Genomic DNA, 72089 nt, shown 5'->3' with positions numbered 1-72089 from the left:
CATTGTGAAAATTAAAATAATATACATAGAGCAATGTGGAAATATTGTACTCTATACACAATAATACTGACAGATAAAGTTTATTTTAAAAATAAAACCAAAAATTGTGTTGTGATACACTTAAGCTGGGTACACATTACAGAATTTTCCGGCCAATGTGTTATCTACAACAATTGTACCAATGACTGGAAAGAAAAGTCACAATCTCAATGCCAATTCATGCATACACAGTATACTATATTTTAAAAGATTTACCCTCAGATCTGTGCTCTTCAACTGTCATAACCGTCAGTTGAAAAGTTCATGACTCTGTAAACTCTATGGATATCCTGATCCTGAGTGCATACACACTGCAGGATTGGAATGCCATTGGAAAAAGATTTATAGTTCTGCTGAACAATCAAATGAAATGACAATCGGTACTTTGGAACGACTATTATTCATTGTTTAAGTACACACACTAATGCAACCCAATTGTCGGCTGAAAAACTTGTAGTGTGTCCCCAGCCTTACCTATTAGCCACTCCTAATCACTTTGCCTCTCTGATAATTTAATACATATTGCTTGATGCCTCATAATGAAGGTGGCATGGCTACTCCCAGGATATATGTCAACCAGACTACAGATAAGGAGAGATACATCATATATGACCTATACATTTAACTAATAGAAATGTTTTCCCATTCCGAGGGCTACATGTGTTGCATTCACTGCCCCTATGACATGCCATAATTGAACAATGGTGTAAAATTTCTGATTTATCTGCAAAAGAGACCTCATCCTATTTGCAACAGTTCAGTCCCCAACTAAATGCAGTCTGTGACATCCCGGAATGACCCAGACACACAGAAATATAAAACAGCCAACAATTCAGTATTGCTGTGTGGATGCCAATCATAGACTCAAGGTTACTCTGCAAAGTATTCTGTCTCTGTGTCAGACATCCCATGAGGACCCTCTGTGTTACGCCAATAGGCATAGGCATAACCCATATACATCTTACCTGTGCCAAAGTAGAATATAAATTCATATTGTTCACAAAGAATTCTATATGAAAGAAAAAAAATATTTAATCCATAGACATGTACTTTATCAATACAGCAAAGATCTGAGGGGATAAATAGACTAATGAAAAAAGAAAACTGCGTCTTTAAGAAAATAACGGTAAACCTTTTTTCCTAAAAAAAAGAAAAAGTACAGCGCTGACAACCAAAGAATAATAAATACTGTTTATATAACTCAACAATCCTAATCAATCATAGCGATGCACTAGAATGAAAATATCTAAAAATTGAGTGGTTCTAATAAAAGACAAATGTTTATTAAACTGAATTAATACACTTCTACCATAATAAAAAGGACAAAAAAAAAGCCATACAAAAATGTAATAATTATGTGTTAATTATCCAATATTACTAGCTGGGGTTCTGCACCCTTAATGATTTTATGTACAGCGCAAAGTCAAACACATATCCCATATAAACTACATAGGTGACATTATTAGATGAAACAATTACAATTTGTATGCTTTGTATAGATTGTAATATCTGGCTAAGTTCTGATAATTAATATTGTAATTATTTGGTTCCTGAAGTAAAATAAATCCAACCTATGGATCCAAGTTAAAAATAATGTCCCGAATAGTACAAAGTAGCTACTAGTTTCTTAAAAATTAGAAAAAAAAGTGCACTTCACCATAAGGAAAATAAATTATAAATCAGACCTCAGATGTGAAACATCTCAGATAAGCAGAACCAGATCACTTCAAGTTCGTGTAGTACTAAGGACACTACAGTCGGCAGTAAAACTCACAGCAGTGGAGACGCTGCACCAGTAATCAGATCTCTTTGCGTTCAGCTATTTCCCCTAGTTGTCGGGCGATGGTAATCATGTGTATATTCGTCAGTTAATATGAGTCCTTTTCCTCATAAAATGTGCACATAAGCAGGTAAAGATTGTGGTCTGTAAAAGTCAGCTCTCTTCATTATTTCCACAAACGGGTCCTGGATACTTCAGTGGAAAATATAAGAGCCCTCTGACGTGTTTCGTCTGACTTTTCAAAGACAACACAGCAATACTGTTCTGACCTTCTCATAGTCAGTACTATTTATTCTGTCCTTAATTAGTTAAATGAAGACCAATGCTTGTCTAATTAAAATAACATAGCAATCAAGGGCACATTACATATACCTCTTCTCACTTTGTCATGATAATTAATCTATACAGAGCATACAAATTATAATAGTTTCATCTAATAATGTCACTTATGTAATTAATATGGGATATGTATTTAGAATTTGTGCTGTACATGAAATCATTGAGTGTATAGAACCCCAGCTAGTAATATTGGATAATTAACACATAATTACTCAATTTTTGTCCTATTATTATGGTAAAAGTGCATTAATTTGGTTTAGTAAACATTTGTTTGTTAATAAAACCATTCTGTTTTTTTAGATATTTTCATTCTAGGGCAACGTTATGAATGATTACTAAAATAATATCCTTGATATATTCATGAATGATTATGTGACAAAATGCTTGATCTTTTAATTTGATGTTATCTTAATAAGGGGTTCTTAATATCCTGATATGTATAGGCCCACAAAACATTTTTTACAAAGCATGTTGAACACTTGTTAAATAATGGATGAAGCAATCATCATTATATTTGTAATGTGGTTTCTTTTATGTACTTAACCGCATGTGGTTTGACCTAACGAATCTGTCAGAAGCAGGTCTAAAAGATCTGCTATTTGTCATGCGATATTACAGGCGGTTTTGCAAACCACTCACTCACACATTGCACTCTTTGTATGCTTGTCATGACCAAAAATTGGGATGGTGCTTTCAAAACATATGATTTATATAACATGCTGTTTTACCTTTGTTTATAAACCGCGCATGAAACAACATAAAAATGTGCAGTTTTGCAAAACTGAACTTCCATACATTTCCCCATAAGAGTATACACAGAGAGTGTAAACAGATATTAAAGAAACATTGGGGAATTCTGAAATTAGAACCTCTAACAAAGAATATTGTTACTGAAAATCCTAAAGTAGTTTTCAGAGTAGTCTTTAAAGATTATACTAGCACCGAGTATGTTCAAAAAGTAGACTCTTTTCTATTTCACATCCAATTTGTTGACCCAAGTAAATGTTTTTTTTTTCCTTGCAACCTTAGCAAAGTATATGGATATTGCAATAAAGATAGACATTTTTTTACATTTTAATAGCTCGAAAAAAGGGAGATTAAGTCACTGATGAATTGTCAGACATCATATGTTATGAATCTCCTAGAATGTGGATGTAAGATAAAGTATACTGGGAAGGCAAAACAGCAAATAAAAGTAAAGATCCCTGAACATATTAGAAATATTAAACATAAACTTGCCAATCATAGCGCCCCTGGTATCTACTCGGAATATCATGAGTCGTCCCCAGACACCCTAACATTTAAAGCTATTGAATGTGCAAAACCTGATGTGAGAGAAGGGGATAGATCAATTACATTAATCTAGAGTGAGACCATTTGGATCACAAATTGTTATATAATTATATACTGCCTGATCTGTGTTGTGTACTGTGTTCACTAATTATTTTCCATATTACATGTACCCATATATTTTCCAAACAGATCCCAACATTCCAGGATCCATGCAAGAATCCAGCTTTCACAACCAGTACGGTTGTGAAAGCTGCAACAACAGGTAGTTGAGAGTAACACCATTTTAATACATGATGGGGGGAATTCAATTTCTGGCGATGTGGTGCGCGGCCATCGCACCGCACACATTGTCTCAGTTACGGTAGAAATTTCTGTCAAAATCTCTGCCATGAAGTATCTCATGGACGTTCTAGAGACACTTTGTTGCTAATTGAATTCCCCCCATAATGTCATGTGTAAAGAGGTGCAGCCACAGCCCATGTTGACCACACTCCCATCACTATGTTGCTACGCTCCCTTTGACAGCTATGTGTGGAGGGGGGTCCAAAATTCCTCTTGGTGGTCCTAGGTGGAAGGGGCGGTTGAATGTAGTCCAAGTACAGTATGAGCATGTTTATGTAATTGTGACTGAGGAAACCCCACACAGAGACGCAGATATGTCTGTCAGTAGCAGTATCAGTTGCTGGTACCTGAAGGCTGGCGCAAATACACACTGATGATGATGACAGTTGCCTCTTCTGATTGGCAGATTGCACATAGAACTATGAAGCTGATAGTACTTTATTCATTGATCATGCCTATATTGTATTATTTTGTGGGCATAGTTTATAAAAATAAATTTTTGCCCATTTTCAGTCATACACATGAAGGAAGATTATACCTGCTGCATTATAAAGATTTTTTTAAAATTTAAATCAAACTTAATAGCGCATTCAGTTTTCGCTATCAAAACTTTTTAAAAAGTACATTTGTTTTGTTATGCACGTTTGGTCGCTATCCAATAACGATTGTCGAATCTCGATTTGTGTTTCCAAAGCACAAATATTTATTCTCAAAAAGTAGCAGAATAATTAAAGCAAAATAATAATAAGCACAGCTGTTACTTATCGCAGGCGCTCTGGATCCAGTGAACAGTCATTCAGGTCTGAAGTCTGCTGTCAATGTGACTGAACACTAGATGAAAGCTACTGCTTATATGCAAACAGAAATACAGTAAAACAATGCAGATGGTATGGCTTGCTTCTATTTTGTCCAGGCTTCAGGGAGGTCCAGGGGGTTGCAGATCATAGGCTAGTTAAAACTAAAGAATCCAAAGGTGGGGGGTCATCTCTCCAGGTGATGTGCTCCTTTCTTCCCGCCAAGACTCAAGTTACAACTAGTCTATTAGCATTTTATAGTCAGCATAATCTTAAAGGTTTATTCCTTAACATCAATAACTAGAGTATGCAATGTGCGATCTCTTCGCCGAATACACCGGACAGCTGCTGATGTAAAGGGGATTAATATTATATCAGATATGACACATTTCCTTTAACCTGAACCATATGTATCACTAATATGCATATAACTTATTATATTACACATAAACACTACTATATTTCGACATAACTAACTATGTGTTGCAACTACAATTAATGTGTACTATTTACAAATGTGTGTGTTTGTGCGAATGTATACAAAAGTGCAAGAACTGTTATTGCCACGTGTTGCGGCTGGATACGCCCTTCCACGCCATAGCGTGCTCTACGCATAATTTCAGACAAAGACAATCAAGTTTGCTCGATATTAATTGAAATGACTTTATCCAATTTGCTGACTTCGACAGCTCCACCCTTTGATAGTGTAATAAACTATCACATAATCACCGTATCAAGTTCAGGATTATACAAAACTTCTTAACAGACCATGATCTCGGTATCTCTCACAACCCTTTCAGTCTCGTTCTCAGTGTTTCTCCCAGAAGACTGTTTTCCACACTTCAACACAGTAGGAACACATTTGACACCTAAACCAATTGCTAAGATGACACCCAGTATAAGGAGAAGGAGCTTACCTACACTAGCAACCATTTCCTGTACCCACTCCCCCAGACCAGAGAACCATTTCACAGGGTTCAACCACGAGAACCAAGCTGCCACCTTTTCCCCGACCTCATATAACGAAGAATTATGGTTCCTTCGAAATTCCCATTTCAGTTGCAGAATTTCATCCATCTTATGGTCTATAACCTCTTTGGGGTCATCTGTATTATTGGTGATGTACGTGCAATATTTGACACCAAACTGGGTGGCCAAAGTCACACAGTATCTACCAGTAATAGAGGTGAGATAATTCAGTACCAACCTATGTTGCACCAACTCCTACTTGTACGCTTGTAGCTCCCTTCCAGTATACCTGAAATTGTCATCATACATCTCGGTGATATTGTCTATCTATTTAGCTATGTCTTGAATATATTTAAAGTTTAAAGTTCCCCGAGCGGTCCTGGTGAGGTCTAGAGCAACCATAACTTGAAAACCAGCAGTTTCACTAATCAATATTGTAGCTATGGGCTCCTCACCAGGAATCATATTTCTCTTGCCACGGTGTTCATACTGTGTGTGTATGTATGGTGGTGATGTAGTCTTGTGAATAACAACCATTTCTTCATGAGTAATAGTCATGATTTCAGGAACCAGTTTACCTAAGAAACACAAACCCTTGGAACTCGGAGTCACCCAGGAATAAGCTTTTCTCCTACAAAGTACACGTCATCAGGGAGATCATAAGGAACAGTATGCCCATTAATTATATCACATAAGGTTTTGACAAAACTACCCATGCCTAGTGCTTCCATTTGTTCAAGACCAGCATGGATGACATTCTTACAATTACCTATAGAGACCTTTCCAATGGATACTTTCTTATGTTTAGTTACACGCCCTAATTTGTGGTGTCCATCAACAGTCCTACTTATTGGTGACCTTGCAAGTCTCCCTCCAACATGAGTGAGGCGAGCCATTGTCTGATCTGATAGGTTAGCTTCCCAATTCTCCAGACGCTTTGCATGAGAGATATTTAGGCACAGTAAAGATCTGTCTAAGGAGTATTGCCGAAGCTTCAGACTAAGGGACCTAGTGTTATTGTACCTCCCTTCTATGGGCCTCCCTCCCCTCAATTCTAGTACCTCAGAGATGTTTAGTAGGAATGGCACTAGTCCTATGTTATGCTGTCCCTGAGGCACATGTGAGCACACCCAGCACTCAGTTTGATTTAGAACCTTACCCACTAAGGAGTGATAATCCTCCAGAGGATGCCCGCCCATGTCCAGATTACTGGTGGACTGGCATCGCTGGATGCACTTCTCTTCAACTAGGGAGTCACAGAACTTGCAGATACAATACTCATCAGGCAAAAGCCCCTCACACTGTCTCCGAGTTCCTGAGCTAGCAGACCTTTTCATAACACCTGGACCAAGCTTGATAATGGGCTGCTCTGAGTACTCTAGTAACTTTTCCTCGATCTCCATCTCATCGCTATCACTATCAGAACCTGCCTCTGTCCTCCATACTCCTTCACAAAAATAGGGAGGGTGTCCTAGAAAAAGTAAAAACAAGGAAAATCCTGGAACAAAAGAAAAACAAAAACCGCCACTCCATCGCTGGAAAGATAGTTCTGAGGCAACGTCTCTGGTTCAGGTGTCTTTACTGCAGGCTTTAGTTCTCCTGGAACAGGTTTACGAGTGACAGATCGGTGTCGTCGGTCTCAGTTTTATCTCGCACTTTCTCCAGGTTACTGACTTTCCTGCAGTGGGTGGAATGGACCCAAGTGTCTCTCTCTGCAACCTTCAGGGATGTGGTACTGGAAAGCAGCACTTGGTACGGGCCTTCCCAATGGTTTGTTAAACAACCTGAGCGTAAGAAATTGCGGATCATAACATAGTCCCCAGGTTCAACATCATGACAGTTCGTTTCTGGCATGCCAGGTGACAGCATCTTTAGTTTTTGTTGTTGTTGCTTTAGCTATCTGCTAATTTTTATAAGATATTGTACAGTCACTTCGTTATTACAATTTTAAGTTGTCTTGCGGACTCACGATCAAATGAGGTTGTCGGCCGAACAGTATCTCAAAGGGGGACAGATTAAGAGGAGGTCTAGGAGTGATTCGGATGCTATGGAGGACTAGTGGCAAAGCTTCAGGCCACGCCAACCCAGATTCAGCCATTACCTTACCAAGCTTGTTCTTAATAGTACCATTTACTCTTTCCACCATACCACTGGCTTGTGGTCGGTAAGGGGTGTGAAGTCTGCTACTGATTCCCATGAGCTTAAACATATTTTGGAAGATATCACCAGTAAAGTGGGTACCCCTATCACTTTCAATGATTCTAGGGATATGGAACCTACACACAAACTCTTGTACAATTTTTTTTGCAGTGAACACAGCAGTATTAGTGGCTGCCGGATATGCTTCTACCCAACTGGAAAACACATCAATACATACTAACACATACTTTAAATTCCTGCAAGGTGGTAATTGGATATAGTCAATTTGTATTACCTGAAAAGATCCGTCTGTAGGAGAGATGTGGGATGGCTCAGTTGGAATAGTTTTCCCAACATTTTTCCTCAAACAAGTAAGACATGACATTGCCTTCTTACCAGCCCGAGAGGAAAATCCAGGAGCACACCAGTATGCTCTCACCAGTTTGCACATACCTTCTTTACCCAGGTGATCCAGACCGTGTGCTGCTTCAGCCAGGCTTGGATAGTATGTTCTGGGAGATACAGGCTTACCTTGTCCATCTCTCCAGAGTCCTGAGGACTCTTGACCACATCCCTTCGCCTTTCAGACCGCCTTTTCCTGCAGGGAACACAAATCTTGCATTTCAATTAATTTCTGCATGTCTAATGTCTGAAAAACCATCATAGTCTCGGTCGATACAGTCATCATAGGTTGCCCTGCTGCCCCTTTAGCAGCTTCGTCCGCCCTGTTATTGCCCAATGACACCGGGTCTTCTTCCGAGGTATGGGCTTTACATTTTATGACGGCTACTGTCCTAGGTAACTGTATCGCTGTCAAAAGTCCTTTAATTTGTTGTGAGTGTGCCACTGGCATGCCTGCTGCTGTCGTAAAGTTTCTAAGATGCCAAAGGGCCCCAAAATCGTGCACTACCCCGAAGGCGTACCTAGAGTCAGTATATATATTAGCTGATTTACTTTTTGCCAACTCACAAGCTCTCCTTAATGTTACTAGTTCCGCCACCTGGGCTGAGTGAGGTGGGCCAATGGGTTCAGCTTCTACAACATCCTGATCGTCTACAACAGCGTAACCAGTACCTAGTTCTCCCGTCTCTGTCTGTCTATGACAACTCCCGTCTGTATAAAACGTAAAATCTACATTTTCTAAGGGGGTGTCACGTATGTTGGGCCTCGCAGAACAGGTTCTGGTTCAGGTATTCCATACAGTCATGCGTATCAGTTCTCTTGCCAAACTCATCATCACCCAGTGTCTCCTCACCTCCCACCCTTTGTGTCTCTAGAGACACATATGGAAGGTTTGTAGCTGGATTTAAGGTGCTGCATCGTTTGATGGTGATGTTTGAGGGTGCCATCAGGGCTAGTTCCCAATTTATGAATCTAGCTGAAGAAACATGTTTGGTTTGAGCTGAATTTAACAGAGCTGATACAGCATGGGGTGTATAGACAGTTGAATTATGTTCTAATACTACGTCCTCGCTCTTATTTACCAGAAGAGCAGTTGCTGCTACACTTCTGAGACATGTTGGGAGTGATCTTGCCACAGTGTCCAATTGTGCACTGTAGTATGCTACCGGTCTGCTAGCGTCACCATGTTTCTGTGTGAGGACACCTGCTGCACAACCATCAGCTTCCGTACAGTATAGCTCAAAAGGCTTTTCATAATCAGGTATTCCCAATGCCGGTGCTCTAGTCAGACTATCTTTGAGATTAAAGAACGCTTGCTCTGACTCTTCTGTGTGTACAACACGTTCTGGTTTTGAGGAAGAGACTAGCTCCTGCAATGGTAATGCCAGAATAGAAAAACCTGGGATCCAGGATCTACAGTATCCACACATCCCCAAGAAGGTACGAACTTGCTTCTGGCTCTGCGGCAGAGTCATGTGTTGTATGGCCTCAATTCTGTTGGTCGACAAGTGTCTTAGCCCCTGGGTGAGGCAGTGTCCTAAGTATTAGTCTGACATGGCTGTAACTTGTCCTTTGCCACTTTGTGCCCTGTTTGCGAGAGATGGAGCAACAACAATTTAGTATCATGTAAACATGAAATAAAAGAATCAGAGCACAGCAACAAATCGTCCACATATTGAATTAGAACAGACCCATTGCTAGGCTGGAAAGTTTGTAAACAGTCATGTAAGGCTTTAGAGAAAATACTGGGGCTGTCAATGAACCCCTGGGGAAGTCTGGTCCATGTATATTGCACCCCCCGGTAGGAGAATGCAAAAAGGTATTGGCAGTCAGGGTGAACAGGGACTGAGAAGAAAGCAGAACATAGATCAATGACAGAAAAATGACTAGCAGATGGTGGAATCTGCATGAGGATGACAGCTAAATTGGACACTACGGAGAATTGGCTCTCAACAACTTTATTAATTCCCCTTAAGTCCTGGACTAATCTATAGCCCCTCCCCCCACTCTTCTTCACAGGAAAAATGGGACTATTTGCTGTGCTGGATGTACGAATTAAAATCCCTTGTTGCAACAGCCTCTCAATAACAGGATATACCCCTTTTTCCACCTCCGGTTTTAATGGATACTGTGGGATTTTTGGAGCTATCCTACCACTTTTTAGATTTACCATTACAGGAGCTACATTTGCCATCAATCCAGTGTCAGGTCCATCTCTGGTCCATAGGGAACCCGGTATTTCCAGCAACATCCCCTTTACTTGAGATGGACTTTGTTCTATAACAGTAGAGTGCAACATTAACCTTTGAGGGGTGTCCAAAATATCCTGTACCTCTTGCACAACCTTCTCTGGTATATCTAGGAATACACCATCTGGGGTACAGCATATGACACATCCAATTTTACATAACAAGTCTCTTCCCAGCAAGTTAGTAGGAGCTGCTGCAGCCAAGAGAAACGAATGCTTGGTATGCAGGGGCCTGATAGTAACTTCTGTGGGTTTAGTTAAAGGATAATGTAACACTCTTCCCATTAACACCATAGCTGGAATAGTGTTACTGGTCACCTGTAGATTGAAAGGAGAGGTTATCACAGATCTGGCCGCCCCTGTATCTACAAGCAGAGTTTGTTTCCTACCAGCTATGTCAATGATCATTGTTAGTTCTTCTTTCAGACTCTCAGTTAACCTCACTGGCTGTAGACTACAGGTATGACCTAACCCCTAGCGCTGACTATCGCTTTCCCGTGCAGCATTTGCTGCTATTACATGCGCGTGTAGATGTGAATCTTCTAGTCTACGTGAATTCCTCCTTGGGGGATATCTATGTGACCCCCATTAGAATTGTATCTTCCCTTTCTACAATCTTTCCTCATATGTCCTTCTTCTTTGCAATTATAACATCTCAACATTCTAGGTTTCCTGTCATGTGGGTTGTATGCTGGTGGTCGTGTATGTATTCCCTCTAACGCTTGTATACTCACCGTCATCAACCTGTCACTCTTCTCTTCCTAAAAATATTTTTGTCGTGTTCCACGGCAATCTCTCTAAGAGAATCTACCGTGCTACCCCTCCAACAAGGTGTTGAGGTCTGTACCCTTGTCTTTAGGTTTTCCTTTAAACCATCCATCAGTACCGTTACAGCTACTTCCCTATGATGTGGATTCTCCTTTATATCTGATATCCCAGTAAACTGCGTCATTAATGCAAGAGCTCTAGCAAAATAGTCTGCTGCAGTTTCACTATCTTTTTGCTTAATGGTGAAAATTTTACTCCAATTTACTACTACTGGAAAATAGATGGCTAAATGTGAGACAATTTTTTCTATATTCTCTTGATTAACCTCATCTGTCAAGGTGTCGTCTTCCTCCAACAAACAATCTTTAATACATTTTTGTATGTTAGTATTGGGAGAAAGACATGCCCTCAACACCACACGCCAATCCTTATTTGTTGGTTCGTGTACATTTCCTAAGTCTTTAACAAACTTCTGACAATTAGCCAACTCTTTTCTAGGATCTGAGAATTCAGTCATAATGGAACGTAATTCTGATCTAGTCCAAGGACAATGCATTGTAACATTTCTTAAAGGAACTACACCATGCTTATCCGCTTTCCCATTGGGAACTGATATTGTGCGGACAGGATACGTACCCATTGGTTCACCATCTTCAGGATTAACTATTTCAGTACTTTTGAGGTTTTCTCTCCTAGTGGTTACACTACTCTCACCTATCTCAGCCATTGCCCCCTTTCCATACTTATGCTGAACCTCTAGCATATTAAGAGCATGGGCAATGGCTGAAATTTAAGTGGGTTCATCCTCTTATTCAGAAACACTTGCTTTAAACTTACTTAAAACAGGATATAACTTAGCAATTTCCTTTTTTTCATTTTTAATAATGGCTGTACTTACACCTCCCGCCACATAGGGTGGCGGGGGTGCGCTTGCGCTGAGTTCTCCACGCTTCTCAACGGCTACTTCCGTTGTGCGCATGCTTTTTGCCACGCCTACTTCTGCTGTGCACTTGCTTCCCTGCCACGTGTTGCCTTCCATTTGCCACAATTTCAAACAATCATTATGTTTATTTCTCACTTTTGTTGACTTAATCAACCACACTTTATCTTTTACGTTATTTAGTACCTCTGCATTAAAACTCCATATTGTTGGGAAAGGCCTAACACAATCCTTGGTCATCTTGACCCACGTGTCGCAATACGCAGTTGCGTATGCACCATACTTCTTACACATGAGAATCCTCGCTGAACCAATAGGCCCTTCCTTAGGCAGTACCTCGGCCATCTCTAGCGTCTGCTTAGCACCCATGTGTAACGGATTTACTGGATTCACTACTAATCTTGATTAATGCTGGCTCACCTGAGGTGCGGAGTCTAACGATCTCCCCGGTATTCACCAAGAACCGCCGCAAGGCGGGCTGGACTTTGCTGCCAGGAGTCGCAGGTCGCGGTCCTCAGGTTTGCCCCAAGATGTAGTACAACAGAGTAGGAGCAAGATGAGAGTAGTCGGACAGGCCGGGTCGGTACACAGGCAGGCAATGAAGACAGAATCAGGAAGCAGTCTCGGAGTCAAACAAACCGGATCGGTACACGGGTCACCAGAACAGGAGGGTGGTCAGCTAGCCGGGTCGGTACACAGGAAGGCAGATAAACGTATAGAGAAAGGAGCGTGAGGCAATCCGGGCAGGGGCACAGGCAATCTGGGAGGTCAGCAAGCAGGTTCGGTACACAGGAAGCAGGAACGAGGAGGACACAGGAATCAGGAGCCAGGAACAGGTAAGTTGCTCTGACACTCACCAAGTGTCAAAACTATGTTTTTATAGTGTGTCCAATTTGAATTCCCCGCCCTGGGGTAGTGATCACGTGACCGCCCTAGGTAGCGATCACGTGACCGCTGAACCCGGAAGTGCGGCTTCCGGGTCCGACGGAGCGGCGGGGGAACGAGGAGAGGTGAGTATTCGTGACAGTACCCCCTACCTAAAAGGTGGACTCCGGACACCTACACAGGTTTACAGGGAAATTTTTATGAAAGAGTTTGAGTAGATGGGGGGCATGCAGGTCGACTGCTCTTACCCAGGAGCGTTCCTTGGGACCATATCATTTCCAGTCTACTAGGAATTGTACAGCACCTCTGTTTTTACGGGAGTCCAGGATCTGTTTTACTTCATATTCACCCTGATTCGGAATAATAACAGGGGGAGGAGCCCTAGGAGGGGTGGCAAACTTGTTAGTAACTACTGGTTTCAGCAACGACACATGAAAAACATCTGGAATACGTAGAGAATGTGGCAAGCTTAGTCTGAAAGCTACTGGATTGATGATCTCAGAGATGGTAAAAGGACCAATAAACCTGGGAGCAAATTTCTTGCTGGGAACCTTTAGACGAATGTTCTGTGTAGATAACCAGACTTTATCACCGATGGAGAAATTAGGCCCGGCTCTTCTCCTTCTATCATAGGCTTCCTTAGAACGAGTGATAGCCTCTCTGAGACTTGATTTGGTTTGTTCCCAGATATGAGAGAAGTTACGAAATAATAAGTCCACTGCAGGAACTTCAGAAGCAGAAATTTGGGAAAAGGTGGGTAGTCTAGGATGACAGCCATAGAGAACGAAAAAAGGAGAATTAGAGAGAGCCTCGTGGAAATGATTATTATGGGCAAACTCAGCCCATGGAAGGAGATCTACCCAGTTGTCTTGATTGGCAGAGATGAATATTCTTAAGAATTTCTCCAATTCCTGGTTGGCTCTCTCTGTGAGGCCATTAGACTGGGGGTGATATGCAGAGGAAAAATCAAGCTTGATTCCAGATTTGTGACAAAACGATCTTCAAAACTTGGATATAAACTGTGAAGAGAACAACCATGAAGGCGGAATATCTCCTTGATAAAAATGTCAGCCAACGAGGAGGAAGATGGAAGACCTCTCAGTGGAATGAAGTGGGCAGTTTTGGAAAAGCGGTCCGTGACCACTAGGACCACTGTACAAGATTTGGAGGGAGGTAGATCCGTAATGAAATCCATGGAAATTTGTGACCATGGGTAATCAGGAACTGGTAATGGAAGTAAATGACCATAAGGCCTCCTCCTGGGGGTCTTGTGTTGGGCACATATGGAACATGAAGACACAAACCTTCTTACATCCTCCCGTATGGAAGGCCACCAGTAGTTGCGAGATAACAAGGCCCAAGTTTTACGAATGCCAGCATGACCTGAGAAGAGAGAACGATGAGCCCATCGTAGGAGTTTGATGCGAAGAGGTGCAGAAATGAAGGTCTTGCCAGGAGGACAGGTCTTTTTGATATGAGTTGCTGCCAATATTCGACTGGGATCCAGAATAAATTTATTCTCCTCCAAGGGTTCCGAGTCAGCAGGATCAAATGAGCGAGAAAGAGCATCTGCCTTGATATTTTTAGATCCAGAACGGAAGGAAATGTTGAAGTCAAATCAGGAGAAAAATAAGGACCATCTTGCTTGTCGAGGATTTAGGCAGCATGCATTACGTAAATATAGTAAGTTCTTGTGGTCAGTATAGATGGTGATAGGAAACTGGGCTCCTTCCAGGAGATGCCTCCATTCAGAAAGAGCCAATTTGATGGCTAGGAGCTCCTTGTCACCGATACCGTAGTTATTTTCAGCAGGTAGCAGGCGACGGGAAAAGAATCCGCACAGATGTAGTTTACCGGTAGAATCTCGTTGAGAAAGTACTGCTCCCGTACCTATAGAGGATGCGTCCACCTCTAGAATGAACGGGCGAGAACAGTCAGGTTGTTGGAGGATGGGTGCTGAGGAAAAGAGAGATTTTAAAGTAGCAAAGGCTTGGGTGGCCTCTTCAGTCCATACTTTGGCATTCGCAGACTTACGGGTTAAGGCAGTGATGGGTGGCACCTTTAATGAACTGGCGGTAGTAATTGGAAAACCCTAGGAACTGTTGTGTAGCTTTAAGGCCCGAGGGTTGAGGCCAATCTAGTATGGCTCTTAACTTGGTAGGATCCATTTGCAATCCCGTGCCGCAGATAATATAACCTAAGAAAGGAACTTGTCTCTGTTCAAAGATACATTTTTCTAATTTACAATATAGATGATTCTTTCTAATACGAGACAGAACCTCCAAGACATGTTTGTGATGTGATACTAAGTCTTGGGAGAAGATGAGGATATCATCCAGGTAGATGACCACGCATTGATATAATAGGTCTTGAAAAAGTTCGTTCATGAAACGTTGAAAAACAGCCAGGGCATTGCACAATCCAAAAGGCATGACCAAGTATTCAAAGTGCCCGTCCCGAGTGTTGAAGGCAGTCTTCCACTCGTCTCCCTTTTTAATGCGCACCAGATTATAGGCTCCTCTGAGGTCCAATTTAGAAAAAATGGTAGCCCCCTTTATACGATCAAATAATTCTGAGATTAGTGGTAAAGGATACCGATTTTTTTACGGTGATGGCATTTAGGCCTCGATAATCAATACAAGGGCGGAGGCCCCCGTCTTTCTTCTTTACGAAGAAAAAACCTGCCCCAGCAGGAGAAGAGGATTTTCGAATAAAGCCTTTTCCCAGATTATCTTGGACATAATCCTCCATGGCCTTGGATTCAGGAACGGAAAGTGGATACACTCTGCCTCGGGGTACCGGTTTACCGGGAATGAGATCTATATTCCAGTCCCAAATTCTATGTGGAGGGAGTTTGGTGGCCTCCTGTTCACAAAAGACATTGGAAAAGGTTTGGTAGGGTTCACGAAGGAGTGCCAAGGGTAACCTCCTGTGGCATTTGGGATCCTCCTTGGGAACAACCTTTGATAGACAATGATTAAAGCAATGTTGTCCCCAGGATAAGAAATGGCCGGACTGCCAATCCACGTTAGGAGAATAGAATGGAGACGGAGCCACGGAAGTCCAAGAATAACAGGATTGGTAGTCTTATGGATGACGAAGAAGGAGATACTCTCTTGATGTAGGGTTCCAATCTGGAGACGAAGAGGAGTGGAGCGTAAGAAGATAGAACCTTCAGGAATTCTTCCCCCATCGATGGCTAAAAGGGAGATAGGTTGTTCTAGAGCTTGCGTGGAGATAGAGAATTGCTTTACCAAGGCAGCCAAAATGAAATTCCCAGCTGCTCCGGAGTCAAGGAGTGCGGACTGAGAAAAGGTATGTTGTCCAGACTGTAAGGAAATGGGAATGGTGACACAATCATTACAATAAGGAACTGAGGGAGATGAAATAAGGAGGCCTAACGACACAGTTCCTGAACACGTTAGGCCCTGTCGTTTCCCGGACGTTTGGGACAAGAGTTCAGAAGATGTCCGCTCTCTCCACAATATAAACATAATTTGTTTCGGAATCTTCTGTCTCTCTCTTCAGCCGATAGGCGGGTCCTTCCCAATTGCATCGGTTCCTCGGGTGGAAGAACAGGTGTTTGGAAGTTGGGAGCTAGACGGATCATACTGCGACGAGACTGTTCCTTCTCAGAACTACGCTCCTTGAATCGTAAGTCAATCTTAACGCAGAGGGAGATGAGATCGTCCAAAGATGCAGGGAGTTCCTGAGACACCAGCTCGTCTTTAATTCGATCCGAAAGACCCTGCCAGAATGTAGCTACTAGAGCCTCATCATTCCAGCGGAGTTCAGAGGCCATAGTTCTGAAGTGGACCGCATACTGCCCCACAGACTGGTTCCCTTGGCGGAGACGCAATAACCCAGCAGCGGCATTGGAAACCCTTCCGGGTTCGTCAAAAATCTTCCTAAAGGTGGATAAAAAGGTGGAGAAATTATGCAGGATAGGCTCATTCCGCTCCCATAACGGGGATGCCCACGCTAAGGCCTGACCAGAGAGCAGTGATATCACATAGGCCACTTTAGCCTTCTCAGAAGGAAAATTCCCCGGCAACAGTTCAAAGTGGATGGAGCATTGGTTCAGGAATCCTCTGCAAAGTTTAGGGTCTCCGTCGAATTTAGGCGGATTAGGCATCCGTACTTGGGAGGAAGAAGCTTCTGCTGCTGAGGGGGGGGTCTGCCGCAATCACAGGTACAGGAGGGACGGTGGCCACTAAGGTGTTCTGAACAACATCCAGCCGAGTAGATAGGCTCTGGAGGAATTTTAAAAGTTGCTCTTGGTTTGCTTCCTGTTTGTCCATTCTACCCACTAAATTCTCCAGGAGATCTTTGACCGCTGAATCCATGGTCAGAGCAAACTGTAACGGATTTACTGGATTCACTACTAATCTTGATTAACGCTGGCTCACCTGAGGTGCAGAGTCTAACGATCGCCCCGGTATTCACCAAGAACCACCGCAAGGCGGCCTGGGCTTTGCTGCCAGGAGTCGCAGGTCGTGGTCCTCAGGTTTGCCCCAAGATGTAGTACAACAGAGTAGGAGCAAGATGAGAGTAGTCGGACAGGCCGGGTCGGTACACAGGCAGGCAATGAAGACAGAATCAGGAAGCAGTCTCGGAGTCGGAACACGGGTCGGTACACGGGTCACCAGAACAGGAGGGTGGTCAGCTAGCCGGGTCGGTACACAGGAAGGCAGATAAACGTATAGAGAAAGGAGCGTGAGGCAATCCAGGCAGGGGCACAGGCAATCTGGGAGGTCAGCAAGCAGGTTCGGTACACAGGAAGCAGGAACGAGGAGGACACAGGAATCAGGAGCCAGGAACAGGTAAGTTGCTCTGACACTCACCAAGTGTCAGAGCTATGTTTTTATAGTGTGTCCAATTTGAATTCCCCGCCCTGGTGTAGTGATCACGTGACGCCCTAGGTAGCGATCACGTGACCGCCGAACCCGGAAGTGCGGCTTCCGGGTCCGACGGAGTGGCGGGGGAACGAGGAGAGGTGAGTATTCGTGACACCATGCTGAACAATAGGGTTCCAGAAATATCACAATATCCTGCCACAAAATAGGGTTCCAGAAATATCACAATATCCTGTCACTACTTTCAACACTCTGCCACCCGCAATCTACCGCTAGAGATATTTAACCGGCCTGTGGATGTATTTGCTACAAGCCGTGTCCACTCGCTTCCTCTCATCTTAAACAAGGACCCCTAATACAGAAATATGAATGCGGACTAAAGGGTTATCAGCTCCTCGATTACCCCTGACTCTCCAACAAAATCTGCTGAGTTTATTACAACTGGCAACATCCGGTAAAGTCAATTAACAGCAATACCAACTTAATTCCTCCCCGTACTCCCAAGTCGCGAACACGGCTTTCCTTGCCGCGCGGTCCGATCGCAATGCTTAAAGATACTAGTTATCAGTAAACGATGTGATTACTCTTGGGTGCGCATCGCGAAAACTTGCTTTGTTTCCCCCACCGGTATACCTGCCTTGTATACCGTACACCAGTTGGGCACCTGCCTCGTCAGACAGCAACTGACACTCTATTCAACAATAGATCAAAACCTCAGTGTATATTAAAGTCACCAAATCACACGACATACACTTTTTCTGCGCAGAAAAGCAAAGTTCCCAGCAATAGTAATAATGTTCCAGAGGTTTTAACAAGTGATTATACTATGCATGTATAACAACTATCAAAACGATTGTTTAACCACGTGGCAAATGTATCGGAAGTTCACATACGCTAGGCAGAAAGTACACATACGCTAAGCAATACAATATATTAAAATGCAATATGACAATAAAAAGAAACAGTTTTCTCTTTTGTCCCTAGATTCCAGTTAGCGCACCTTCAGATTATGCAAAATAGACATTCGGTTTCACAACACAGAGTAAAAATCAGGTTTTGAACACATTGCGTTCTTACCTGTATATGACGCGTCTCCACCATTTGTTGCGGAACCGAAATCAGTTGGTCTTGCGTATAGTCTGGCAACGTAACCTCTGCCGCGAGCCCCGAAATTGTTATGCACGTTTTGATGCTATCCAATAACGATTGTCGAATCTCGATTTGTGTTTCCAACGCACAAATATTTATTCTCAAAAAGTAGCAGAATAATTAAAGCGAAATAATAATAAGTACAGCCGTTACTTATCGCAGGCGCTCTGGATCCAGTGAACAGTCATTCAGGTCTGAAGTCTGTGGTCAATGTGACTGAACACTAGATGAAAGCTACTGCTTATATGCAAACAGAAATACAGTAAAACAATGCAGATGGTATGGCTTGCTCCTATTGGTCCAGGCTTCAGGAAGGTCCAGGGTGTTGCAGATCATAGGCTAGTTAAAACTAAAGAATCCAAAGGTGGGGGTCATCTCTCCAGGGGATGTGCTCCTTTCTTCCCGCCAAGACTCAAGTTACAACTAGTCTATTAGCATTTTATAGTCAGCATAATATTAAAGGTTTATTCCCTAACATCAATAACTAGAGTATGCAATGTGCGATATCTTCGCCGAATACACCGGACAGCTGCTGATGTAAAGGGGATTAATATTATATCAACCAACCATCCACCTAACCTCTCACCTCTTCTGTTTCTCCCCTGGCTCCTTTTTACTCTCCCCTTTGCTTCACTGGCTCCCTCTTGATTTTGTTTACCCTCCCTTAGGATGTAAGCTCATATGAGCAGGGCCCCTCTCCCCTCCTGTCTCCTCACCTGTTCTTCCGCTCCGTCTTTACAGTATTTTGCCTGCCTGGAGTTTCTGAAGTTCTGGTACTTTGTGTTTATTGTTCTGTATTGTTTTACACTGTATAGTGTACTGCGGAAACCTTGTGGCGCCTAACAAATAAACAATAATAAAATTAATAATAATAATAATATCCGACATGACACATTTCCTTTAACCTGAACCATATGTATCACTAATATGCATATAACTTATTATATTACACATAAACACTACTATATTTCGACATAACTAACTATGTGTTGCAACTACAATTAATGTGTACTATTTACAAATGTGTGTGTTTGTGCGAATGTATACAAAAGTGTAAAAACTGTTATTGCCACGTGTTGCGGCTGGATACTCCCTTCCACGTCGTAGCGTGCTCTACGCATAATTTCAGACAAAGACAATCAAGTTTGCTCGATATTAATTGAAATGACTTTATCCAATTTGCTGACTCCGACAGTTTGGGTGTAAGTCTATCTGATGTTTGCCTGACATTAACCTTGCACATGTGCTACTGGGGCAGAGCTGGACAGATCTTGAGAAAATGTTGTTTTTACAACTTGTTTTTAGCATATGCTTCCAACTCAGCATCAGCAACATTATATCCAATAATGTCCAGTATAATTATATTAATAAAACATATTTTCCAATAAAAATTAAGTCAAGCTATATCCCCTATAACCACAAAATATTATACCATGCAAAAAACATGCACAATAAACATCATTCCCAGCAAACTTTCTGCCCAATAAACATCATGTTAGTTAGCTCTTGCACCTCACCCAGAAGTGGGTAGGAGTTGTGACAAGTCTTTTGGAGGGTGGCAATCCAAGCGGATCTTGGGCTGCATTCCAGGGTTATGGGCAATTGTGACAAAACGAGTGTGATATGTGGATTATAGCAAATACTTTTTATAGCCCATGCTTTGTTCCCTAGCTCACCAGACTACAACTGCATTGTCCAATAACATGTGGCTAAGGGGACATTGTAGTTCAGTGTACATATGTATATTGTGTATTATATATTGATGACTTGCAGTAATGTTATTCATTGTCCTAAAACGGAAGCCAGGAGGGTTATGGGTAAAGATCAGGTGGTGTCCAGGATACAGGTGAGAGGGCTGGAGCTGCATTCATTCTCCCCCCTCCTTCCTCTACAGGAAGCATGGACAGCTGGGGAGCCTGTGACATCACAAAATAGTGTAAGGGGTTAATTTTAGGAGGGGCTCACTGCTACCTTATCCTTGGAAGTAGGGGAAGCCAATTAAGCATCAATTGTTCTCCTTAGGACTAGTCCAGATGTTCTGTCTGCATCCCAGCAGGGGGCTTCTGTGAAAGGAGAGCTCTTCACTGCCCTGTCCAAACCCCCTAGTCCTGCACTGACCAATGGTTAAGAAGAATAGACCCAGGGGTTTGCCCAGGGAGGGGAAAGACTGTGGAAATTAGACCTGTGATATAAGGAACAACTCCAGAGGGGGAAGGGTGTTCATGCTGGGATTTCATTCATGAAGGTGCAAGATCTAGCTTTTGAGTTGTCGTTCTGAAAGAGGAAAGAGGAAGCAAGTGCCTGTAATTTTCGGGATGAACCAGAATGGGATGATTTTACACATAAAGTTATTTGTACTATGCAGAATCTGGCCAAGGGAGAATCCAGATACAATCATAATCAGCAGTATAAACAAGACGGAAATGGACTGTTACAGCACAGGTACATGCCTAATGAATCCCCTGCAAATGTACTAATAGAATCTGCCCCATTAGCAGATTCTACAGATCCACTAGAGACAATGAGTATGGAGGAGCTGATAGTGGAATGCCAGATCCGAGTGTACCTTACCTGTACTGCACGCACAGGGATATCCTCAAACGTCTTTTAAAAGATCAGGAGAATCCCATCAATGCCTTCAGTGTCTATAGGAAATGGATGCTCACTTTAGATCCCCACATACCTCTCTGGGAACAAATGCAATGTCTGCAACAGAGTTTTGAAGAAGCAGAGGATGAGGTATGGCGACAAGGAATTACAGACACTGAAATGTGGCAGGATCAGTGTTATCGAGTGAATACTGAAATATGCCAATTGGAATATCTTTTGTCACACTCTAAAAAGATGGCTGCTCAGTCTGTTAATCAGGGGGAGGTCCATCCCAGTGGATTATACACAGTTGCCCAAGCTACTATCTTGGGGGAGACTGGAGAAGAACTGCTTGGTGAGGATGTTGTACCTCTGACTACTCAGAAAGGATTAAGAGAAATCCTTCCATTTGGTGACTTGGATGGAGAAGAGCTACCAGGTAAGTACCATGTAGTAGCATCTTCTGATAATTTGCCAGTGTTATTGGCACCTGAGACTGTGTCTGAGTTAGAACAGAATTTCAGAAAAGACCAGTTATCCACCCCTGTTGTGCCTGAAAATGTATTGGTTAATTAAGTAACGCAGGATAACGTATGTGTGCTCTCCAGGGCAAGTGATGTACAGCTGTACCCAATTGTGGCAGAAGAGAATCATAAATTTGCTCAACATATGATCTCAGCAGAAATCATGATTACAGACTGTAGGACAGAATTAATGGGAGAGGATAAAGGAATTGTCATGTCAGAGGCCACTACCATGGGGCCCTGGGAAAATTACACTTATGCCTTCCCCTATGCAGAATTGGCAGATGAGGAGATGTTGACTGAGTGGGTGTCTGAGAGGGCACCAGTACAGCAGGATTCACACTACCCCGATGCGCCAGAGGCGAGGGAAGTAGTGCAACAGTTGGATGTGGTAGCAGGGGAGGGGAGATGCACACCAACATACTTACAAGGGCACCCACAAGTGGTTTGGGAGGGGGACAGAGGATTCCCCATAAGCAAAGAATTAATGGAGCCCCCACGCGTGCCTGCCACTGGGCAGTTGTCCCTTGAGTGTTTGGGGGAGGAGGGATTGGATCTTTGCCAGAAACAAATGGGCAAGGAGCCAGAAAGTTTGCCTGCCACTTGGCAGTTTTCACTCGAATATGTGGGGGAGGGGAGCATGGTCTCCAGAAACAGAGGACAGGCCAAGGGACTACTTGCAGTTGGGCAATTAAGGGTGGACAAGACACCCAAGTGATGTTGGACTACAACTCTCCTACCATGGATGTGTGCACCGGAGTGGCCCAGTTTTATTGTTTACTCATCTTATGACACAGGGCAGCATAACCCCCACTCCAGCTGGGTGGGAAGATATGCCTGCAGCCATGGGACCCTGGTGGGAGATTGAGAAACTGTGTACTGCTGTCTACCTTGCCATCAGACCCAGGAGAAACCACAGCAGGCCAGAGACTTTGGACTTAAAAGAAAGGATTACTTGGAGCTAGGGAGCCACTAGGGAACAAGGGCTAAAAATAGTAGGGGAGGAATGTGACAAAACGAGTGTGATATGTGGATTATACCAAATACTTTTTATAGCCCATGCTTTGTTCCCTAGCTCACCAGACTACAACTGCATTGTTCAATAACATGTGGCTAAGGGGACATTGTAGTTCAGTGTACATATGTATATTATGTATTATATATTGATGACTTGCAGTAATGTTATTCATTGTCCTAAAACGGAAGCCAGGAGGGTTATGGGTAAAGATCAGGTGGTGTCCAGGATACAGGTGAGAGGACTGGAGCTGCATTCATTCTCCCCCTCCTTCCTCTACAGGAAGCATGGAACAGCTGGGGAGCCTGTGACATCACAAAATAATGCTGGGATTTCATTCATGAAGGTGCAAGATCTAGCTTTTGAGTTGTCGTTCTCTAAGTAGAGTCTATATATGCAGGTGAGAGAAATCCATGGGTCGTGAAGTCTGGACAACAGGTGACTATATCTCCTTAAGTTAGTGGGGTAAGGGACGGAGGATGTGGTAAATTTGCCTGCCATTTATTTACTGTGTGTATATAATATTCTAGTGTTGTTTGTATGACAATAAATATACTGTTGTATTTTTATAACTGCATTTTGCCTGAGTGACCATACAAATCCTAGAAGGTACTGGGTAGCACTGGGCCAGATATACCCGGTATCTTCACAGCAATCTTGCCATATTCCAGCCGTGTGGTGTATTTTAAATGACTGCAATCTTAGCTAGGTTGTTAAAAGTCTTCCCATCTGCACCTTCTAAAAATACTTTACCTGGTTATGAGATCTAATAAAACGATTTTAACCACCTTCCTTCATAGCACTGCATCTACTTCGTGTTTGTGTTTATTATTATTATTATTATTATTATTATTATTTTCCAGCAATCATCCCAAGTAATTCTATATTCAGTCAATATAAACCAAGTGCATTAGATGTACATATCCAGGCTAATTTATAAATTCTGTAGATAGAATTACTGTGGTGGAAAGATGCATCCACAGTAAGTCTATATAAATAAGTTATGTGTACCACCACTCCCTAAGCGCAGTCGTTAAACACTAGGTTTGCACTGCGTGGGATGGGTGCTCCGCTTCCACAGGCTGACAACATCCCTAAATGGCAACAAATGCTATCATGTGGGCACACACTATTGGTGTCCTCGGTGGGTCTTTCATGCCCCAGTCCAACACTAACTGCAACTATGAAGTCATGGGTATTAATAAGTCACTCTGAATTCCCAACAACACCGCCACCCCTAAATAAACACACATAGATTTGTCTCTTTGAAGAGTGAGTTATTTTCACGGAACTATATCTAAAATCTTAGCATGAGTTCAGTTTTTCAAAGTTATGACACAATAGATTATTCTATGGGATTAGGTTACCAGAACTGACAAAAGTTATGTACTCTAGAGCGCAGTCATCATCTCTATGAGGAATGTGTCAGTATGTTTGGTTTCGCTGATTAAATTTTACAAATGCATGATAAATACTGATTTATTTAAAAAGTTAAATTCTTACATGTAAAGTTAGGTTTTCTAACGTCATTTCCAACATCTTTTATAGCATTTCCCTACTCTTAATTTAAATGCTATATCGTTAAAATTGATTTATATATCAAATGAAATAAAGTGACATTTTGTCTAACTGATCATATTTTCTTTCCTACTGAGAATTCCTGAAAATATACTTTTTGCATACTTTGACAAGTTTTATCACAAGCCACAGCATGAAAAGGAGGTATAATTTATCAAGGTAATCCAGCACTACATGGATCATTTCAATTGTCATTTACAGCCTATTAAACTTGTTTAGTTATGTAGTCACAATAGGATTAAGATGATTTACCTCCTCATTAATCTGCTGTATAGTATTAATTAGTTGACTAATACACACATATAGTTAAATTAGCCTGGAAAATAATGTTGTTATTGTATGGTTCTTTTAAACATTTCTGGCTAACAAACTATTTCACAATACTGAAATTGTACATATAAAAGAGCAGAACTAATCTGAGTTTCAATAGATAAAATGAACAATCCACATCTGATTATGGGTCATATGTACTCAAAAACAGGTGTAGAATCCTTTATGCTTTAGGCCTATGATTCATTATGGTGACTTGCACAGGAAATGGAAACTGTGTATTTGAAAACAGACACATGCTATTACGGCTGTTTAGGATTAATTAAATGCTGTTTAGTTGCTTGAAACATTGATTTATTAACACATTTAAATACATTGATGTATTACTATATGGATTTTTTCCTTATGCAGAAGTATCTTTTCTAGTCTAGATAAAAATGTTGTATTGATGGCTGATAGAACACTCACTCTCTGTCATGTTTTATCCATGATTGTGTGTGCTCCTGATGAATGCTTCTCTGAAGGAATTAAGGTAACCTAATATAGTTAGTTTCCAGGCATGCGCAATCCAATTTAACGTTGCTTAATGAATCAGATCCTCTTCGCCTTAATGGTAAATTCAACAATATATCGGCTGAAGAGCTGTAGCCAATCTGGGTAGGAGTGATTGTCTGCAGACTAGCAAGTAAAGGTTCAACACTTGAACAATACCACATGTAAATAAATCACCATTGATTACACGCTTGTGTTTGAGATCCATGACAGATCTCTTGCTAATGAAATCACCATTGATTAGGTTCCTTTCAGCAGATATTTTGTGTGATACTTATCTGTCTGTAGCAGTGGAGCGCTGCTTGTACTTTGTTGTATCAGGGCTGTAAAATGTAGGGCATAGATGTGAGGATAGGAGCGTGGTGTGTAGATCTGGTTTCTTCTTTTTTTTCTGATCTAGGGGTAAGAGGGGTAATATTGTTAGTTTAGAGAGAGGTTTTAATCAGAGTTTAAATAACTGGTGTAATTCAATTTGGTGTCAGATGTGCTTTGAGTTTTGTGTGAGGTAAGGATATGTGGGAGTGCAGAGGATGGACGGAGGTGGGAGTCTACGGGGAGGTGAGGGGGGAGAGGAATAAATTGTGGGGGTATTTTATTGGGTGTGTGCGTGGTGAATATATGAGGTACTGTTGGGTGGGAGAAGTTAGGGGAGCGGAAGTTTCTGTGGCTAAAAGGTGAGAGATAGGTAATTGGTATAGGCCAGTGGTTCCCAAACTGTGCGCCTAGGCTCCCTGGGCTGCCTTGGAGATCTCACATGGTAAGCAAAGCGGGGTACTACTTGGTAATTATTTTGGGTTAGGGGTGCCTTAAAAAAATTTGGAGACCCTAAGGGTGCCTTGAACTGAAAAAGTTTGGGATCCACTGATATAGGCTGTTTGAGTAGATAGTGTGCAGCACTTGTAGTGTAAGTGGGGGACAGTTATTTTACAGAGTGGCAGATTGGAAGAAGTGGGTTAGGGAAAAATTTAGTATTAGGGGGGATTAAATAGGATTAAATTAACATATTTATTAAAGGACAAGGTAAGATAGTAGCTAAAACAGCAGGTAGGAGATGCAATGGCTTGAAATAAGGTTAAGGATATTACAGGCATGAATCTAATAGTTTATTAGCTCTATTACTCAGCACAACAGTGAATCAGGAGATGTGACAATAAATCAGTGGATAGCTGGATGAGTAGGTCAAGTAAATAGGTAGGCAGGGATAGAAGAGTAATAGATTTTACAAGAAAAGTGAAAATATACAAAAAAGAAAACAAAAGAAATAGTTATACAAAAAAATAAAAATAAATCAATTAGCTATTAGATCATTAGATAGCAAGTTGCTTTTGTAGCTGAAAACATTTCACCTCAGTATATGACTTACTCAGTGGGTCCGGTATCCAGGACACACTACCTATTAATCCATTATTTCCTAAAGAAAAATAATATTTGTTTTACATCTGTTACAATTTTTACATTGAAGTAAATAATTTAAATAAAATTATTTAATATTGGTTGTTCATTATATTACTTTATCGAACTTATTCCTTCCCGAATACACAGGAAACAAGTTTGCTGTAATCAATTGTCAATGATGTTGTCAAAAGTTATGGGAAAAATATTTTAAACACACAATATTATGTTAGTGTCAAAATTCAATAATGTTAGTGTCAAAATTTAATTTAATATTCCTTGTCCCTCATATGGCTGTCATCTGACCATAGTCAATCTAATTATGAGGGAGCAGAAGCCTCAAAACCTGCTTCTGCTTCTGCAGCCCCAGTGGTCGATCCACATGGATCCAGGTGTGGAAGGCACCATGCAAAATCAGCCCGGTGGGAAAATGACTATGAAAGAGAAAAAAAAATGCCTTTTTCTTTATTATCCCCAAATAAAAATGTTAAATATTTTTGACTGGCCTTTTTCACTTAATCCTATAAATTAAATCAGAGAATAAATTGTTGTTAGTAAAGTTGTATTTGCACCTGCACTCTAGCAGCCACTAGAGATATGGCTAGGGACAGGAATGTATGCATCTCCATGCTGGTCTGCCTCAGTTGTAATTACACGATCATGCTCTTGCTGTACTCGACTTATGCTAGACTGCCCCCTCCCCCGTTCCAGCTCCCCAAGTGTAAGGGGGTGCAAGTGTCAAATGTGAGCAAATCTGCATGAGTGCACATTCATGCTTTTTTATGTAGTCATGTGAGATACAAATTTACATATTTTTCCGCTACACAACTGCGCACCAAGGGAGGGTTTTGGTTGCGCAGAAACCCTCCCCCCTCCACTCAGATCATGTTTTCTCCCATTTTAACTTGTGAGGACACAGCGGGTCTCTTCTGCTCGAACAGTTCAGCGCAGGCGCGACTCCGTACAGGCGCAGATTGTGAGGCGTGTGCAGCTCATACCCCCCGGTCCACTAGGCACATAAAGCTGGTTCCATCACAGAGGGTAGGAGGGGGACAGGCTGAACAGCATGGAGACTCTACCCCTGGAGCTGTCTGTGAGTAGAGGATGGCAGCGCAGCTGGAGGAGGCAATAATGTACTTTACACAGGGTGGAACTTCTGAGGCTTTTAATCGCTGGTGTATAAATTTACAACATTAACTATTACCATATCGAAATTAGCAATTTTACAGCCTCTAAACTATGCTAGTATATGTAGTTAGGGGTTTACCAGTCTATAATACGAGAAAAAAATGTTGTACTGTAATCAGAACCACTGATGAATTTAAGAATTTATGTACTATAGAACAGATAATTTTATGTTGGAGTTAGACGAAGATTTTCTTAATTTGGCAATGGTGACTGGTAACCTGTTGAAGTTTACAGAACAGGTGATATAAGTAAAAATAAAAAAATATGTCTAAATAATGGAGATATAGTGAAAACAGCTCCTGATTTTATAGCCATTGCACCTGTCCAAGCAGGTGGGGCCTTCACAACATAAGTCACACATACCCAGCTGCGCAGTTAAAAGGTGGTTTCCATTGCCTAGAACCCCCCATACAGTTTGCTTTGTTTGGATAACAAGCTTTTGGAAACCCCCCTTTGGAAATCCTGCGTTGGCTCCTGCTACACAAAAGCACAGTCCATTTTGCATCAGTCCGACTGTGTATATCTTTTTTGATATCTTAGGACTAGCAGTTCCTTGAAACCAGATCCAAAATAACAACTTAAGGGAAAAAGTGAAAGATTGAGAAAAAGTTGAAGGTAGAGAATGCGATCTGTAAGTCATGAAATATTTAATATTATAATATAAAATCTGTATAAGTATAGTATCGCATCTACTGGGAACAAAAAAAATATTATTTTGCTATTTGTAATATTTAATGAGAATGCAGCTAGGTTTCTACATATCTCACTTGTCAAAGTAATATCAGGCCCTGAAAAGCCCTCAAGCTTTTTCAGAAATGCACAAACTTTTATATTTACATTTTATTTACATCATTGCTTCCAAGCTCACTCTCTCACTCCTTTTCAAGGAAAATGAAAATATCTATTTTCTTTTCTTTACGGTGGCTTAAAGAATTGCAGGGAAACTCGCATTCCATTGCCAGAAGATGAAATAGATTCTGATTTCTCTGTCACCATGAAACGCTGACCTGTTTATGACTTTTATTCATTGTGCCTAGAAAAAGTAATTTTTTTTAAAGGGTAGCTTATCCAGTAAAAGCTCCATTGTAGAGGAACATTAACTTTCCTTAAATGGTAAATAGCTGTATAATCATAAAAATATTTCATATATTATATATTGTAAACTGCCTATTTCCTTGAAAATGAGTTCCCTTAAGCCACTCTCTCATGCTGGCCACACAACAATCGGATACATTTTGGCTATTCCAGATTGACCTAGACATGTTACTGCTGTTGGAAAATGACTGGGAACTGATGAAGGGTGATAACTGATATATTTCAGTGTCATTAATTTGATTGCCCTGGTGGTATCAGGTCATACACGCTGATAACAGCAGTGATGTTGCAGCATGTGTGGCCAGAGTTAGTTAAATAAAGGAACATTCCTATTAGTAAACTTTTACTTGCTAGCATACCAAATAGTTTCACAATATATAAAACAGGCTACTACAATCAAATCTATGTTCTCACTATTTACAGCAGAAACCCTCCACTTTGAGAGAGATTGTCAAGGTAACTAAAAAAAAGACTTAGAGATGAAGGAATTTCACGTAAGTCAAATTTCAGGCAAACCAAATTTAACAGTGGAACACAAAGTTTTGCAAAGGTGCAAAGTTCTGGCAATGCAAACTTCATGTTCCACTTTTGCTCCATAATTTGAGAGAATTATATTCTGTACTGTAATTGTGAATTCCACATTCTTCTAAGTCATTAGTCAATAAAAAGGGCAGGGCGATAACGGTGTCAATGGTGCTGGAAATCCCACTGGAAAAAAAGAGGTGTTTGTGAGAAGTGAGATAGCTCAACCCGCAAAGAAAGAAAGCTAGGTCCCTGTTGATCCCCTTAGGAGAACAAAAATGTAACTACTATAATTGATGAGCTGCACCCTCTTAATTTTAATAACGATGAACTTTACCACCTTAATATTAGTAATGATGAACTTTGCCCACTTAGGACGTCATTTAGAGTCGGACGCAAAGTCCGATTTAGGGGCATCCAACAAAAAAACACTATCATGCATGTGCAGAAAGCGCCAAATCCGCCTGCATCTTGGACACTTGCGCCTAAAACAGACTTTGCGTCTGACTCTAAATGAGGTCCTTAATGTTAATAATGATGAGCAGTGCTCCTTTAATATTAATAGTGATGAACTTTGCCCCTGAAATATTAATAATGATGTATTTTGCCCCATTAATATTAATTATGATGAGTTATACCCCCTTAATATTAATATTAATGAACTTTGCCCATGAATTATTAATAATAATGTACTTGGCCACCTTAATATTAATAATGATGAGCTATGTACCCATAATATTAATATTAATTAACTTTGCCCTTGAAATATTAATAATGATGAACTTTGACCACTTAATTCTAATTATCATAATTATCATTTATTTATAAGTAGCCTCAGATTCTGCAGCACTGTACAGCAAGGGTACATCAATACAAGACAATAAAGTAATAATACATAATATATAAACCAGATAGAACCTAACATTAAACAAAAGGGGAGGGAGAGGGAGGGGGCAACAGAAGAGGTAGACAGGTCAGACTTGCAAAAGAGGGAGCAGATGGCAAATCAGGGATCTAAGAGGGAGGAGGGTAGGTGAGTAAGAACAAGTGGGTTTTTTTTGTGGGAGAGTTTTAAGGATTTAGGATTGGGTTATAGTCTTTCAGAGCAAGGTAGGAAGTTCCTTTGGTCAAGGAAAGCTTGGGAGAAGTCTTGTGGAGTGGGGTGAGATAATAAGTGAGGAGAAGAGGCACACGTCAAAGGCAGGGCATAGGAGTCGAGAAGGGGTACATCTTAATATAAAATCAGTGATATAGGTAGATGAGACATTAAAAAGGAATTCATAGATTAGTGTGAGCGCTTGAATTGAATTCAGAAGGTAATGGAAAGCCAATGAAGGTATTTCGGAGGAGTGCAGCAGATAAGGAGCACCGTGAGTGAAATTTTAGTCTGGTTGCAGCGTTCCTGACAGACTGGAAGGGAAGAGGAGAATGTAAGGAAGAAATGAGGAGAAGTTTACAATAGTTGAGGTGGGATGTGATGAGCTAGTTGACCAGAGTTTTAGTTAGTGAGGGAGGTAGGGGTGAATTTTCGCAATATTGTAGGACGCGTCAGGACTGAGAGAGGACCTTGATGTAAATAGAGAAGCTAAGGGTAAAGTTGAGAATCACACCCATGCAGCGGGCATGGCGAACTGGGAAAGAGTGATGTTATCAATCGTGAGGGATATTTGGGGGGAACAATAGTGGAAGAGGGGCGGAGTACTGTGCCCCCTTAAACTTAACAATGATAAACTTAATATTAAAATATAGAAAAAATGAAGAAGAATTAGTTTGTCCCCGTTATTATTTTTCATATTATTGTCCCCATAAATGTTTCAGTAGTAAAGTGTCCATAATAAATACATACCTGAAATCTTCTGTTTTTGATCTGACAGGCAGGGCCGGTAATAGGGTTCTCGGCGTCCTAGGCAAAATTTCAAGATACCCCCCCCCCCCTCGCGAACACACCAAATACCTTCCTCACAGACCCTTACCTACTCGACTGTGTGCATTTGTGTTTAAAAAAAATAAAAATTAGCCTTACCTTCTCCAGCGGTCCAGATGCCGTGATGTTTGATGCAGAACACTGTCCAGACTCCACTGCAGACACAGGATTTCTAGAGGGGAGGTATCCAGGTGTTAGATTTCAGGACACCTGCATCACACCACTGCACCCCCCTCTGAATCACACCACTGCACCCCCCTCTGCGTCACTTGCAAATTATGGTGTAGAAATTGTACCCCATAGCAAGTCAAATATAGAGCATGAGGTGCCAATAAAATAATTATTTTATCCACCATAGTGTTTAAATCAAATATATAGCATGAAGTGCCAAATAATAGTAATTTTTCCACCGCATAGTTTGCAAATCAAATATAGAGTATGACGTGGCAAATAGTCATTTTTATACCATTGAAAAATTACTTTTTGCCACCTCATGCTCTATATTTATTTGTCAAGCTATGTGGGAGAAAAATGATTATTTTGCACTTTATGCTCTATCTTAGATTTAAAAACTATGGTGGAAAAAATAATTATTTTATTGGCACGTCATACTCTATTTTTGACTTGCAGCAAGTCAAATATAAATCATGAGGTGCAATAAAATAATTATTTTATCCACCATAGTTTTTAAATCTAAGATAGAGCATAAAGTGCAAAATAATAATGAAATCCCACCCCCAACATTTTTTTTTCCCTCCACACTTTATAATTTTACCTTTGGGTATCCCTTTTTTTAAAAAAAATAAATAAATTAATACTACAAAAAAAATTAAAATTAAATATACTCACCGTTTTTGAGGCTGGTCAGCAGATGCAGGGAGGCTCTCCTTTAATGGCTCAGCAGAGCAGTGATTGCTGGGAGGGGAGGGGAGGAGAGGGGGGCGTTGGGTAGGAACTTTATTCACACTGTCTGTCACAGACAGTGTGAACCTGAAGACAGGCGCCGCCGGACAGACTATCACATGACTAACGTCAGTGATCATGTGTGAGATGCGCATGGCAGCCGGCGCATCACACTGAAGAGGACGGCGGACAGTTAAAAAACAGCGGCGGCACCCTGCAATTCTCTCACAAGCCGCTGACTAGATTTTAAAATCTAGTCAGCGGCGCCCTGCAGGTCCCGGTGCCCTAGGCAACTGCCTAAGGTTGCCTAATGGGAGCGCCAGGCTTGCTGACATGATCTATATGGAATGAACATTTTAAAAAAAACACAAAGAAAAATGAGTTAATGACCAGTAAGCCCACTTATTTATTAGATGGGCAGCAAATCAGGAGCGTTCACTCACATTGAGCAGCACTGAGTAGCACGGCTGTTACAGAAGGGGAGGGAGTGCTTTTTTTTATTTATTTGTTATACATTTATTTTCCCTAGCTAATAAAGGTTAAAACTGATGTTTTACATCTAACTTTACCAGGTTGTATGCATTGTCTACATTGTCAGTGGATTAGATTTTCACCCTTCAAACCACAGGATAGTAAATCCTGTGTTTTGGAGATCAAAACTGCTGGTGATGTGAAAATTTTGAAAAGCACCAGAAAAGCACAGTTTAGTACATTTCCTTCAAACTCCACTACAGAAATTCTGCACCCAAATAGAGAATATCCTGTTGAACAGTTTTGAAAATTTTGCTCATCCCTTTTTCACATGTATGAATAGATACAGTACCTCAGTGATAACATTAAAATAAATTATTACATTTAACTTTAGTACCACTTCATGTCTATCAATTCACTCTATATATATATTATATAACATCATTAGAGTCTCTCTTATAAATCTCACAAATTATTGACTGCCACAATGCCACTGTATGGTCCTGCTGGGTGAGTTTTTTCAGCCAGTATATTCTGTTATTAAAAAATAGATTAATATATGTAGGGTGTCCTCCTCACAATACCCTTTACTGTGGAAGTGCCCTTGCCACTACTGACCTACAATTTCTTCTTTTTTAAATTAGAACCAATTGAGTAAAGTTAACTAACTCCATACTGGTACACAAACTGAGCAAACTGGCAATTGTGACCTCCAATCACTAACTTCTAAATGTTATTGTCCAACATAACTTAGATATAAAAAATATTAACCTGTTACAGTATCCATTTTGTGGTTAGTATTCATTATCTGTCATAGGATGCCACCTTTACGAGTCAGTTTGTCAATTTTCTGGCTTGCTAGAGCTGCCCTGGTCAACTATCAATGCTGTAATTGTGAAGTGAAAACACAAGTTCACAGAACTGGACCACCAAATGCTTAAGCACATAGTACATAAACAGTGCTTACCTCAATTACAACACTTATTTCCAAGTTCGAAATTGGCTCTGCAAAGAATGACAGCACAAGAACTGTTAGTTGAGAGTTTCATTTGTTTGGTTTCCACGGCCGAGCAGCTACACACAAGTCTCACATCCCAATGCTCAATTGATGTAAAGTGCACAAATATTGGATTCTGGAGCAGTGAAAACACACTGGCAGTCTGATAGTCAAATCTTGGTTTGATGGATGCCAGAAGAACACTTCCTACCCAAAAGTGTATGGCCAACTGTATAGTTTGGTGTATGAGGATTAATGGTATAGGGCTCTTTTTCATGGTTTGACCTGGGCTCTTTAGTTTCAGTGACTATAAATTTTAACGCTGCAGCATACAATAACATTCTATAGAATTATATGCTGTTACGATCTAGCAGGGACCCGGGGCTGCGTCATCGGTCCATGCAGTAGTAATGAGCATGAGTTAGTAACATAGTAACATAGTTGATGAGATTGAAAAAAGAAACCAGTCCATCAAGTTCAACCTATTTTGGATCTCCTGTGATCCTGCACTTATATTTGAAATTGATCCAGAGTAAGCAACCGCCAATCTGTTTCAATTGTGCAATCCCCCCAGACCCAATATTGCAGTCCTATTTTTACCCTATATTCAGTACAATCCTTCATCTTAATTAACGATCGTATCCCTGGATACACGTTTCCGCTAAAAATTTGTCTAACCCTATCTTAAACATATATAATGAATCTGCCATCATAACCTTCCCTGGCAATGAATTCCATATTTTGACTGCCCTTACTGTAAAGAACGCCTTCCTTTGCTTTTTTGTGAAATTTCCTCTCCTCTAACCTTAGGGGGTGACCGCGTGTCCTGTGTTTAGTCCTTGGGGTAAAAAGTTCCCATGAAAGTTCTCTGTATTGACCCTTAATGTATTTGTACATAATAATCATATCTCCTCTTAGACGCCTCTTTTCTAAAGTTAACATGCCTAAACTGGCTAACCTTTCCTCATAACTTAATGACTCCATACCCTTTATCAATTTTGTCGCCCTTCTATGAACCCTTTCTAGTCCCAAATTATCTTTTTTATAGAGTGGTGCCAAGAACTCTACTGCATATTCAAGATGAGGTCTTACCAATGATTTATACAGTGGCAAAATTACACTGTATTTCCTTGCATCTATGCCCCTTTTTATGCATGCCAATACTTTGTTTGCCCTTGCAGCTGCTGCTTGACATCGAGCACTATTGCTAAGTCTACTGTCTACGAGCACTCCCAAATCCTTTTCCATTATAGATTCTCCTAAATTAATTCCATTTAATTTATAGATTGTGTTCTTGTTTTTGATCCCTAAATGCATAACCTTACATTTATCTGTGTTAAATCTCATATTCCATTTGGCCGCCCAATCCTCCAGTTTATTTTAGGCCCTCTGTAGAGAAGCTACATCTTGCTCTGATTTTATTACCTTACAGAGTTTAGTGTCATCTGCAAACATAGAAACTTTACTCTCTAAACCATCACCAAGGTCATTAATAAATATATTAAAAAGGAGTGGCCCCAGCACGGAACCTTGAGGTACTCCACTTAAGACTTTTGACCAATTAGAAAATGTTCCATTTATCACAACTCTCTGTTCCCTATTCTCTAACCAGTTTTCGATCCAAGTACAAATGTTGATTCCCAGACCCAGTTCCCTTATTTTGTAAACCAACCTCTTGTGGGGCACTGTATCAAAGGCCTTTGCAAAATCTAAGTAGACCACATCTACTGTGCTGCCCTGGTCTAATTTCCCACTAACTTCCTCTATAAACTAATTAGATTAGTTTGACATGACCTATCCCTCACAAATCCATGTTGATTCCCACTAATAATTTTATTGCACACCAAGTAATCCTGAATACTATCCCTTAAAATACCTTCCAGTAGTTTCCGCATCAGTAATGTGGCTTCAGACTGTTTCCTTGGTGATAAGGAAGTTTCATCACTGGGCACAGTCACGCTGGAATCAGCTGTTTAATGTGTTAAATCATTGATTTTTAGACACAGCTGTCAAACATTCAGTTAGGCTGCTGCTTTTGGAAACCATCTGTTTTAAAAGGCTTCCTTTTCCTGGTTCCTGCGATGATTGTAGTTTCTCTTTGCTAGCGTGTGATTGTCTCTTTAGTTATCTGTTTGGATATTTTGCATTTTTACCTTGGCTTGGAATTTTGGAGTTTTGGATTTTGCTTACATTCAGTCTACTCCGACCTTTGGATTGCATATTGACTTCTGTTGAACTCTGCCTGCCATGACCTTTGGATTGTGTTTGAACGGTTCTAGAACTTAGCCTGCCCTGACTTTGAATTTGAATTCAATTCTGTTGTGCACCATTCTTTCTGGACTTTTGTTAGACAATGGTACTTGTTTTCTTTCGTTCTCCCCTTGTCATGTCATCATATCATGATACCTGTCAACCTAAGCCTGCCCTATCAAGAACTTAAGACATGGGGTACCCAAGTATTGGTGAGCAACTTTCACTCTACAAGAATAGTGGCTACTATTGGTGAAAACCTCCTCAAGCTGGTTCTGCAGGTCTTAGAGTTGCATATAAGCCCTACAGTACTAAAATGATTACTTACCATATGTGAGACATGCAGTTTTTCTGGAGCTCAAAATCACCGTCCAGTGTCCAATCCGAATGTCCTAAACACCTATGAAATTACGTCATTTAGTGTGAATAGACTGAAAATTCTGGTTTTAAAGCGGCAATACCAGGACCCCATGCCTTTATCGTCATCATCATCATCACCATTTATTTATATAGCACCACTAATTCCGCAGCGCTGTACAAAGAACTCACTCACATCAGTCCCTGCTCCATTGGGGCTTACAGTCTAAATTACCTAACACACACACACACAGACAGACACACAGATTAGAGTCAATATGTTAGCAGCCAAATAACCTACCAGTATGTTTTGGAGTGTGGGAGAAAACCGGAGTACCCGGAGGAAACCCACACAAACACAGGGAGAACATACAAACTCCATACAGAAAAGAACTCATGACCCCAGTGCTGTAAGGCAGAAGTGCTAACCACTAAGCCCGTGCTGTATAATGTAATACAGACGTGGGGTCGGGGTATTGCCTCTTTAAAACCAGCATTTTCAGACTGTTCATACTAAATGATGTAATTTCATACTGTAGTGTTTAGGCCATTCGGATTGGACACTGGACGTTGATTTCAAGCTCCGGAAAAACTGCATGTCTCACATATCGTAAGTAGTCATTTTAGTACTGTAGGGTTTATAGGCATCATTATTCCCATGTCGTTTACAGCGTTGTCAGGGTTGACAGTGTCGTTTTAACGTGCCCCACCCCCTACAATGACAGACATGCCAGTTACTGTTCAATTTTTAACTTTGTTAAAAATAAATAAATACAATTAATATACAGGTTTTTTTTTTACAAATAAAATAAAAGAATAAATTTCACTATGCATAGGCCCTATAACAATGTCATCTAAGATAACATACACATATTTGGTATCCATATACACAGATGAACTAATTTTTTGCAGTGCACATTTCTAGGTATGCAATAACTGGGCAAAACTAAAGACGAAACATGAAAAACTGCATTTCTAGACAACATTGTTGAGTTTTCCGCATATGATGCACTCAAAAAGAAAGTTATTTATTTCAACTTGCGACCAAAACAAATCTCTCAATATATAAACAAAAACTATGCGAAATTTACCAAGGTGCACAAAACAATTAGAATTTGAGAACATATAGCAAATATGTGAAATAGGCGCCTGGTCATAAATGTGTGAAATACTTTATGTCATGAAGGGGTTAAAGGAGAAATACAAGTAATAATTTAATTTTAAATATACTTGTCTTCAGTCTACACAGTGTACTGCTTAATAGCATTTAGCAGGTTATATCAATCATTTTAATTTAAAATGTCTATTTATGTGTGACAGAACCGGGCCTTATATTGAGAATATCGTGCCAACCCGGTCTGTCCTCAGTGGGCCAATTGAACAACCATGGCCCACTCTGTTATTAAATGCCGCCCGGTGGCCAGATCTGTTATTGCTGTGGTATCCAGAGAGGGAGCTCACAGGAAGTGTGAATCAGCTGTGGACCCTGTGACATCAAAAAGTAGTGGAAGGGGTTAAAAAGAGGAGGATCAGGACCTTATCTAAAATCAGGAGGGGGTCTCTCCCTGTTTGCTAACTATTGTTCTAGCAACTCTGCAACACATTCCGAATGGCACCATCACCGCAGGGGGGGGACCACTGATGTCATGCACTATTTCTACCCCTGTTACCACCCAAACTCTGCACACCACTAATCACAAGAGGACAATGAGTGGGAGGTTGACCCAGGGAGGTGGCCAGGATCAGAGGTCTTGTGAGAAGGGACAAAAAGGAGCTGTCTGGGGGAGGGGGTTGTTGTTGGAGAATCTTGAGACAGCGAGGACTTGGACTGTTGGAGAGTAACCGTATTCTCGCAGGGCCTTAAAGGAATGCTTGAGGCAAGAGCTTCTTGACAGAGATCGGACAGTGTACCTCTAGGACTGATTTTGTTACCACTCCATCGGGAGACACTCGCAGATTCTGGGGAATTGGTGAGCCTACATCGGTCGGGAGACTAATACTCAGGGTCCCACCAAGCTGGTGGAGAGTTGGCCGAGCGGCTGGGATCAGCAAGATACACAGACCCACCTTAAGGATCAGAAAACCTGGCCCACTTGGATTGTCAACTGTGGATTTTATTATCAGGAGTTTGGGCCTGCTAGGACACTATGCTTGGAGGTAACCTGCTGGGGACTTTGTTGGGGAGTTTTTACTTGCACTGGTGATTTTCTGACATTTGATATATTTGGTGGGGGAACAAGTTTCTCCTTGGGGAGCAGTGGTGTATTTTACTAAGTGTGTGCACTTTGTTTAATAAAAGGAATTATTATTTCTTTCCTGTCTCCTTACCTGTGTGACCTGTGAGCCTAGAGGACTGGGTATCTAGAGAGCTTTGGTTATAACCCCGGTGTCCTCACATTATGTAACATAAAACTTCTTTCAGTTTGGGCAATGGCAAGTAGCACAGCTGAATGGTAAATAAAATATCTCGCTATCTCTGTACGCGAAAGGAAAATTAATAAGGAAAGAAGAGAAACACTTCTGGTACTCTGTCTTCCATTTTGTGATTTTAACAGTGCACCTAGGGAGTCAAAGAGATCTGTTATTATTATGCTTGAAGTGCTGTGAAGTAGAGTAATGACTTCCAAAAGTTACCACTCACAGCCCAGACTCTTGTCAATTTCCTCTTGTAAAGTGCATCTACACTTTCAAGTTTAATGAACTTTCAGTTGACTTGAAATTCATTTCTATTCTCGGTGCTTATTTTCCATGGCAAATCACATGAGCACTGAGTACTTTCTAAGAGTTAGAAAAACCATTAATAACAAAGAGTAAACTACTGGCATGGAGACATTCTGACATAATGGATTATTGACTGGCCTATAAAGTGTAGAAACCTATTTCTTTATGTCAGCCACTATACTTGCTGAATCCAATTTGCAGAACAATCCAAATAACCTCCCTAGTGTATCATGGGCAGGTTCAGAAGAATGAGTGCGGGGGCTGGTTACTGCTTAGACATGCAGCTGCAACTGCACAACGCACAAAGTCTCCAGAGACCCAACAACAGTAACATAATTTATAAGAACAAGTCCAATTTACTAAAAGAAATGCATCTGTAAACAGGTTAATCATATCCTGATAGATAATCATACTGAAAAGTAAGAAAATTCGATATGTAAAATTAAGTCTGCTTGTTCATTTGGAACAGATATTGATTTTTTTAATAACGTCCCTTCACGGGATAGGCCAAGTACATCTTCCTTTGTAAGTCCTTTAGTAGAGGATTAGCTATCCATTATGCCTATAGCCTTTATTTATGTTATATCTATTACTTCTATAATTAGATATCCTTCCCCATTCAAAGAAACAGTTATAGATTTGTTAATAGAGGCGTGGATAGAGTGTGTATTTTCTCCTTGTGTTTGCACTTTTTTTTGGGGGGGGGGGGGTACTGTAGTTTTTTTTCTGTTTATCTACTACAGTCCAAAACATATTGGACTGTAGTAGATAAACAGGTTATTAAGCTTCTGACTAAATTAGCTCTGATATGTGGGTGCTGAAAAAAAAGGCATAGCCAGCAATAGTATAATAGTATAAATATTTTTCCAGAGACACTTTGCTGCTGGGCAAGTACATTCTAAACACAATAGACTGCAATGCTTCAATAGCAGTGTCCTCTCTTCCTGTCTGCTCCCACCTTGTCCACTTGTTGCAACTTGCATGTTCTGTGTGACACATGTTTGTTATAAACTTTATGTTTAATATGATGATACTGCATTTATGTTTCTTGAATGTCCAGTATTTTGTGTTTGCTTGTTTTGTATTTTGCCTGTTGGTCCTCTGTGTCTTTGTACTTTACTCTAGTTCCCCCTTGTATAATGCTTCAGAATAAAGAATAGTAATAATAATAATACTGATAAAAACACATCTCATGGTACAATCTAGGTAACGCTTCATACATTACAACCATTTTATTGATGAGTTAACTAAACATGATTATATATATGTAGTTTTTATTTTATTCTAAACAGTAATCTTCCATAAAATAATGTTTAAAAACCCAGAGAACAGACAATAAAAATTACACTTAAAAATACAAAGTAAGAGAAATTGTACTATGCAATTGATCAATATTGAAAATAGATGCATTTACAAGGACAAAAAATGTCTAGGGACGAATCATTAAAACCTGAGAAGGCCATTGGAAATAATTGACAATGGGCAATTATGTAAGATGGTCATGTTATTTGTTCATATACTGTAAGGAAGCATATAGGAATCAATTTTATCATTGAACAGCAGTAGGCTCTGTATACTGAGCAAGATTTGTGCTCTTTTCCATGCCATAACTCATTGTAACTTTCTGATTTAATTTTACTTATATATTGTTATGTCCAAAAGAAAAAACATAATGCACACACAGCACTTATTACTTTTAGCAATTTAAATTGCAAATTAGCTGGAGTACTGCAACATTAGTTAACAGCAATGTGCAGAGTCTGGATATAAACATTAATAAACATTAATATACTTTTGCCCCTGGCTAGTTCCAGTAATACCAACCAAGTAATACCAAGTCTATAAATGGTATAAAATAATACGTAAAATTGCATATAATGTGATCAAATTGTTTATGAAACCTAATCCTTAAATGCTCATTATATTTGTATGAATTCAGATTGAATGAGATGTTTTGAAGAAGTTTTACTGAATAAAACATTTTATATAACTGTTCATGGCTTATTAATATGAGGATGAATTCACCTCCAAGGGTTTCCGCTTCGATACAAGATCTTGCGTCTCAGAAAGTCATACATCAGGTGAGCTAGTAATTGGAAAAAAGAGCAGGCTAGTATTCACAGATCTGGAATAATGGCTTTTACTCACTGACATTTCTACTTTGCAATGTTGTTTCCTGAAACTTTTTACGTTTACTTACATAATAATTCTTAATATATTTTTCTTTCAGTTTGCATCATGTTATTGTCAGTAAATATGTTAAAAGTAATAAAACAAAAGTCACCATGTTTATTGTTTCCATTAGTTGTTTTCTCTTATTAAATAATAATAATAATAATAATAATAATAGTAAGTGTTCAAGTAAAAGGGGAAGCTGTTTTGGATTAACTCTGTCCAGTCCACTACTCCTATGTTTTTTGACCAAATTGGCCAACCAATGAAAAGTCCAGAGTGAACAAAATCTAGCTATGGAAACCAAGTCATCGAATGACCCCTATCAGCAGATATGTAAGGTTATGGTCTGTCGCAGATATAAACGTGCACATGTCTAACCAGTATGACATTGAGATCTGAGCCAATTGCAAATGTTGGATCTCAAATTGTTTATGGATGTAACCATCGGGTTAATGGAAACAACAAGAGTCACAATGTGTGCTTGTAACAGAGGTGTTGCAAATTAATTTGTACTGCATGTTTTCCTTTAGGGTCTTTGGTAATCTTTTCATGGTACTCACTGTTGTCATGGAAGTGCACAATTTGCTAAAATGTTCCAGTGCATTTATGGGGACACTATTGTGCAGTTCTTAAAAAGAACATCTGTTATTTGAACCATTTAATGATTCATTTTTCCTTTAATGTTTCCATATTATGCAGCTTTGTGAAATGAAATACTTTAATAAATACTAATGTATATGCTTTTATCTATTTTTTGCTGTTAATTACCAGTAGTGAGCAGGTATTGATTGAAGCACCGTTCTTCATCCATTTAAACATTGTAAGTGCCCCTAATGTCTATTCACATTTATTATAGTGACAAACTCATTGATGAAGACATCATGCCTTACTATATGGATGTCATCAGCACCCCACTCCCACGGCCATTAAGGATTTGTCTTTTGAGGTTGTTATTATTGATCTCTTTATGTGTGGATAACCTACTGACTGAAATCTATGATCCCTGATGCTTGCCTGGTCTTGTTACATATTCAAGCATAAAATCTCACGTATAACAGATTATGTCTAAACATCTGCTAGAACAAATTACCATTACATCATTATTATTATGTTACTTATACGTTTAGCTAGTAAACAGACACTTGGAGATTGAACAGTATAAGTGTGGAATCAGGGTAGTATGTTGGTTTAGACTGAGTCTACTTGATTTATGTCAGAGCTAGGTGGACACTGACAGCCAACAATGTTTATATTAACATCCATAAGGTCATGCATTACTAATATATGGGATATTGATGCAAAGAGCTACCCTTAAATAACATTTCCCAGAATCCTATTCTCCTTTTGGAGTGGCCTAGTTAAAAATTGTTGCTTGGAAGTGCAGCTTGAAAATAACCCTAATTCTCCATCGAGGCCAAACAAGGACACAAGTGGTTGTTATTTTGTGTGTCAGTACAGCCCTGTGTCTAGTTCTAAAATTGTTGAGGTGAGAAAATGACTCAAAAGGCAACCACGTAAACAGAATTATCCTGCAGTATAGTCTACTTTGGGGTGGTTACTAGCATATCATAATTGGGAGTGTATTTTGGTTAGCTAATGCTTCTTATTGTTTTAGTACACCTTATATGCTCTTCTACTGATTGTATTATTTTGCTTTTCACAAATCCTTAATTGTTCTAGTGAAGCTTTTTTCAAATGTATTATTCAATTAATATATGCGGAGTAATTAAAAAGTTCTGCATGTAAATACAAACTGTAAATTGAGTCAGGATGCTAATAACTGGATTGATTAAATGCCTCTGTTGTACAGCATAATGTTTTATGCAATTTGAAAATATGGCCTTGGGTTGTATTTCACATGACGGTAAATTAATTAGTGCTAGATGTATGCTGTGGATTATTGGAAGTGATGTTTGTTCTGTGGGTAATGTTAATAATTGATGACTTTTTTTAAAGGTATATATTCCTACATGAGATATATTTTTAAGTAAAATTAAGTTCATGATTCCATTGTATTATAGTTATATATTACACATTTTAGAGATCTCATCTATCAAATATTTGTGTGAACTCTTCCTGTAATTCAGTTTGCAAGTTAATTTTAGAAACCCCCTAATGTATTCGGATATGCCAAATTGTTTTGCATATTTCTAATAATTAAGAATTAGAAACTGCTCTACTGTGGGAATTTCTTATGAGCAAAGAGTAATTCAAAGGAGAACTTTGTTCACTTACAAAACAACTGTGATTTTGATTTGATTTGATTGAATAATTAGTGAGGAAGTAAAGAATCTAAAGAATCTATTTGCACACCCACAAAGTAATGCACTGCAAAAATATGGAAATTCTAGGATTTGGATGGGTTTTGTTTGAAGGAGGCATCAAACGGTGAAATTCTCTTTAGTTCGTCATCTGAAACTTAAAATATGATGGGTTAATTTCTTTGGAAACATTAGACTAGACAATACTGACAGTAAAGTAGATGGATAACTGGTGTACATAGTATCTATGGAAAAATAATACCAAAAAAATATATTTTACAATAAGTCTTACCTGCATTTTTTATGTATGAAAAAATACCTAAAAAAAGCAAGTGCAAACAAAACTTAAAGGAATCTTTAAAAGTAGAGCAAGTGTTGGACTGTGAATGAAATCACTACCAGTTATAGCACATAATTGAAACACAATAGAAATTTTAATTTCTTATGCAAAAGTGTGTGGACATTATCTTGAGGGTAATGGAAGGGCAGGCAGGTAAGCAGCTACAACAAAAAAGCTGTCCCTTAGCCTACAACAGACTAGACATTGCAAAGCATAAATGGCTAATTGAGGGACGCTTGGAAAACATGTCAGTGCAGTTTTTACAAATATAGTGCATTTTTGCTCATTAATTTTCTGCTACTGTATTTTCAGGTAAGTTTTCTGTGCAAACATGTCCCCCATTGTGTCTAGCTGGTATCAGATAGTACATGACATCCATGCAGTAGCCTGGTAGAATGATGTGGGAAGTACACTGGACTACGGGCAGTGGTTTATCAATATTGGTATTTACGAGTACTCATATAAATATAATTGAGATGGTACCTCTCGTCTAACCAGTGTTGGGGAAACTTGGGATGGTACCGGCACAGTTCTCCATATTTGACGAGAGTGTCCTTTAATTAAACAATTTTGAGCATCACCATACGTCTTAGAGAACAGAAAACCGAAGTTCGGTTTCTCAGGGATACAATCAAAGACCTCAAAAATCCTTGAGCAAACCCACAGACAAATTGATTATGCATATCTGTAATGTGTCCAAGTTACCAATAGCTAGGGATCTGCTTTATTATATCAAATCTGGCATGTTTCCTCTATTGAATTTATAACAAGTTTACTTATTTAACAATTCACTACCACAATACCATAAGACTTGGGACCTTTGGTTTCAGTATCACAACTCCAGAATCCCTGGCATGTTCCGACTCAGGATTCCTCCACCACCTTTTTACACTATCCCCTGTCCCTCTCCACTCTCGCCGCTTCCATCCCCACCCCCTTGAAAGTAAAACAAAACTTGCTTTGCGTCAATACCTTACTTATAAGTAATGCACGACCAAGCATTTATTTTTTTATTTAACAGACTTATTAGTTAGTCCAATTTATAGAGCCTTCTTGTGTTTTTGGTAATTCTATTTTTTATTAACATGCACCTTACTTTTACACTGTTTTTGTATATTTGCCTGTGTCTTTGTTTCTGTATTCTGTATTTATCGCAGAGTTCAATAAAAATTAAAAGATTTAAAAGAAACAAAAAATATTACAGGACATACTTATCTTGCTACCCAGATAGACTTAAGGACCAGTTTGAACCTGGGTACCGTAATTATGTGCCGCTAACCAGCTTTGGAAGTCACTTAGAAAAAGAACAATGCAGCTAACAATAAGGCTCATTTACAAAGCTTCAAAATTGGAGGCCTTTTCCGGAAATAGTATTTAGTGACATCATGCTCCATTTTATTTTTTTTGTACAAATTCACCAATTTCAACAGGAAGCATATGGTGGCACAAAGCTTTGCATATTTTGATAGCAATGTTAATTCCTTGCTGAATGTGGTTGGTAACCTACTATGCATGGCATGTCCAGACAGTGTGAAAATAGCGCGAGTGTTCCAAAGACTTGTGCACCTGCACTGTGGCTTCACTGGTGCATTGTACTGTACATCACAGATAAGTGGCTAGTGGCAAAAAAGACTAAAGTCCAGAAAGCGATTAAAAAGGACATGAGCATAGCAAATAGTGAATATATAATACAATGATTACCCTACTATTTCCTTTTACAAGTGATAACAATTATAATTTCAAATAATGGGATCAAAGCAGAGTTATACAGAGAATGAGTACCGTAAATAATCTTAGAGATAATAATGTAGTAGATGTACCGCTTGGTTATTAGTTATCTACCACTAAAAATCTATAATGCTGTGTGTTGAGCAAAACTACTATGAGTGCTTTTTACTGGCTTCAAAGGAAACTGTCAGTGGCTGTACTAAAACAGATTAAGCAGTAAACAGGTAAAGATGCAGATGAGGTAGAAGTATATGATGTAACAAATACTGCATTGTTGCAACCTTATGATCCAATTACTAGAGACAGAAGAATAGTTTAATTATCACAATAACTGAACATAATATACATTTTTATATGCAGTCTTAATTACCAACATATATACACTTGCCACAACATTCAAAATAGTTCCAGTCATCGATGTGCAGAGCAAAATTTTTGCACTAATTATCCTACAAAACTATTTGTGACTGCAGCTTAACAGATTGCTATAATAAATTGCTAACAATATTTGCTTAACAGCATCATGTTTATTTCATGTTGCTAAATTGAATAATGCATCTATTGTGTCACCTGTGTTGCCTTATTAATGTATTGTCAAAATATTTTTTGTTTGTAACTCTATTTTTGTCTGTTTTATTTTTAAATGTTTGTGAAAAAACATAATTGTATTTTATTTTAATAATATTACAAAAAACAATTGTCCACAAACACAGTGCAACTGCAATGGGACATCTAAATTCTCCCATGTTGGCATAACTTCATTATTTATTATATATTACCTATGTAAATCAGAAGTGGCAAAATAAAATTAGGGGTATATTTCATTACTCATGGAAAAGTAGCTAAGGGAAGACAATCATCAAAAACAAAACAATCATCTGTCAAAAAAAAAAATAATTTGCTTGGGTAGAGCAATAGAAAAGGCTAGTTCAACTGGGCATTATGATGTGAAAATTGGTCAAATTGTGAGCAAAAACATAGATAAATAACATATTGCTGTTTTGAGTGAGCCAAAATAAAAATAGAGTTGTGAAATATGTTTGTTTGGTAAAAAAAAAATGCAACAATAGTAATTAAAACATTAAAACCTATGGAAAATGAATAATTGATTTCCATGATACTGCTCATGCTATACATACAGGGCCTGAATAATTTAAAAAAATGAGTAAATCTTCTCCGGGACAAACCATGTTACAATGCAAGGGATGCAAATTAGTTTATTATTTTGCAAATAAGATGAATACTATCTGTTTTTCATGTAGCCAACTATTCCTGTTAACAAAGTGAATATATCATAGGAAAATATATGTAATTTATATGATATAATCATCTGTTATATGTCTGCCATAGAAAAGTGAAAAGTGGCTATTACCTATATATTCTTACATTTGAAAAATAAGTATATTTATTAGTATCTGAATATTCAACATTACAGTGATCATATGTTATTCAAGTACTGTGAGATGAGTGAAATCACTGAGAAATGTCACTATAATTGAGTTTTCCAGTGGAACAGACTGTTTTCGACCATAAAATCTTTGAGTTCCGCTTTCGCTTCATCATTCCTTAGAATTCCATTCCACTCATTACTTGTAAAATTTAATTTTGCAGCACAAATAAAGCTGAGATGACAACAGTGTATTCATATTGCTACGTGGTATGGTAAGGGTAGCACTGGGGAAACTTACATATAAATTCTGACAGTGATACATAAAAAAAAGTGGCCAAATGTAGAATAAGGCGAATATTTCACAGAACAGTTTTTGAAAATGTTGTTAATCTCGAAAGTATATGGTCTAGAAAGCAAATTTTTTAAAAAAACCTACCCATATTTTAACACTAAGGTGTTCATCAGAACTATGGGTGGCTTATCCATTCTATGCTCCATATGGAATGCACATTACATTTTTCACATATGTATTATTTATTTTTTATATTGCTGAAAAAATAATATACACAGATAGGGTTTTGTCGGCAAAGACAGTTTACATTTTATACACATTTCATCACATTTCAAGTCTCACAAGCTCATTTTGTGTCACAAGTCTTTGCATGGCCTTCTCATCTAGAATGTAATATCTCATGAGCTTGGCCCTCTCTAACCTCTGTCTCTCATCTGCATCTCCGTCATTAACCTTGTGTGTTCTTGGTTTTTTTCAATGTTTGATTTGCATTGTGCTTGATTTGTCACTCTGACTGGGGCTGCAGAGCCTTACAAATCAATTACAATTATTATGATAATGACGAATAAGCTGATTTAATTCTTGTATTATGTATCTGCTGATAACTACAAAGCACCCCATTTGACGCCACTGGGTTAGTAAGTGACAATCTCATTTTTCTTTACTATAGTATAGTAATACTAATAAAAATAGTAATATATACCTGGATATTAGCTTGTTCACTGCTAAGTATCAAAAAAAACAGTTTAATGGATTGAAATAATGAGGTAACCTAAAAATTTGAAGGGGGATGCTCACCTTTGTTGTTAAGCTTTTTATTCATGTAAGCTATTTAGTTATTTACTTCAAGGTTGCTTGATATTAAGCACTATTTGGTGTCATATAAACTCTACTTTTGAATGGTAAAAAAAGTTTTAATCACTTTTTAAATTTTTAAACATGCAACACATGTTTAATACAGAATGAAAGTCATATCCATCTTTATTTTATAGTGCTGAACTTTCGTTCAACAATTGCAAACTGTTATGGCCCAAATTACCAATCTTATTATTGGACCTAATTGAGTTTATGTTTTTATTTGTGTTTGCAAGAAAGCAATAAATCATTGATGGAAAAGCTGCATATGCTGTATAACAACAAGAACGTGTGAGAGCATATTTGTATGAGAAAACGCCATCTGGCAGCAGAGCTCAGGGGATAGAGATATTAAAAGAACTCTAGCAAACTTACAGGGCACTTCGATGCATTCTGAACCATAGAAGTAATTTCATGGAATATAAAAGGAATAAGAAAACAATATCCTATGGTTAAACCAAGTAAAATCCCCATGAAACCTGGTAGAGAAGAAATTCATTAAAATGCGAAAGGAGCCTTAGAATACATTACTTACTCTTCCCAGATGACGTTAAAGAACAATATCTGCCTATGCTACAGTGTCATTGTTATAGAAAGCTTTCAAGCAGCTGCTTCTATCACATTGTATCGAAACCATGACTAGAGCAAGTTCGGAATAGAATATAAAGTACTCAGCAGAGAGTCTTGACTGCCCAGATCTAAAAAAAAACTTATAAGATGTCTTTTGTAAGTTAAATAATATCGCCATTAATTCTCATAACAAGAAAACATTAACATGAATTTAAACACATGCACTGATTAATCAAAGCAGCAATTCCAGATAACGGGCTTGATTCATGCTCGGACGATAGTCTGTTTGATTGCCGTAACTTGCGTGAAATAGCTTTGCACATGTTCGGAAATGGTCCTTATGCCAATGAACGCAATTGCATAAAATTCATGTTTGAAAACAAATGACACTTAGAACTATATAAGACTTGAAGGGTGGAATGGGATTAGAAAAGGGTTGACGGACATAGGCAATATACAATAAAGGGGTACCAAAGGCGTGCTGGCGTAGATACAGCGATTCAAGTCCTGGGTCTTTCTTAAGTGCGCTTGGTTTCAGCTGTATCATTTGCACCAGCTACAGGGCAGGTGTAAGTGCCAACTAATACTGATGACAGGTATGGCATCATCTTTGATTAGAAAAGTACACATATGCCTGCCACTAGATAGCACAGAACATGAGTATGCAAGTGAGATATTCCATAAAAACACACTATATGTACAATACGCATTAAGATCATCTTAATTTATGTATTTAATGTTTAAAAAGTTTATAAAAATATATTTTTTAAGCCAACCTTATTTGTATTAATGATTATACTGTTTACAGCTGCTTATTTATTTTGAACATATTTTTTTTCCGTATGCATTCAGATTTGACCTAATTTTGCACATATGCTTGTGCAAATACTGCATAATGTTTTTTTTTCATTACAGTGCATGGTAAGGAGGGAGAGATTTTTACAGTGCAAATCTCAGAGGGGTATTTCAAAGCCTCTCCGCTCACTACATAATGTGCCATGGGACTGAAGTTACCATGGTAGTCACATGACACTGTGAAGACTCTGCTGAAACATGAATCATAGCAGCCTGAAGGAACAAACCAAAGAAAAATGGTAATTACCAACATTCTTATGGCCTGCAACACTGATGTATGTTAAAAACACATAACACTTTTTTTGCATGGAGCTGCTGCTTTAATTGATAGCTCAATACATATTTTAAATAAGTAATGTTTATATTTCAATGATTTTCTGGACATGTTTTTTCTTTATGAATAAGTTGACAAAAAGAGTTACCATGAAAGTCTTGGCAGCTAGTGTAGATATCATTTACACAATCCTGGGGGAGATTGCTGTTGTGTAAGTGGATAAAGAATAAAGAGTGATGAAAATGAGGGAGGATATGAAGGGTAGAAATGAAATATGAGTATACCTGTAGACAGACGCGGGCTGGGAGAGGCGTGGCCGGGGGGCACACAGGCGGCCGCATCTCATGAAAAGGGATGCGGCTGCGTCATTGATGACGCGGCCGCATCTCCTGTCATGTGATGCGGCCGCCTGTGCGGGGGGAAAGAATTGTATTTTGCAGCCGGGGGGGGGCGGCCGGTCGGCCTACCGCCCGGCCCTAATAGCGGCCTGACCGGGCGGCCCAGGGGGCCGATGCCTCCCTGCCCCCGGGCCAGCCCGCCACTGCCTGTAGATTATTTAATATTGGAAAATATATCTATAATAAAAATGTGTCTATGTTCAGGCATGTGATAGAATCACTTTTCCTGCACCTGTGCCTGATATTGACTGCACAAATAAAAGGAAATGAGGACTGTGTGGGGGTGGATTATTTATTTTTTTATAACCAAAGTTGTAGAGTGAGGCCAAGAGAAAGTTCTGACTGAGCAAACATTCGTCTGTGAGTTCCGTGTTGAGTAGCCATGTAATAAATGTTTAAAACAAAAAAAGCAACAGTAGTCTTTTTAAGACAGATAAAATGAATGTTTGTAATTTTCTCATATATTATTAAATAAATAAATACAGTGGCCATATTTTAAATTTTTTGACCAATACATTACACTACTTATGTACACACACAACACACACCTACTAGTTATTATTGCATCATGTCTGCAACTTACCGCATACGGACACTCATTTCATATTATCAAATATGTATGTTTAGGAGCTGTTTGTCACCACAGTTATCACTTGAGATTTTCAGTTTGACATAAAACAATAGATTGACATTTCACTGCCTTGTGGGGACTCTTTCATGTGTTTCGGCTGTCTGAGAACATACATACACAGGCATACACCGGCATCTAGCCATGGCTAGTTAAACGTGTTAGAGTCATGGACAACCACTGCGTATTGTTTTAACTAATTTTTTTTTCCATTCAGACTTTTTCATATATATTGTGTAACTTTGCAAATGTTCGGTTTTTTTTTCTTACAGTTGAGGCCCCATCTTGCCTGGTAAATTATGCTTTTCTTTTCTTTCCTATTATGTTTTCATTTCACCTACAACATCAATTATAGTTTTTGTTTGCTATCAACAGGCCAGATCTAAATTATCTTTAATGCACACAAGTGGCTAAATAAACAAAAGTTTCTCACTATTACCATGGGGTGACTTATTAATTTAAATTGCTGTGTAGGTCAACATAGGACATTTCTGTTTCAAACAATGGGTCAGTTAAGTCCATTCTTTAAGTTCCTTCCATCTGAAAGAGCTCCCATTAATTAATATCAACATAAACAGAATTAGGCTAGAGCAGACGGTATGAACTGACATTATGAATCAGTAAGCTTTTGAATCACTGAATAAGAGCTGGCTATTTGCTTATTTCCATAATAGGTTTTGGCAAATGAATAACCCTATGGGCTCTGTTACTGGAATAGGAAGAGACTAGTTGAAACCTCAGGCAATCTGGCTATGCGCACTAGATGAGACATCATCTCACTTGATTTGCTATAACTAAATCAGTGACATAAAGTCAGTCCTTGAAGATTAGCTGAGCATGGGCTTTTCTCTAAATAGTAATTTGCATCAAAGTGATTCATGTGTGACACTATTCGCTTTGAGTCCATTTAGTGGCTGTGTTTTGTAATCTGAGCTAATAAAGGAAGGCTGAAGATATCAAGGGGTCAAAGCAGAGTTATGCTTGTTCTATAGAGTGATCTTTTTAATTGCTTGTTACTGGCAGCTCTGCATAGATCAATACTTATTAGCTGTTTTAAGACCATGAATCCATTAAACATGGATAAACTTTGATTTCTTAGTTTATTTAAAATTTATTTTGGGGTTAATTATATATTATATAAATAAATATATGGACTTTTCTCATTGAAGTGTGCTAGATAAATATAGAAACAAAGATGCATCCAATAGATCATTATATAAACATGGCATAACAATCGTAATAGCTTGGCTAGTGCAATGCAAATATGCACAGGGATGTGTCTAGTCATTCTGCTAACTGATACCTTTGTATTATATACAGAAACCAGCAGAGGACATATGTGCCAAGTCTTTAAAAATAATGCTAACAATTACAAATTGCACATTTTATAGGGTACATAGCATGAGGGGCTCAATTTAATTTGCAATATTAGACACCAACACCTTTTTTTAACCTTCTTAACTATTTTTTTTATGTCATGCTCTTTGTAGAATAGAAATTCAGTTTAGAATTTCCATTATTACAGATACAGTATAAATAGCTCATTATCACCCAATAATTATTGCCCCTGTTAGCCAAAAAATTGCTTCAATCCATTATTGCCCCTTAATATAATTAAATATTCTTATTGCCTCTATAATATATAATACAATAATATTGTCCCTTAGTATAATAAAAAAATAACCCCCCCCTGATAAGTTAGTTATTAGTTAGTTTTTTTTCCCCCCATAAATAATGATTGCCCTCATAACTTAGACGTGCCTCCTCATATGTTCTGAATGGCAAGATAGCTCAAACAGCATGCTCTTTGAGTAATTTCGCCTTTCCCAAACAACTCTTATTTTTGGCTGATTTTCTGGCTGATTAAAATTGGGATGGCTTCTCAAGGCTTACTCGGCTCATCTTAGCTCCATGGTGTCTTCCTTTGCTCCTGCTGCCTCCTGTACCTGGGTGGACATAAAAGCTGCTTACTTCTCTCTACCAGACCTCTCTAGTATCTGAATACTGTCTCAAATCTCCTGAATGGCCCTGATTTAGCGAATCCCTATCTTACTATTTGTTGCTCGGTTCTGGTAGAACTGTAATCGTCACCTTTCCATCCCCCCCGACCCTATGTCAATCATGCCCCTGTGGAACAACCCCACCTTCCTTCCGGGTATGTCCCATCACTTTTCTCAGTCATGGACCACTTTGGGCATCCAGTTTGCTGGTGACCTTTTGGACCAGGATAAACCCATCACTTATGACATCCTGTGCTCCAGACCCCCCGATCTTCCACCTCTTTATCAATATATGAAGGTTATTCACTTTTTTCAATCTCTTCTGTCAGGTATCCTAGTTCCCCCGCTCTCGCCATTTGAAACCCTCTGTCTTACTTCCCCTTATGGATTTTTTCTCTATATAAATTGATTCTGGATGATATGCTGGTCTCTGGGAATGATCATGAAAGGGAATGTGAGAAAGTTCCCCCCACCTCCTCTCTGAGAAGGAATGCTGGGAGACCATCAGATTGAGAGTGGCCTCCAATTCCATATCTACATATTAGTTAAAGAAATGCATACCAGATCTACTATAGATGGTACCTTGCACCTGACAGACTCAGTAACAAGTACCCAACTGCCTGCCCTGCATGTTGGTGAGACTATGGCCATAGAGGTATGCTCTTACATATCGAGTGGTCGTGCCCTGCCATTTCCTCCTTCTGGGATTGGGTTGCTAGCCTCCTATCCTCCCTACCCCAGTTCCCTATTCGGAAAAACCCGTAGTCCTTTATTCTATGCTACTCTCTCCAAGACACTGATATCCACTCAGCAAAATTGGCTTCACATGTCTTGGCAGCTGCTAGGTGTCTGATTGCCAAACTGTGGGAAAGTGCGGAATCCCCCTTCCCCTGTGTCTCCTCTCTAAAGTCCTACATATGTTTCATTGCTAACATGGAGAAAGTCACCTTCCACCTGAGCAATAAAGAAGACAAGTTTCAGAAAGTTTGAGTCCCCTGGCTGTATCTGTAGTATACTCCGTTGGCACCCCTTTGAGATACCTCTCTCTCATTGGACATCCCTGTCCATCGCTAGCCTGCTATACACACTACAGCTTCTGAGACTCCCCTACCTATGAGGTTCTTATTCTTCCTGGCACCACAAGCATGAGTGACAACAAACAAAAATGAGACAACAGGAATACAACAAGCATACAATGTCACAATCTGCAATGAAGTTTCCATTCATAGTAAAACATGGTAGCAAGGAAAATCAGATGCTGAATCAGGCAATATCAGCAAATTATTAGGGGATCAGGGTGGGGGGGATGAGTGGTCATTTTCACATAAGTTAAATACTGGCTGTTTTTGCATGTAGCACACAAACATCAACTTTAAATTTCAGTGTACAAATAAAGCTATCAAGTATTTGTGTGTTACATGAAAAAACAGTCAGTATTTAACTTGTGTGCAAAAAAATAAACTAATTTGCACCACTTGCATTGTAACATGGTTTTGTCCAGAAAACTTAAGTAAGAAAACTTACTCAAATTATTGCCTAAGTTCCTTAATGAATCAGGCTCAACGTCATTAATGATAAATCAGTAAAAAAATATTTTTTTTATCCCCCCCCAAAATACATTTATTAGGATGCTTTTAATGTCTGCTGAACATAAAATAAATTTTTACAGTTGCTCCTTATTGCAAACACATGCTGTAGCATGCATACGAGACTGTGTTTACTACTGATCAGAACTTAGACTAGCCCTGTAGCTGGTTGGTTCAAGGGATGCGACAGAAAAACAAGTAGCTTTGAGATGCCCAGAGCTGGATTTGAACATGGCTATGTGCGCCTGAGTTTAGCATGCCCTTACCATACATTGACTACGGCAAAATGCCACTTCCCTGCCCAGTTCACTCCCGGAAATCGTAGACTGTAGTAAGTGTCCTTTACATTCGAAGGCGGAGCGGACAGGGCTGCGTCTATTGGCGTATATCCTGGTTGTGGGCATGCGCAGACTGATATTGTGTATCAGGGCCGTAACTAGGGCTGTGCAATAGGGGCGACCGCCCAGGGCGCAACGCTGAAGGGGGGCACAGTTTATGAATATTTTAGTTTCATTTGGTTAAAATTGAGGGCTAGGGGGTGGTATTTGACTTTCTAGCCCTAGGCTAGAATTTTACAGCTCTGTTGTGTATGATACACTCAAAATTGGCAAATACATGCCTTGATGAATCAGGCCCCTTGTGGCTGACAGTCTTCTATTGCTATATTTTTCTAAACAGCAACTAATATGAGTATTATACTGGAAAGTTAGCAATTTATGCTCAATACCCAAACTTCAAAGTGCAACAATAATAATGCAATTCAATAACTGTTACAAGATATTGTCTGTAATAATATATTGCAGCACATCTGCAAATAACAAATCTTTGAGTTTATTTAATTGTATTTTATTTGTATTATTTTGTAACATTCACCATAAGCATTATGATAAAAAAACATATTTAAAATTGTAAACCCATTTTATTTTTAGAAAATGTGACTGTCATTGCACATAGAATAGCATTTTGGAGGTTGAGAGTGGTCAATAAACAAGGGTCAGAAAAGATCTTGAATTATGGGCAGTAGGAAGCCATGAAAGCTTTAGTAACACTTCATGGGGGATGAATTATTATAACTACTAGAAAGATACATGGAGAGTTTGGTATAATATTGATGGTCATGACTCACGACAGGGAGGAATGACAGAAAAAACAGTTATATGTGTAAGTCAATATGAAAGGGTTACTAAGCAAACCTTACTACTTAAATTTTACTGTAGTTTCTGTTCTTCTCCAATTACCTAGTATGTAATATATTAAGCTATGCATCCTGTTCTTGAAATGATCAAATGGTCTGTACAATCTATACTACTCCCCTTTAAGCGAATTAACTTAGAAACATGTAAGATATGGCCTTGATAACTGTCAATCTAATGCTGTTCAATGAAATTATATAAACCTAGCTATGTTTAAGTTTACAAACATTTACCCTGCCTGTGGGTTAAAAGACCTTGCTGACTTGTATACATTTCATAGCTGTTATCAAAATAAACATACCCAGAATCTGTGTTGTTTATAATGTGTGAAGTAAAATGGTGTGCTGCTGTGTTAGTGTAGATCGTGGGTACACAATGTCATTTATGGGGGTTTAGTACTGTGTGTATAGTTATTACTGTAATTAATGGATTTATTGTTGTTTATAGGGATGTTTATAGAGATGTTGGGAATGAAGAACATAGTATGATGAGTAAGGGTTAATGGTCAGTATTGAGGTGTTAGTGTAGTATGTGGGGATTAGTAGGGTTTTAGCTAGAACATTATCTGTCTCAAAATATCCCAAATGATTTCAACTCACCATCATAATTTAATGTACACTTTTAGTAAAGCTTAACCAATGATTGTAGGAACAACTGCCTGAAATATAATTTTTGCACTAAGCTCATTGATATTCAGTTGTTTTAGGATAACTAATACATTTTCTCTATGAGTAGGGTAGAGATGAGCAAAGTTGTTTTGAAATTTCTTGTGTAAAGTTTTGCAGTGAAACGGTCCATTTCACAGAGTTGCAAAGTTCCAGTGATGCAATCTTTGAGTTCTACGTTTGTTTTGGCATCCCAGGAATATTGTTGTTAATTTTCATTTTGCAAAATGTACAGTCAATGAATAGAGCTGGGATGGTGGCTGTGAAGGAGCCCCATAAATGAGCTTAAGCCAGTGTAACCTATGTGATTTATGCGTCCACAAGGAAGGTATGAACTGACCAGAAGTCAGCCTAAAAGGCCACATCAGAACATAGTATTAATGAATCATTATTAAAAAATGACATTAATTCAAGAGTGATAAATCATCTCTGCTGGCAATGTGCAGTTGTTGGGGGAGGTGAAGATCATCTCCCCCACTTGGGTAGGCTGGGAGGATGGAGCTCAGAACTATATAAGCCCAGGTCCCATCTCCATTATGTCTCTTTCTGTCACTACACACAGAAAAACTCACCTGCTTCCAGGTTGCATCCCTCCATGGAATGCTACATTAACTATTTAAATTTCACTGCATTAAATGAACTTTATATTTCTTTGCATTACGCTGCAAATAATTAGTTAACGATTTCACTGCATCATATTACTCAGATTTAAACTGTGAACTCACTTCCGAGAGTGGTTTACAATCATTCTATAATATTTTGCTTGCTAAACTAAAATGCAATGTGTGTAAGGATTATACGTACTGTATGTATGAGTTATCTCTATAAAGTAAAAGATTTTGTCCCTTATGTTTGTCTGTGTGTCTGATAACTGAGAGAAATGTTAAAAGGATGACTTGTCTATATTTGTAATGCATTTTAGTGAAGTTGATGACAGAACTGTGCGGATTTAGGAACTAAGATGGATTTGTGTGCTATTGTATGTAAAGGTCAATAGATGTGTGATACTTGGTACTTGGATGGTGTAGAACCCAGTCAAACAAAGGAGTTCCATGAGTAACTCTCATAGACTTGCGGCTCTTTAGCATCACAGCTGGGACACCCTTTCTGTGGTTGTACCATTACAAGGCGAATGCTTACCAAAGTTTAGTAAAAAGATTCTCTTGAGAACATCGGTGATGTCACAAATTGCCTTATGCCTTACTTATTAATTAGATAGCTTTTTAGTGAAATTTATGGCATTTGTCTTATTATTTTTAGAAAAAAAGAAACATTTCTCAAATCAACACATATATCCCAAAGCATCTAATCAGACACTCAGTTTTCCAAAACTAATTATAATAATCCTGAATCCAATAATAGATTGAATTGAAATCATACTCTAAAAAATAATAATAATAAAGATTAGAATATGTAAAAACTGGCTCCTGTTGGTAGATTCTCTGTGTGGAAACCACTAGAAAATAAATTTATATAAAAGTTAATAAATAAAAAGAATCACATAAATTCTCTCAGATATTCAAATATCAGCATATTTATTGCACATGCCATAAAAACTTTCTACTTTGACACATATTGCACCTAATGATCCCACGTTCATTGCACCTAATGAACGTGGAAAACAAAAGACAAGAAATCACTATAATGATAACACAATTGTAATAACATCTACGGCATCTCACTGAGCAGTTTTCAAACTTTCACTCATCACTAATAAGAGTCATTAATATGAACATCAAGATATAGGGCATAACAACAAGGGTGTGAAATCTCTAGGGAATTAGTTGAAATGTCAGAAAAAGGGGAACAAAAATTAAGAGTATAGGGGGATGGGGACAGGGGACTAATAACGAACATCAATATAAGTTAACATATGGCATCAGTATACCAAAAAACATCAGTAATAATCATGCAATATACATTACAATAATATACATGGACGGGATTAATGAACAGCTTGCTAGTTAAGAGGTAGATATTTAATGATATGTATAGATTAGAGTTGTCATTGCCGTTCACATCCCACTGGTTCCATTGCTTGCCTCCTCTTACACCCTTATTGAAAACAACAAATTGCACTAATTCGGTGCCTTGGTGGCATCATTTGGTAACACACCAATCATGTGCCGCACATAAATAGTTCCGCCCCTTGTATCTGAACGGGCTTTTCAAAGAGGAAAAGGAGTGAGAACAAACGAACAGTTTTTGTGAGACACAGATGCAGCTCAGAATTAGCAGCACACATAGTGGACTCCAGAACAGAAGTAATTTCCTGCAAAGAAAGGGAAATACAGCAGCGAAGGAATGCCAAACTAGCAGCAGCCACAAGGGAAGGAAGAAACCTGTACAGGCGGTCCACAGGGAGAGCAGCAGCAGGACTCTCAGCGATCAGGAAGGAACAGGTAAGTACTCTTTGTCTGTGTTTGTGCCCCAGCATAGTTTCAGTCTTTGACCCTAGCTCCCATCCCTAGTTTTCTAACCCTTAGGCCGGCCATCCCTAGTCTCCTCTCCCTTAAGCTTAGTCCTAGGCCCCAGCCACTACCCCTAGGCCTAAGTCACTACCCCTAGGTTTGAGCCACGGTCTTGCTAGGCACCCCAGCCGGTAGCACCTTCCAGAGAAACACCTTGGTAGGCTACTCCTAGCCGAACGACCGTAGTTATTGTGTCTAATCATATAGCCTAGTGTTTATACAGCATATTGTAACTGTATACTATACCCTTCCCTCTATCTCTTATTGTCTCTTTTTTTGTATCATTGCTGTGTTGTATATCTCTTGTTTGTAGGCTGTGTGTGCGAGATAGATGTCAGGGTTGGTGCACAAGTGAGTTTAGAAGCCTAGTGGCAGTTAGGATATGGGACAGCCTAGGTAGGAAGACTGTACTCTGTCTACAGGCATCAGTTGACAGATGAGCGTATTGGAAGACCTTGGCAAGTGAGAACCTCCTGCAGCTGCACGGACTGAGGGATTCGCTGTGGTGGCTTCCATGCGTATAATCTAGCTAGGGTTGTTCCCCATGGTACACTCACCTTATGGAACTGTCCGCCCCGTATTTCACCTCACCCCCTTACAGCAAAAGGAGTGCCTGGCATACAAGACAAGGGTATCCCTCCCCTGTTGTGTTTGTGTACTCAGACCCATCCCCCTCTTCTGCGCAGACGCCGTTGAGGACAGGGGAGACGTTCCTGAAGACAACTAGAGTCTGGCGCGGTGCATAGGGTAAGTGTAAGTTCCTTTCCCATCCCAGGACCCATCCATAACACACTGAGAGCTAGAAATCCCCATGGACATCTATTGGAATGACTATCTTTTGGTCAGATACAGATGAATCCGTGTGGCTCCATATCAAATTAACATCTTGTGTTTATGTTTTTATTAGGACACCAGGGCGGATGTTGTATATTGAGATTGCAAGCCCCAATTCTTGTCGTTTTGCCTACTAACGGAGAGGCATCAGCCAGCAAATCCCTGAACAAAAGGAAACTACCAATGCCGACTTAAAATAGATATTATATGCATTCTCTACGGATAGTTCTGGTATCCCTTCTATTTGCTCTACTAGAAGCTAAAAGGATTCCTTACCATGTGAGTTTCCACTTAAATTATTGGGACAGCATTCTATCTATGTCAGTTGGCTTTTACCATACATTTATTGTGTCTGCTTCAGCTCTGGACATTTACAACGTATCATTCGTATTGACTTGGATGCTCTACATTTAGAGATTTTTGACATAATGTTACTTATAGATTTATGATCTCCTGAATAGCCCTGTCAATTTTCTATATTTAATCAATGAATTGCAGATTACCACAAGTGATGGTTTTTCTTGCTATTTGCAATATTGTATCTATTTGACTATATTTACAGTTATTTCAAGAGCATCCTACTGCAGTTTTTATGTATTCAGTAAGGAAAGTGAATAGAAGGTTGTTTTATAAATGTAAGCTCTTCAGATCTACATCCAATGATAAAGGTATTAGTAAAGGCTCATACATTCAGACAGATACTTTTATTATTTGTAATCTTATGCTTGTGTTTTGGGAACATATTCATATGTTTGAGCCCAATTGAAATGTGGGAAGCACAAAGAAAAGTAGTATTTTTACATTAATAAAAGTTATCTCACTTGTTCACTGTGTCTACAGATGGAGCACAGAATCATTTAGACCAGGCCTGTCCAACCTGCGGCCCTCCAGATGTTGTGAAACTACAAGTCCCAGCATGCCCTTCCAGCTATCAACAGGTTGTCTATAGGCAAAGCATGCTGGGGCTTGTAGTTTCACAACACCTGGAGGGCCGCAGGTTGGACAGGCCTGATTTAGACCAGTGATGGGCAAACTTTTTCAGGAGCGGGCCAAATAAAAAAGAAAAAGTTTAGGCGGGCCAATTTAATTTATTAAAAAACTCAAATATCGAAATATGTAATACAAATTTTTTGAATGTGACGGGAGGGTGTTATATAGCAGTGTTACCTCTATAAGTGCAGCGATTGTACAGACACAGCACTCATTTCAGCAGGTTGTTGCAGATCCGTCTTTCTAGTGAGCTACTAACTGACAACACAGCAGCCAATCGAAATCCGCCTTAGTATATGGCCCAGCCCATCTCTTCTCACATGACTTTCAGCCATTAGGGGGCGGGCAGGTATTTGAGTGATTGACATACGAAGTGTCCTTTTAGGAAGGAGGATGAGGTATAATGGAGGAAATAGCTGGGAAGGCATGAAAATGAAGGTTCTGACACACAGGATCGGCCCTAATCATTTTATGCATATTTTAATGAAATTTTTAAAATATTGGCGGGCCGGATAGAACCTCTAAGTGGGCCGGTATGGCCCGTGGGCCGTAGTTTGCCCATCACTGATTTAGACTAACAACAAGATGTGTCATCTCCCAAAGTTAAGGAGGACATGCCAGATCGAGGGTCGGTAAGTATAAGGGTGGTGTGTGGGTTTGTTTTTTGTACAACACAGCTGTTTCAGAAATATACATCCCAACATAGGAATTCTTTTAATCCTCAACCAAGTATAAAGAAACAGGAGGTCCATCCCATGTACCTTTTTAGACTTGTCAGTTTTGAGATAACATTTGCAGATGTAATACAACTAACTACTTCTCTTAAAGTGCTACATTATAGAGTAATTTATAAACATGTAAAGGTATTTGACATATAGGACTACAACAGGCTCCACTTGTTAATGGTTAAACCAACAAACTTGCAAGCAGTTCCTACAACATTAGCAATGCATTACATTATGCTTTCAAGAAGGTTTTCAATATACTTTAAAAGGATTATTATTGCTGATTTCTGTTTTTGACAGCTGTTAATCTGGGTGACAGCAGATTTGTCTTTCTCATCATCTGTAGCTGATCTGTTTGAATCACCTATTGTTGTCAGCAATAACTAAGATGTAAATTGAAAATGCACAGTCATGATTGACCGTATGAGGACTTGATTTATCATAAGATGACAGCATCAACGAGCTCAATTTTTGTCATTACATTTTTTTCATCACTCAGTTCATAAGGTTTATTCATTTCCCAGAAGCCATTGTATAAAGAAGGTACACACTATCCCAGTTAATCTTTTTTAATGCATCACTTGAAATGACACGGTAACAGAGAACCTTATTGTTATATAATAGTTAAACAGGATTTATTGTACTCAGCTACTTCTGTGATGAAAAGGAAAATGTTAGAGGCCAGTAAGAAAACAGTGATATTTCTTTGTGCATGGACACACAGCACTTTTTTCCCCATCAGATTGTTGTGCTGTATAAAACAAAACTCTGAAGAATGAGATGTGCCAAATCATACACTTGTCTATTATGTGGCATACACATTTTGTTTTGATGTACATTTTCGTTAGCATTCTCTGAATTGTTTTTAGAGGATTTTGTCATTTATTTTGTTGTTTCTAATTGGTTGATTTGGAGTTAATTAAAAACAAAGCATAATAATAGTAAGACATTTGAAAAAAGGAAGCAAAATAACAAGCAAAACAACCTTGGGCCTGATACGTCAAGGTACGCATACCAAGTGCAACTTGCGTTTAGTAATAAACGCACGTATTTAGGCTTTACTCATGCCTGAATTCATCAAGGCACATATCCCACACGCTGTTGAATTCGGGTGTAGGTCTGCTGTGCTCTACTACACAAGACAATACAAGATACGTCTAACACCTATGTGGATTATAAATTTGCACAAAAAAAAAATGAAAAGAATATCATCAAGCCCTATAGCTGTAGCAAGAGATACGGTAGAAAAATAAGTAACTTTGAGATACCCAGAGGTTGATTCGGACCTGGCTGCATGCGCTTCTGCTTATCATGCCCTTACAATACTTGACTACGGCAAAACGCCACTGCCCTGCCCAGTTCAGACCTCGAAATTGTAGGCTGAAGTAAGTGTCCTTTACATTCGAAAATAGAGCAGGCAGGGTTTTGTCTACTGGCGTATATCCTAATTCTGGGCATGCGCAGAGTGATATTGTGTACGATACACTCAAAATCAGCAGATACGTGCCTTGATGAATCAGGCTCCTTGTGTTTGACAGTTGTCAGGCACTGTCCCCGCACATTTACCCAGTGCCAGGGCTGAATGCCTTCCTCTGTTGCAGCCCCGTCGTGTCTCGTTGCCTAGCAATGGGACGTATCTCTTCTTTCTGGTCACGGCCGGTGGGCGCATGTGCAGTAGGTGCGCGTCCTCTTTGCTTGGCAACGGGACACTGGATGCTCAGCAGTCGGCTGTTCTGCTGCCCTATTCACTGCCACCAATGAGAGAGCAGTATTGTCTGTTTAAAGGAGGCTCTGGCACCATACTGGTACCGGAGTATCATGGTCCCCTTATGATCCAGCATTCCTGTTTGCTCCCAAGCATCCTGACTGACTCCTCGGCTTCAGACTTGACTTTCCCTGGCCTCCCTTTTTAATCTCCTTCTGGCATTGATAGTTTTACTGGTTTGACCTCCGGCTTCCTGACTACGCTCCTGTCTGACCCTGTTGTTCCTTTATGCTTGCACGGCTTGACTCTGGATTGCTTGACCACGCTTATTCACCAATTACTTCACTGGTGGCTAACTAGGAGGGCCGCAATCTGCGTGTCTTCTGCAGCTAACTCCAGACTCCCTTGCAGGGGTCCCTGGCGAAGACCAGAGGCACGTTTAGACTCTGTGCCTCCTTTTTTAGCAGTACAAATTCCAGTAAGTAAGCCTCAGTTCTGCTATCCGTGTCAACAGTCTTCTATTGCTATTTTTTTTTCTAAATAGCAATTAATATGAGTACAAGTCCTGTAGCTGGAGAAAGAGATACGGCAGAAAAACAAGTAGCTTTCAGATGCCCAGAGCTGGATTCGGACCTGGCTGCATGCGCTTGAGTTTTGGCACGCCCTTATTATACATTGAGTGCGGCAAATAGCCCCTTCCTTACACACTTCGCTCATTCTAGTAAGTGTCCTTTGCATTTGAAGCAAAGCAGACAAGGCTGCGTTTATGGCCGTATGTCCCAGATCTGGGCAGGCACAGAGTAATTTTGCGTAAGGTAGATTCAAAATCAGTATATAAATTAGAGATGTGCACCGGCGACTTTTGGTGTCTCGTGTTTTGTGTTTTTGATTCGGATTTCCGCAATGTTTTGGGTTCAGATTTGTTTCGCAAAACACCTGCCGAAAGGTTTTGGTTCGGATTTAAGGTTTTGGATTCGGATTTTTTTTGAAAAAAGCATAAAAAAATCAAAAATCAAGTTTTTGGGCTTATTTTCACTCCTACGCTATTATTAACCTCAATAACATTAAATAACAAGCATTTCCACTAATTTACCGTGTATTCTGAACACCTCACAATATAGTTATTAGTCCAAAACGTTGCAGCGAGGTATCTTTCTGGACTGCGTAGTGGAGTGGTCCCCACAATATAATAAGAAAACCATCAACTGGTCTTAATCGCACCAAAAAATGTACCTGGACTGCGTAGAGGAGTGGGTCACCACAATATAAATTAAAAACCCTGAACTTGTATGATTCGCACCAATAATGTACCTGGACTGCGTAGAGGAGTGGGTCACCACAATATATATAATAAGAAAACCATCAACTGGTATGAATCGCACCGAATAATGTACCTGGACTGTGTAGAGGAGTGGGTCACCACAATATAAATTAAAAACCCTGAACTTGTATGATCCGCACCAATAATGTACCTGGACTGCGTAGAGGAGTGGGTCACCACAATATATATAATAAGAAAACCATCAACTGGTATGAATCGAACCTAATAATGTACCTGGACTGCGTAGAGGAGTGGGTCACCACAATATAAATTAAAAACCCTGAACTTGTATGATTCGCACCAATAATGTACCTGGACTGCATAGAGGAGTGGGTCACCACAATATATATAATAAGAAAACCATCAACTGGTATGAATCGCACCGAATAATGTACCTGGACTGCGTAGAGGAGTGGGTCACCACAATATAAATTAAAAACCCTGAACTTGTATGATTCGCACCAATAATGTACCTGGACTGCGTAGAGGAGTGGGTCACCACAATATATATAATAAGAAAACCATCAACTGGTATGAATCGCACAGAATAATGTACCTGGACTGCGTAGAGGAGTGGGTCACCACAACATAAATTAAAAACCCTGAACTTGTATGATTCGCACCAATAATGTACCTGGACTGCGTAGAGGAGTGGGTCACCACAATATATATAATAAGAAAACCATCAACTGGAATGAATCGCACCAAATAATGTACCTGGACTGCGTAGAGGAGTGGGTCACCACAATATAATTTAAAAACCCTGAACTTGTATGATTCGCATTCGCACCAATAAATGTATCTGGACTGCGTAGAGGAGTGGGTCACCACAATATAATTTAAAAACCCTGAACTTGTATGATTCGCACTAATAAATGTATCTGGACTGCGTAGAGGAGTGGTCACCACAATATAATTAATAAAAAACCCTCCACAGGTCTGAATTTCCCCAAAAAAAATTCTGGACTGTGTAGTGGGGTGGCCCCGGTACTAAATTTGATACCTGGCCTACAATACCTCCTCCAAGTTCCAAGTGTAGTGTTTATAACATATTAACATTACACTAATTCTAGCACGTCAAACCCTCTTGTTTTAAATAATGACAGGGCATTTAACTTTTGATTACATTTTTGTAATTTGTTGACATTTTCTTTTACTTTTTGAACATGGCAAACGACTGTTGAATGGTCACATAATGCCAAAAAAATAGTTGCAAGATGGAATTGTCCTTGGGCCCTCCCACCCACCCTTATGTTGTTGAAATAGGACATGCACACTTTAACAAACCAATCATTTCAGCGACAGGGCCTACCAAACAACTGTGGCTGAAATGATTGGTCTGTTTGGGCCCCCACACCAAAATAACAATTCATCTCTCCGTGTACAAACTAAACAGGCTCTACTGAGGAAAGATGTCGTCCTCATCCTCAACCTCTGATTCCTTTCACCCAACAGTGTGTACTTCCTCCTCCTCACACATTATCAATTCGTCCCCGCTGGACTCCACAACCACAGGTCCCTCTGTACTATCTGGAGGGCAGTGCTGTACTTCATTGAGGAATTGATTATTCATTTTTATAAACATCATTTTTTCAACGTTGTGAGGAAGCAACCTCCTTCGCCGCTCACTGACCAGGTTCCCCGCTGCACTAAAAACTCTTTCCGAGTACACACTGGAGGGGGGACAACTCAGGTAAAGTAGAGCCAGTTTGTACAGGGGCTTCCAAACTGCCTTTTTTTCCTGCCAGTAACAATATGGACTGTCTGACATGTCTATTTGGATGGTGTCAGCAAAATAATCCTCCACCATTTTTTCAATTGTGACACCATCCAATGCAGCGACAGTAGACATGTCTGCAATGGTTGGCAGGTCCTTCAGTCCGGACCAGATGTTATCAGCATCCCCGCCAGCGGCTCTTTTAGGAAAACTGAGCTTTTTCCTCGCAGCCATAGATGTGGAAGAAAATGAGGGTGGAGCTGTTAACATGTCACGGTCCTCTTCAGAGGACAATCTCCTGACCAGAAGGTCTTTGCACCGCTGTAGACTTGTGTCCGCCGGAAACAGAGACACAACATACGCTTTAAACCGAGGATCGAGCACGGTGGCCAGAATGTATTCCTCTGACTTTAAAAGAGTGACCACCCTCGGATCCTGGCAAAGCGTACGAAGGGCTTCATCCACAAGAGCTACATGCTTTGTTGGATCGCAATGCTTTACCAGCTCCTCCCTCACTTTCTCCAGCTGCTTCTGCAACAGCCTGATCAGGGGAATGACCTGACTCAAGCTGGCAGTGTCGGAACTGACTTCTCGTGTAGCAAGTTCAAACGGCTGGAGAACCTTGCACAACACGGAAATCAGTCTCCACTGCGCTTGACTCAGACGCATCCCCACTCCTTTGCCTATGTCGTAGGTGGCTGTGTAGGCCTGAATGGCCTTTTGCTGCTCCTCCATCCTCTGCAGCATATAGAGGGTGGAGTTCCAGCACGTCACAACCTCTTGTTTGAGGTGATGGCAGGGCAGGTTCATGCTTTTTTGATGTGCCTCTAGTCTGCGGTAGGCACTGGCTGAATGCCGAAAGTGTCCAGCAATTTTGCGCGCCACCACAAGCATCTCCTACACACACCTGTCACTCTTGAGGTAATGCTGCACCACCAAATTAATGGTGTGTGCAAAACATGGGACGTGCTGGAAATTTACCATATTTAATGCCCGCACAATGTTACTGGCATTGTCTGACACCACAAATCCCCATGAGGGTCTAAGTGGGGTAAGCCACTGGGAGATAATGTCCCTCAGTTTCTCTAATATGTTGTCAGCGTTGTGCCTCTTATTAAAGCCTGTAATACACACTGTTGCCTGCCTTTGCATGAGCAGCCATTTTGTAGATGCTGCTACTGATGCAGCTGTTGCTGCGGAAGGCGATGCATTTACTTAGTGGGCTGTCACAGTCATATAGTCCTTTGTTTGCCCAGAACCACTTGTCCACATGTCCGTGGTTAAGTGGACAGTGGGTACAACCGCATTTTTCAGAGCACTGAGGACACTTGATCGTACTTCTCTGTACATTTTTGGTATCGCCTGCCTAGTGAAGTGGAATCTCGACGGGATTTGGTACCGGGGACACAATACCTCCATCAACCCTCTAAATTCCACTCCACTGATGGCGGACACCGGGCGCACGTCTAACACCAACATTGCAGTTACAGCCGCAGTTATACGCTATGCAATAGGGTGACTACTATCGTATTTTGTGGTCATGGCAAACGACTGTTGGACGGTCAATTGTTTTGTGAAAGACTTAGCGGTCTTACGACTTCCCCTCTGGGAAGATGACCGACTAACAGCAGCAGCAGTGGCAGTAGTAGGCGTACCGCTGCAGGATTCCTCGGATGAATCCCGTATTGGAGAGGACTCAGTCTGGCTGCTGACCTGGGCTGCAGGACTCAATCTGATGGAGATCGTGGAGGAAGTTGACGAGGAGGGTGTTGCTGGTGTGTATCCAACTGGACCACGGGATTTAGATGTCTCTGTAGCGATGACGGTCCTAGCCCCAGTTCCTGGAGTAACCACTGAACTATGAAGGGTATTCAGGTGACGTATAAGGGAGGATGTCCCTAGGTGGGCAAGATCCTTACCCCTGCTTATTTGAGCTTTTCATAAGCTACATATGGCCATACATTGGTTGTCCGGATTTGGATAAAAATAACTCCAGACCGAAGAGGTGCATTTTTTGGTCTTCTGACCAGGCATGACGATGGGCTTTTTTATCCCATGGACATCAGCTGTTTCCCCCCTGGTGCCTCATTTACAATAACCACATCACCATCCTCATCATCAAGTTCCTCCACAGCGCCAACTACATCATCAATAGCCTCCTCCCGAGCCACCTCTTCCCGTACAGTGATGGGAAGGTCAGGCTTGACAACCACCAACACCCTTGGACTCGCCTTGGGGATTTGTGATAATTTCTCTTTAGAAGGCAGAGTTGTTTGCTGTTTTGTTGCTGACAGCATAACTCTCTTCAATTTTTTGTAGGGGGGGAGGAGGAGGAGGGCTAAGATCCTTGGGTGAAGATGGACCACTAGTCATGAACACGGGCTATGGCCTAAGCCGTTCCTTGCCACTACGTGTCGTAAATGGCATATTGCTAACTTTATGTTTCTCCTCAGATGATTTTAAGTTTCTCTTTTTGCTTTTTTTTGAGAACTTGGGCTTTTTGGATTTTACATGCCCTGTACTAGGAGATTGGGCATCGGGCTTGGAAGACGTTGTTGATGGCATTTCATCGTCTATGTCATGACTAGTGGCAGCAGCTTTAGCATTAGGAGGAAGTGGGTCTGGATCTTTCCCTACTTTATCCTCCAAATTTTTGGTCTCCGTTATATGTAGCACAAGATACTGCATAATGTGTGAACCTGGTAATATTGCAGACAGTACCAATGGACTTATACTGCAGGATTGGTTTTGCAAATTTTGTTGTAATTAATTTTTTATGTTTTGGTATTTTTTTTTATAACTTTTTTTTTATTTTTTAAACACTTGGGAATAATGGGGAAATAACTATGCCCTTAGAAGCACAGCACACAGCACCACTGGACTTTTACTGTTGAATGTGTGAACTTGGTAATATTGCAGTACCAATGGGCTTATACTGCAGGATTGGTTTTGCAAATTTTGTTGTAATTATTTTTTTTTTTTATTATTTTTTTGTATTTGTTTTTATACCTTTTTTTTTATTTTTTAAAACACTTGGGAATAATGGGGAAATAACTATGCCCTTAGAAGCACAGAGCACAGGACACCTCACCACTGGACTGAACAGGACACAGCACAGGACCCAGCAGCACCACTGAACTCAAAATTGACAGAGCACAGCACACAGCACCACTGGACTGATACTGCAGAACACAGCACAGCACAGCACAGAACTAAACAGCACAGCACAGAACTAAACAGCACAGCACGAGATCTACCAGGACAGAGGACCACCTAACACACCCTCCCTCTACCCTGATCAATGCCCGAGTGAAGATGGCGGCGACTAGCGGGGAATTTATAGAATCCTAATATCGCGAGATCCGACAGCGGGATTATGACTCACAGCTTCGGTTTCAAGTTTTCATTTGGCGCCAATACCCGGATCTGTCTCGGATCCGACTCGGATCGGAAAGGTTCGGGTGGCTCGGATTCACAAAATCCGAGTGCGCTCATCTCTAATATAAATCAGACCCTTTGTGTCTAAAATAGACCAATTAGTCTATTTACATTAGCATATCAATCTTTTGCTATCAGCAAGTTAAATGCCAATAACAATACAACAGCCACAATCACAAAACCATAATTTATAAAAATAGCATATACACAGTTTCATGTTTTTATTCCTGTATCAATGGAGAAATGAGTATGAGTAGGGCTTATTTGATAACATTCCATTTAGGTACAAGTGGTTACATAGACCCCCAGTGCTCCATTTTTGGAGCAGAATGATGTTAAACCAGACAGTTCAATTGTTGGACTGCGAATATAGCAGAGGGACACTCGCACTCTATCACTCTATCTGCTTACTATGAATTTTCACTGTCTCACTCCCTCACAGGTTATTTGCATGTATTGTTCTTGTGCACTTGCTTAACATATGTTATTGCATACCATGCATAATTTTGTTTATAGGAACATGGTTACATAAGCCAGACAAAGTATTCTTAAGTGATGCCAGGTGAAATGTAAACCGTGGATAAGTGAGGATGAGATGTCTGGGTTACATCAAATCTCTCCTGTTTAGTCAACCAGCTCATTGTTATACTAGTATCCCTGGATTAGACTCCTAGGCACCTTCTCCACAGGGAGCCAACAGTCCTAAATAACCATGGGGGAGGGCCCCCGGAGTTACGCCTTATTACTGGCCTACCTATCGTAACCTGCCTACCGCCCGTAGTCTGCCCACCATTTGCTCTACCACCTGTGGGAATATTGAAGGGGATATCATTTGCTTTGATTGTAGTGAGGGTGTTCGTGGATTGGTGATTAACAACTGCTCTTCCAGCACATCTGTATGCTGTACTTTCGAAGAATCACATCTGTCTGATGAGTGTATATCCATATGCCTGTATTGCCATCTACAGAATAAATTGTGTTTTGGTTGAAACAAACTGCCTAGGTGATTTCCAAGAACCCACTAGGACGTGCAAACCTTACAAATGGCATCATATGTAATATTTAGTTATTTCATATAACTATAAAACTCGCCACCTCAGAGCTGATAGAGGATTTTGGTGCAAATAGAAGGGAGAGAGTCGGTACAATCTGTTGCATGGCAATGATTAACCTATTACCTTGACTCCCCATCTAGTCATGCCCCATGCGGCTGAAAATAAGCAAATATTGAGGACAGAGTGGAAATGTGCTGCTCTTTCTTCTATATTTGCTTTAATACATACGGTAGACCTCATGATTTTTTTATTTATGTATTATCTAGACAGGTTGATGTCAATTGGTGATTGATTGCCGGGGTGCAATGCAAAGTTTGCACCTGTTGTGTGTCTTAAGTTAATAGTGATTCCTACAGATCTACACTGCTAAGCCTGTATACTGCACAGTAGAGCAAAGTTGCAGATACATTTCTTGCAAATCAATTTTTACTGCAAAATAGACTGTTTCACACTCAATACGCAATACAATCTTCAAGTTTTGCCATTCTGTATTGTATTTGTACATTTCCATTTTGCGTCATTTACAGTCTGTGAATAGAGTTGGGATGATGACAGTCATTCTGTTTTGTGGTGTGGCTGGAAACACTTTTGGACAAATTGTGTAGGTAAAGGGGCTCATGTTAAGTTGTTAAGTTGCACACAACTTGCATTTCTAGCTTATAATACACTTTTTTACATCTGAGCATGCGCACACACCACTAGTTTTGAAACTAGTGCTTTGTGCGCATTATACACCAGAATCAGGTCCAACCTAACCCAATATGTACACAAATTTAGCAGCAAAATGGTGAACATGGTGAATACTTCAAGGAGCATTTTTGAAACTTTTGCTTGTCTCCACGCCACAGGTTTGTCAGTTAACACAATTTTCTATATGTCTTTTTGTCCTTAAAACAAAGCCATTCAGTGAATAACCTGATTGGTGTCCTTTATATTACACAAATTGTAACAGTTAGTAGATAACTTGGATTTCTGTTTCTATTCACCCAGAATTTAAAATGTTATTTACCTTTATTTATTTATAAACTGTTATTTATTTAGCATCTACACATTATGCAGTGCTTTACAGAGAACAGTTAGTCATCCCTGCCCCATGGGGCTTAAAATCTATATTCCTTAGTACAGTGGTTCCCAAACTTTTGCAGTTCGCGGCACCCTTAGAGTCTCCAAATTTTTTCAAGGCACCCCTCCAAAATAATTATTGAGCAGTCCTGTTTTAGAAGTAGTTGGGTCAAAAAATTATTTAGGTCAGGACAGAAATACTTATTTAGTTATATGCAAAAATGCCCCCTCTGCATCCAGACACTCTGCCCTCAGGCACTCTGCCCCCTC

General features: G+C 39.8%; 2 long non-coding RNA genes across 3 annotated transcripts; one reads left to right on the top strand and one right to left on the bottom strand.

Moving 5' to 3' along the window:
- Positions 1–25746: 25746 nt before the first annotated feature.
- On the bottom strand, positions 25747–27505 carry LOC142107988 (uncharacterized). Its single transcript, XR_012680065.1, has 3 exons — positions 27436–27505; positions 26835–26882; positions 25747–25867 (listed from the first exon to the last, which is right to left on the bottom strand). It is a non-coding gene; the product is annotated as an uncharacterized LOC142107988 (long non-coding RNA).
- A 191-nt stretch (positions 27506–27696) lies between these two features.
- Positions 27697–50314, top strand: LOC142107980 (uncharacterized). Of its 2 annotated transcripts, XR_012680059.1 has the most exons (4): positions 27697–27956; positions 28592–28682; positions 29570–29640; positions 49818–50314. It is a non-coding gene; the product is annotated as an uncharacterized LOC142107980 (long non-coding RNA). The 2 variants fall into 2 exon arrangements; XR_012680062.1 differs by lacking the exon at positions 29570–29640.
- The last annotated feature ends 21775 nt before the right edge of the window (positions 50315–72089 follow it).

The sequence above is a fragment of the Mixophyes fleayi genome, chromosome 1 (assembly GCF_038048845.1).
Source record: "Mixophyes fleayi isolate aMixFle1 chromosome 1, aMixFle1.hap1, whole genome shotgun sequence".
Lineage (NCBI taxonomy): Eukaryota > Metazoa > Chordata > Amphibia > Anura > Limnodynastidae > Mixophyes > Mixophyes fleayi.
This window is presented reverse-complemented; position numbering and strand designations above follow the sequence as displayed.